Here is a 62,074-nt window from a genome sequence, read left to right on the forward strand (position 1 = left end):
GTATTAGAGGAGGTTTCAGAGAGGTTTAACTAAAGAGGAAAAAATCCATCTTAAGGTGAATAGCATATTCCTATAAGCTGGGGTTTGTAATAGGATAAAAGTTTTTGTGTGTGTGTGGAAACATTAAAATAGGTGTTTTCTTTCTCTCTGCTTCCTGTCTTCCATGGCTGTACTACTCTTCTCCATCATGTTCTCCTTGTCATGATCAGCTAGGACATCTGTAACTGAGCCAAAATAAATCTTTCACCATCACATAAAAGAAGCACTCTAGAATCAAGAGATAACCCACAAAATGGGAAAATACTTTGCCAGCTATGGAACAGATAAGAGTATTTGTCTCTAGAAAAATAAAGGGCTCAAAATAGTAAACAAAAAAGTACAAATATGGAGGTTTTATTTTTTGTTGCTGTTTTTGTTTTCTTTTCTTTTCTTGTTCATTTATATGTCTTTGGGATGGTAAGGCAGGACACAGAAATGGTAGGACAAAAGGTGAACAAATGCAGCAGTGATACTTAACACTATGTTGAAAATGAACTACACAACTTGTGGGTGGGGATGGGAGGGAAAAACTGGGAGAGAGCAAGGGAAGGGGTGGCATTATCTGACTTATATAACTGTAACCTCTCTGTATATCACCTTTACAATAACAATAAAAAGTACAAATAATCCAAATAATAAATGGACAAATGAACTGAACAGGAAGTTTTCAAAAATCTCTTTATACAATTAATTTATGCTAGTAAAAAAGAGAAAAGCAGTTGTCAAAAGATCCTATTTGTGATTAAAATAGAATATTCTTTATTGCTAAAGTAGTGTGATAAGACCCTGAACAGTCAGAGAAAGAAAAATAAGTTGGATTGAATTGGATTTGGAAAATGATGGGTTAGATTTACGTCAGCAGTGGGTAGGGGCAAAAATTATTTCAGGACAGGTAGAAGATATAAGAGCAAGCACACACAATGTGTCACTATTCACAGGCCCTTCATAGCTTGCCTAGAATGGGTGCCTGGGGAACACACCAGGGAATTGGATTTGATAAATGGATAGAATCTGAAAATTGCACTAATGCAGCTCCTACTATAGAGAGGAAAAAGAAGAACAGCAGATACATCTCTGAGCAGGAAAGAATGAAGTACAGATGGACTTTCAGAAGAATGAAGAAGTCAGCTACAGTAACATGGCACTCCAGGGCTATAGCAGCTTAGAGGATGGATTAAAAAAGACATTATAGGAATTAGGAAATAGTACTTAGTTGTGCCCATGTGCACAAGGTATATATTATGCATTATGGAAGTCTTAAACACTTATGTTCATTCAGGTATTTTGGCTTAAAGAGCAGGAAAGCAGTTTAGCTAAATCAAATAATGAAAGATTATATACAGGCATGAGAACAATGGTAAAGCTAAACAAACTACCAAATGGAGGCCTGGGGGGTGAGTAATAACTAGAGCCTTCTAACACAGGGACTCTACTAGGATGCTTATGCATTTCACTATAATGCTCCATGAATCACTATTTTGACTCTGCTCCACATGTCTACATTCAGCCCTCTCCCTCTGATCGTTCTCATCCCCTTTATAAGTATACTTTATATTCTCTATAGTACCATAATAATATTTTGCAAATATTAAAGTTATCTATTTTCTTGTCTCTCTTAAGCCATATTTTTGTACTTTATCCCGTTGAGACTTTTTACCTCTAGACTCCAAAATTCCTTCTCCTGTGAGAAAATAGTGGGCTTAAAAATCAAGCTTGGAGCTAGCCTTGATGCACACATGGAATAAACTGTCCTTAGGAGGCAGAGGCAGAAGAATAGCAAGTTCAAGGTCAGCTTGGGACATATCATGAGACCTTCATGAAAGAAAAAGACATCAGACTTGGAAGAGAATGAGGATTTTCTAAATCTTCTTTAAAGGAACTAACTTGAATGACCCAGATGATAGATTTCACTCTGGAGTGCAGAGATGAGACCCATTCTATGTAATATGACTAAGTCCCCAAGGTGAAGGAAGCCCATGGGACTGTAGGTAAAGTGACAGGCAGAGACGGAAGGAATCATATTCTCTTATCTCCCACCGCCCCCTCAAGATCAAACTTCAAGAGAAATGGCCAGCTTCAGGACAGTCAGGTAATTTGAAGATTTTGCTGTACTTTAAACCTGGGAAATTAGACTGCAATTATGACCCTTCATGACCTCATCAGCTGTGGGACAATTCCATCAAAGTAAGCCTAGTAGTGCTGTGTAGTAGAAAAGGATGAACTTCCCAATGCTATCTTTTTTTTTTTTTTTTTTGGCTCGCTTTGGGTGCTTTAGTAGATGTGAATTAAGTGTAGATGAGATTGAGAGAAGTCAAACGTAGATAGGAACTCTATTTCTTAGGAAAGGGGCTTGATGTTGTGGCAAATGGATGGAAGTCCTAGACTTCAGGAGAGATCTAAAGAATCAGGCAAATGGACAATGGCTGTGCGAGCCAAGGAGAGCCATCAGTCAATGTCCAAGCTGCAAGAGGCCAGATCAAATGATAGCAGCTGCTGATTGCAGCAGCGAGGGTCAGCAGGGCCAGCTGTGACCAGGGGCTTATGGTCATAGTTTTAAAGACTAGAAGAGACAAAGATACTGCCTACAGTTTTAGACCTATTTACCCTCACAGGCCACATAAGCTTCATTTTCCCCATGATCCCAGACACCAAGGGAAGAAAAAGAAAATTCTACAAACTCAATAGTCAATCAAACCCAAAGGAATGTCAAAACTATTGCTTTAAGCTAAGCACTGGACTTTTTTATTTTTATTTTTTGTTAGTTGGTGGATGAGGTCAAGAAGAAGATCAAAGTAGTTGTAAGTCAAATAAAGAATCTATATTTCCCCTTCACTGTGGAATTGTAGTTTGACTAATTTTTTTTTTTTTGGTCCAGTTGTGGGGCCTGAACTCTGGGCCTGGACTCTGTCCCTCAGCTCTTCAGCTCAAGGCTAGCGCTCTACCACTTGAGCCACAGCACCACTTTCGGCTTTTTTCTTTTTGCTTATGTGGTGCTGAGGAATAGAACCCAGGGCTTCATGCATGCAAGGCAAGCGCTCTACCACTGAGCCACCTTCCCAGCCTCTTGACTAATTTTTTAAATAAATTTTTATTGTGAAAATACTGTACAGAAGGGTTACAATCACATGCGTTGGGGAGGGATGGAATGGTAGGGGAAAAACAAAGGAGGAGGTAACAATGCTTGATAAAAAAATGTACTCATTACCTTACTCATGTAACTGTAACCCCTCTGTACAGTATTTTTACAATAAAACTATCTATGAAAAAAAAAATTGAGGGCTGGGAAGGTGGCTCAGTGGTAGAGTGCTTGCCTTGCATGCATGAAGCCCTAGGTTTGATTCCTCAGTACCACATACACAGAAAAAGCTGGAAGTGGTGCTGTGGCTCAAGTGATAGAGTGCTAGCCTTGAGCAAAAAGCTCAGGCCCAGAGTTCAAGCCCCAGGACTGGCAAACAAACAAACAAACACCCACTAAAGCACAAGGATTGACAAATGGAATTGCATTAAACTGAAAAGCTTCTGCATGGCAAAGGAAACAGTCCCTAGACTGAAGAATGAGAGAACACATTTCCTATCTATACATAAGACAAGGAATTAATAACCAAAATATATAGGGAGTTCAAAAAGTCTAACCTCCCAAAGAATCAGCAACCCAATTAAAATAATTGGGCAGATGTAGTAAATGGGCAGTTCTTAAAAGAAGTACGTATGACCAATGAATACATAAAAGACACTCAATAAAATTAATGCAAATAAAAATGACATTGTGATTTCTTTCATTCTTGTCAGATGACCATCATTAAGAATATAAACAAGGGCAAATACTGGCAAAGATGAAGAGAAAAATAAATTATTTGTATATTGGTTGTGGGAATGTCAATTAGGGCAACCACTATGGAAATCAATATGTAGGTTCCTCAAAATCACCTACAAATGTATCCACAAAATAATCCAGTGGTACCATTTTGGGGCAGTTATCTGAAGAAATGTAAGTCTGAATGCAATAGAGGCATTTGCACACCTATGTTCATTGTAACACTATTCACAATAGCAAGCTCAGATGCCCTATGATAAATGGATCGAGAAAATGTGGTACATATATACAATTGGGCATTATTCAGCCATTTTCACTGTATTTGATGTTCGTATAATTTGGGGAGGGGAAGGGAAAAAACAAATGGTTTAAATAGGGATACAGGTGGACCCATTGAAACAATGAAATATACAAGATGTTATGTCGAAAAACAAACTTTACAGCTTTGGAGGTGGGGGATGGGAGGGCAGGGATGGGAAGGGGAAACAAAGGAGGAGGCAACAATGCTTGATAAGAAATGTACTCATTACTTTGCTCATGTAACTGTAACCCCTCTGTACAGTATTTTCACAATAAAAAAATCTTATTAATAATTAAAAAAGAAGAATGAAATTATGTCTTTTTCAGGGACATAGATGGAACTGTAGATGATCATGTTAAGTGCAGTTAGTTTCTGAAGGGCAATGCTCATGTGTTTTCCCTTATCTATGGATACTAGACTGAAAAGATGAACTTATATTCAAACATCTATTGGATCACGATCATATATTCACACATATATACATGCTATATATGTATATATATTGTTTGTAATTTTATGACTTTGTGGAGATGTTAGGGGGGTAACAGTGCCACTGCCCTTTGCATCTGTGAATGAAGACAATAAATTAAAAGCTGTCGAATAATAGGGTGTTTGGGGAATAGGGAAAGTGAGGGTAAAGGAAGGAACAATCTGGCTAAAATGTTATACATGCATGTGTGAAATAGCATGGTGAAACCCCTTTGAAAAATTAGTGTACACTAAGAAAGGAATGACAGGAATATAAAAAAAAAGTCCTATCTCTGATGGCGGTATAGTGGAAGGGGAGGGGTGAATAGAAGAGGGTGAAGGAGAGTGAATGTGGTCAAAATACGTGTGTGCATGAAAATGGGAAGTGAAGGTTGCTGAGATAGATTTAGAAAGAGGGAAAATGGGTGTGGGAAACAGGAGAGAGAGGTGAGTCTGATTAAATGGACATGTCAAAGAGAAACACTCTTGTACAATCACTTGATGCTATAAATATGGCTAACAAATTAAAAGCAAAGCTCGGCAGATGGGTAGTTTATTTCAAAGATGACCACCACTTGCGGTAGGTTCTAAGAGCGATCTGGTGGTTTGGTCCTCAGTCAGTGGCACCTGTGGGGAGTGGTGTGGGAGTAGTAAAAACTTCCCATTCTTGCCATAGTCTTCCTTAAATCTCTTCATTTTTTTTCAGGGCACAATTTAAGCCAGGACATCAGGTATTCCTTCCACATCTTCTCTTATAAACCTCTTCATCTGTTAAGGCTCAGCATTTATTAACAGCAGGGGATGGTTTTTTTAGCCTCTTTTCTTTTGAGGGAGTGATACATTAGTGAGCCTTTTTTTCTATTGTGAACAACAGGTGCATGGAAATCATGTTTGAGGAGAACAGGCTGTAGCAATCAGACTAATATTCTCTATGGGCAAGAGGAATGCCAGGCAGTTAATTGACTCATGCATTTGGGATTTTAAAAGACCATTTTAAAGACCTTACTCTGTAGCAGAACAGTGTGTTAGTTTTCATTTGGGATTCTAAGATGAATGGGGGAATATTACTTGGAGAAAAGAATTTTGTAAATGTTCCACATTAATTTCCTATGATTACATATAAAAATTTAGGTTTAATATTTGTTTAAAGGTCTAAATCCTGTTGACAGTTTTTACTTGAACAAAATGACTTGTATGTGATTTTATTTATTGAACAAACAGGCCCCATTATAATCTGAAATAAAAATCCTCTTGACTCTAAGCTTTTTCCTTTACTGTGGTGATTCATTTTTTTTTTTTTACTTCTAATAGTCAATCTCTTTAATTTCTTCAGTTTTATTTTCTTTCCCACCAGAAATATTAATAATCATAGTCAACAATACAATTGAAGGATTTTGTGCTTATATAGGAATTTAGCACAGAGTTTGGAGAAAGAAATCTATGAGTCATAATCATGCTTACAGACTGAGGTTTTCCTTACAGATATTCTGATATGTTCATCTCTTGGAGACAGTAAACATAGCATTGTCTCCTTTATGCAGTATAAGGACCATGAAAGGCACTCACCACTATTTGCTAAAAGCATATAGAGCCAAAGAGTGTAAGTGAAGTCTGAGAATAAACCATGTGGCTCCAGATTATTTACATGAATTGTTTTTTTCCTTTTGTCATATTGTTCTCCTTCTCAAATAAGGTAAGAGATGAAAAACTGCATACATTCCAACCATAAAATTTCAGTCTCTACTCCTAATCCTTTGAATTAGAAGAATTGGGCATTTTCCCAGTGGATAAAGAGGGCAAGAAATCTATTCTTCAAGGGATTTTTAAGGATATAAAATTTGAGGATGGACGTAGAACTTGCAAGTGGATAATACAAATGATGGTGAATTACTAAGATGCACCAAGGAGCACACCAGGGACATGGGTATAAAATATTCTTCATTTTATTGCAGCCTGATCCGTTGAATTTGAATTTGTTTCCTCCATGGAATTAATAAATCAAGAAAGGATTTTTGTACGTTTTCTGATTGAATTAACATTAATGGTTGTTTAAATAACTCAGTTGAATTATGGGTAAGGGAGTAGTTAGGGGACAAAAATCTGACAGTGCTACGTTGATAGTTTGTTGAAGAATAGCTGCTCTTTAGTATTTGAACTACTAGAGGGCATAACTAAGATGAATGAGCAAATTTACTTGGAACGAAACAACAACAAAGTTATAGTAAACCTTGCCAAACTCAAGGATACTTTTATACATTTCACTGAGTATGCACAAAATCCTAACAGCCAGGCACTAATATTTCTATTTCACAGAAATAAGATGTAGTCAGGACAATGCCGTTAGCTCAGCACATATATCCTCTTATGATAAATCCTGTGCATTTCTTCTTACCTCATGAGGCATTCCAAGTAAGCTCCCACTTCTCCATGATGGCTAATTCATCAAGCTACAAAAATGTGGGTTAGGGGTAAGGTTGCTAGAATTAACAAAAATAAATAGACACCCTATAATTTAAAAAAATGGATATCTTATATACATCCTAAATATTATGTAAGATCTATTTATACTTAAATTATTTATTGTTTATCTAAGATTCAGATTTTATTCATTTGCTAGAAGAGAGGAACCTAATGAAAATAGCAAGGTAGAAATTGGAAGTCAACTGTTCATGGTTTTCCAGTAGTGAGCCATGAGTCTTTCTCCAGAAAAAAATGACTTTGTGTTTTTCCCCCATTAAATCATAGTAGAAAATGTAATAATAGAGATTTCAAAGGTGTATACAGACCAGAAGGAAGGAAGGATACTTGCAAACTTTCAATGAACAGTGTTTAGAGTTACTTTGATCTATAATGGACTGGGTTATTTTTACCTACAGATAAAAAATACAATTATGCCCTTAATGGCTAATGCACTGGACACTAATAGAATCTCTCATTATGTAGTATTAAATGACTGAATTAAGAGAACAAACCATGGAATCCTACTAGCTATAATGTCACTTTGATCAGGCATCTTTGGACTTCAGTGTCTTCATTTGTATGTTGTATTAGAGTTGACTTACTGCTTTTAAGAGTTACTGTCTTCAAGCCCCATGACTGACAAAAAAAAAAAAGGGGTTACCATCCTCAATATCTGGCCAATATGGCATATGTTCACAAATGTTATCATTGTTAGCAATGCTGAAGTTTGAACCCAGGCCTCATGTGAGCAAGGAAAACATTCTACCAACTGAGCAAGCTACCAGCTGTTCCTCATGGTTGATTTCATTGTTATCTGGGGTATGGACTTATAAGTATGTTCTGTAGGGTCCCAATAGTAGCACTTTAGGTTGTAGGGGCCATAATGTCTTTGAGCACTCCATTATACTGCAAAAACATGTATAAACAATGTGTATAGGGATGGATGTGGCTGTGTTCTAATAAAATTTAATTTATTTTAAAAAAAGGACAGTAGAGAGAGAGGGAAAAGGTGACATTGTCCAAAAAGAAGTGTACCTTTACCTGATTTTATTTAACTGTAACCCCTTTGTAATCACCTTTATTTTAATAAGTTTTTTTTATTACAAAAATACTCTAGAAGGGTTACAGTTACATGAGTAAGGTAATGAGTACATTTCCTATCGAGCATTGTTGCCTCCTCCTTTGTTTTTCCCTTACCATCCCTTCCTTCCCACCTCCACAACTAATCCCCCCTCCCATCCTCACTTCCGCCAAAGTTGCAAAGTTTGTTTTCGACATAGTGTCTTGTACATATCATTGTTACAATGGGTCAACCTATATCACCTTTATAATAACAAAAAAAATGAAAAAATGAAAAAAGGGCAATGTCTTCACAGTTCCACTGTGACTGACAGTAACATATTAGTAAATATGGCGATGTGTAAAAATACAAATCTGATGTTGTCCACTTCTTCCTTCCCATGAACTCTTAGAATAGTTTTTTCTCGTGGGCTGCTGGTGGCTCACCTCTGTAATCTTAGGTACTCAGGAGGCTGAGGCTTGAAAATGTTAGTTCAAAGCCAAACTGTACTTGGCAAAAGGACCTATCAAAACTGCTAAAGGTCAAATAAGGTTATAAGGGTAGGGCCTTAACTTGACAGAAATGTTGTATTCAGAAGAAGAGAGAAAAACATAGGAGCACCTCTGCTCCACTTGTCATTCCTGATGTTTCAGATTCCTCCATATCTGTCAGATTTGACCCAGGGGTAGGATGCAAAGAACAACCTTATAACATTTTTTTTTCTTCTTCCACAATCCCTTAGGTCAGTAGAGGAAGGCATTCCCTCCTTTCTCATATAGCTGAGTCTTCCCTCATTCCTTATAATATATTATGTCTTCCTCCTCCTTGAGATAAATCGATTCTTTTCTCTTCTGAGGATGATCAGATGGATGAGATGCAGAGATAGACACCAGCTTAACTATAAAGGAAGTCCATCATACTGGCATTCTGAAATACTGTTCTTGATAGAATTGCAACATTAACTAGATTTATGTGTAGCTAAAAGCTTGACTATACTCAGCTTCAACACACATTTGTTAAGCACCAGATATGTTTCAAGTGCTCAATCCATTGTTAGGAAGACTCCAATCTGCTCCTCCTCCACTTTTGGTTTCTCTTCTCTGCCCTTAAGGTGACAGATTCAGTTTCACTATCATCCCTTAGAATCTGCTTGCAGCTGTTTTGGAGGGAGTGCTTGCAAAATAAACATAGTCCTTTTCTCAAACACTTTATATGTTCTCTGCACAATTGCCTCCTCTGGAAAGTCTTTCTGATGCTCTCCATGGCTGTGTCACTCACCACCTATGGCAGCTCCTAATCCAGCTTCATTTCTCTCCACAGTGTTTTCTATAGGATAAATTCAATGATTACTTGATTAACTTGTTTTCTGTTCCCTTTAGCAATTCTTGGTACCCAAGGGCAGAAATGTGCTGTTTTTCATTGCCGGGTTCTTAGTACAGCAAAGACTGCTTTTAACAGAGTATAGATACTCAGATATTTTTGAATGCATGAGAGAATTGTGATAGTACCTCACAGCATAACTTTGATGCTTAAAAAGATACACATTTCTTTCCCTATCATGTCTGAAGATAGAGAAAGACAAATAAAATGAAGAGAATAAGAAGTCTCTCCTTCCTGCCTTTGGGACAATAAAAGAAATATAGAGCTGGGCACCAGTGACTCATGCCTGTAATTCTAGCTACTCAGGAGGCTGAGATCTAAGAATCATGGTTCAAAGCCAGCCTGGGCAGGAAATTCTGTGAGACTCTTATCTCCAAAAAATCACCAGAAAACCAAAAGTGTCACTGTGGCTCAAGTGGTAGAGCTGAAGAGCTAAGGGACTGAGCTCAGGCCCAGAGTTCAAGTCCAATGACAGAAAAAAAATAAAAGAAAGAAATAAAGAAAGGAAGAGAGAGAGAGAGAGAGAGAGAGAGAGAGAGAGAGAGAGAGAGAGAGAGAGAGAGAGAGAGGAAAGAAATATAGAAGCCTACCTGTACCAGGCACCTGCACCTCAAAACTTTGAGTTGAATGTGACCCATTGCTACAGATGATATTTCCCCAAATTACAAGTTGCTGTTGTTCTTAGAGGCAGAATTTCACTCTGTTGATCTTAAAGTCTCAGGTTCAAGTGATCATCCTACCTGAGATTGGAACTGGGTCTACAGGCACACATTCCTCTTTTCCACATACCATACTCATAATTTACTTGATTACAAACCCATGGGCTGGGTTATTTTTGAAAGTTACATAGGTATCTAAGATTTCAGTAGTTATCAAATTCTGTAAATGTATTTCATCTTATTCTTTTCTATTATTATTTGTTTATTTACCCTCTCACAATTTTCATTATCATCAATTAATTACAAAAGGGGTTTTACATTTTGATATGTCCATTCATACATAAATCTATCTTGGTCATCCACTCCTTTACTCCCTTCTTTTTTTATTTTAATTTTATTTTTTTTTGTGAACATACTGTACAGAGGGGTTACAATTACATGGGCAGGATAATGCGTACATTTCTTATCAAGCATTGCAGCCTCCTCCTTTGTTTACCCTTCACATCCCTTCCCTACCTCCCCCCTCCCCCCCAATCCTACCCCCTCTCCCCCCAATCCTCCCCCCCCCCCCCACACCAACATTGTAAAGCTCGTTTTCGACATGACAACTTGTACTTCTCATTGTTGCATCAGGTCAACCTGTATCCCTAAACGACTTGTTTTTCCCCATCTCCTCCACAAATTATACTGACATCAAATATAGTGAAAGCAGGGGTTATACTGTGGGGGAGGGACATACAAAGCAACAAAGAGATAATCTTATAAATGCGTTAGAAACAAATGCATGAAATAAAAAAGCATTAAAATACATATCTAAGGGTTCATTTTCCTAACATCACATTATCTGACCTTTTCCGCTTGACTCATACATATACTAGATATTGCAAATAAGGGAAACCATGGGACCTATGTTTCTTTGGGCCTGGCTTACTTCACTTAATATAATTTTTTCCAAGCCTTTCCATTTCCTAACAAATGGGGCAGTGTCATTCTTTCTGATGGAGGCATAGAATTCCATTGTGTATATATAGCACATATTCTTGATCCATTCATCTACTGAGGGTCATCTGGGTTGGTTCCATATCTTAGCTATGGTAAATAATGCTGCAATAAACATAGTTGTGCTGGTAGCTTTAGTGTGGTCTTGTTTGTAAACATTTGTGTAAATGCCCCAAAGTGGGATTGCTGGGTCATAGGGGAGGTCTATGTGAAGTCTTTTGAGGAGCCTCCATACTGCTTTCCAAAGTGGTTGAACAAGTTTACACTCCCACCAACAATGAAGTAAGGTTCCCTTCTGTCCACATCCCCTCCAGCATCTGTTGTTGTTAGAGTTCTTGATTATAGCCATTCTAATTGGGGTGAGGTGGTATCTCAATGTTGTTTTGATTTGCATTTCTTTTATGGCTAGAGAGGTTGAGCATTTCTTCATGTGTCTATTGGCCATCCTTCTTTCCTCTTCAGAGAAGTTTCTCTTTGAGTCTTTAGCTCACTTATTTATTGGGCAGTTGTTTCTTTGGGGATTTGTTGTTGGGGAATTTAATTTTTTGAGTTCCAAGTATATTTTAGATATGAGACCCTTGTCCGTTGTATGGCTACTTTACTCCCTTCTTTCACTTCCCAAATCCATTTCAATCCATTTTCACACATATCCCTAAGAATTTTCTTTGATGTTTTAAATAAAGTAGTTAAGTTTGAATTTGTGTTCAGAACTAGCTAAAATGTTTTCAAGTCATCTTTCACCTTAGCATCTTAGTCTTATATTAGAAAATAAAAAGAGCAAGCATAAAATTTCTGATGATTTGTTTTTGATAAAATTATATATATACATATAAGCATCTCATAGAGCATACCATATTTGACATTTCTAATGCATTGCTACTACCACCATTATGAGCAGTCCTGCAACAATGCTGAAATAAAGGTTTTCGTTCTCACTTTGCCAAGACTGTGAAATTGTTTAAGAATCAGAAATGGCCTAACATTTAGTTACTTAATGAAAATAGCATAGATTTCCCATTCTGGTGCAGTGATAGGAATCTCTACAACCTCATCAGATGGCAAGTAATGGCTTTGAAAATGCAAGTGAAGGGAGGAAAGGCAAATCAATTGAATTGTTGTTGCAGTAGTAATTACAGATTGTGAGGGACTGGTGGTGGTTAAGAAATTTTGAATGGGGTTTTACATGAGGGCATACTTAATATCAAGGTAGTTAACTTGAGGACTAGCAAGTCCTCATAAGCTACTCATTATTTTCCTGCCACAGAGAATTATCTGAGCACACTTTCCCCAATAAGCTCCTGATTTTATGCAAAGAATGAACACACACAGCCCAAATTCAAAGCAAAGTTTCAAGAGAAACCAGCATCCAAGATAGTGTTATTAACCTCACCTTGTATTTTGTTTAACTATGATAGAGAAGGGAGTAGGCCCAGGAGATGGTGCCAATTTAAGCCTACTGTTTAAATTCTCTAAACCTTAGTTTGTCTCATAAAAATGTAACAGATAGATGGTTGGGGATCACAAACACAGGTGCTAATATGTATTTGTATGAAACTCGCCCACGGGGAGGACAGTGGCAAACTAGAGGACACGTGGCCTTCCTTATGCTACTTACATTCAAAGTTTTACAGATCTTTGCTGCTGGTGGGGCCTGGTTTGATCAACAGGGGTCTGAATCCCAGCCTCTGGAATAAATGTTCACTAAAGTATAGTAAGACATAGTGCAAGGTTCCACACATTTCATTGTGAGACTGATTTTAATGCCTTCTTGTACAGCTTATGGATTTATTGCCTCTTGGGTCCCCTTTTACAATTCTCTGTGTTGTCTATGAAAAAGAATCCTTTTTGTTTTCCTTTAGACAATATTATATCATACCAGAAAGGGGGTGGTGGAGAGACATTGTAGGCGAAAGTGTGTGTTTTCTGCTTTTGTTTTGCTCAGCAATGACTCCTTCAGCTGGAGTTTACTTTCTGATGGAGTGAGTGTCCCTACCAGGCTTCAAAGCTGAGAGCAACTTTTCCAGGGTTGAGGTCCTGCAAGTCCACAGGAGCCCTGGTGCCTAGGTCCTGAAATACATACACAGGTCCTCCAGTGCCTGGCTCATACAGTATGTTGTGTCCAGCAGCATTCCCCAGAACCCTTGGTAAACTTATAGAATAGAATAGAATCTTTCTGCTGAGACACCATCCTTTGATCAGTGTCCCCTGACAACGTAGAAGAATTTTCACCAAGTCCCACTGGTGTGGCATCAGTGACTTCCTTGCAAATCTGTGAGTTGGAGTCAGGCTCTCCTATAATGATTCTGTCAGTCAGTGCACACTGTTATAAGAAAGGACTACACACAGGGTAGCTTTTAAAAACAGAAATTTCTTTCTCATACTTCTAGAGTCTGGAAATCTGAGATCATGCTTTGAGGGTGGTTTAGTCCTGGTAAGGGCCCTCCTCTAATTTGCATAATTGTATCTTCTCCTACCTCACATGGCAGAAAGACAACAGGAGAACTCTTCCAGGTTCCTTTTGTAAGGGTACTAATGCCAATCATGAGAGCCCCATTCTCATGACCTAAGGCCAGGTCAAACAAGCTCTGAATCTCAGGCTTGGGTGCAAGAAGCTCTATCTCAGCCCCAGAGTTGGTGTCTGAGATACAGCTGCTATTTCTAGGCACTTGAGCCACACTTTGGAGTGAATCTGCTCTTCCTAGATTTGGTTCTCTTCACTTCTTTACAGCCAATTTTTGTTACTCTAATTTCTTTTTATTTTTGGTTAACATTTCTTTACATGAAACTTCTTGCTCTAATTACTGTGTGAATTCCTTTTCATGATAGACTCAAACTGAACCACTCTGAGCTTTCAGAGTTGGTGTTATTAATATTTCTTTCTTTCTTTCTTTTTTCTTTTGGCAGTACTAGGTTTTGAACACAGGGCTTTGCACTTGCTGGGCAGTTGCTCTGCCACTTGGGCCACACCTCTACCCATAGATTAGTGTTATTTACACAAAAGATTCTCACCTACTTCAGACAAGCTATCTTACCCAGAAATCAGACAAGACTTAAGTGTCTAACTTGAGTGAAGTCTGCCTACTTAGATGAGATCCTTAGAAACATGAAAAGGTAGACGATTGAACAGCCCGTTAAATATGGAGTTGGGATCAGAACCCTGTCATCCTTACTCCTAATCCAGCGTTTTTTCCTCTCTGCTTCATTGTTATTATTCACCAAAAAAATAAAGTAACTATTTGCATCTGGCCTTATAGGATACTCAACTCATAAAAATTTGGTCCTAGTAATGTTTCTTTTGGGAGAGGTTAAAGAAAGTATGAAATTTAGCGGAAGCTAAATGAGACTGTTTACTACCTGGAGTGGACTGACATTGTAAAATTAAGGCATTTACATCATAGAATTATTGTAAAGAGGAAATAAGATCACATATGCAAAACCCTATCATCATTAGACAGCCTGAGCGAAACAAAAACAAGCAAAAAGTGAATAAATGACCACAAGCCAGCCAGGTATGGTGGTATCTATGGTAATCCCAGCAATCAGGAGGCTGGGGCAGGAGGATGAAGAGTTAAGATCAGCCTGGGTTATAATGTGAATTTCATGCCAGCCTAAGACACATAGTGTATTTAAAAAAGAAAAAAGAAATAATCACAAACCCATTCCATTTCACTCAATTGTCTTCCTTGTTCACACAGTTCTCCATTTTAAGAAAAGCAGTTTTAAGAAGATCTGTCATCTGTTTCTGCTCTCCAACAGTGAGCTTGTGTCTTGCAGAATAATTTACAATGAGGGTCAATAAAACCGTCATTAAGAGGGGCTGAGTACCAAGTCACCTCATCCATTGTTCCTTTGTGAAGCCAGTGTGGATGGCTGGAAAGCTAGCTGCCTTCAGAGACAGCCCAAGAGTCACATTCCTGTCTTTCAGACATCACGTGAGCACAGATATGCAGGCTGTTCTGCAGATTCGTCCTCTGTGACTGTAGTGTGATTCTCTGAGCAGAGATCCACGCAGCCATACAAATTTCCCTTGCTTAGTCTCTTAGCTCTTCAGGAATTGCTTGGTGGCACCCTTTATTTCAGTAAGATGTTTGGGTTCCATGACGGGCATAGCATTTTGCATGTGCCACAATTTTAATGAAGATATTGAGATAATAAATGGTATGGGTATAATCATTGTCATCCTTTATTGCATATTTATAAACCAGTTTGAAATACATGTTCTCATTTTATCTTTCCAACATTCTCATGAGGCACTTGCTATTATATCCAAGTAGAAAACCCCCAACAAAATATGAGAATATGATGAACTTACCCAATGATGCATGGATTCATCTAGTTTAAGAAGAATTGTCTATTCAGTCTACCCCTTGTCTCTCCTTACTTTTTCTTCTATTTCCTTGCAGACCTTGCACCAAGTTACCAGGTGCTCTACCACTTGATCTCTACTCCTAACCCCACATTGTGTCTTTAGGTGTAATTTGTTATTGTCTACTGTTCTAAAATAAAGCAGCATTCATATTCTGTAATAGAATGGTGCTTCCTGCCTTCCACTGCCCCCAGATCAGGAAGATGGCCTTTCTCTGAATACAATTACTTTCCATTTTTCCACAAACTGATTGCACTCAAGAACAGTGTATCATTTGCTTTATTGTTGGCCTGTTTTTATGTCTTGATGCTTTACTCCCTTCAAACTTATTAAAGCCATAGTTCTCTCTCAGAGCTAGCTCAGCTAAAATCAGAACTGGCTAAACTTTGGCTATCCTGTTTCTGCCTGGAAACAGAATTATGACTTTTCCCAGAAGGCCTGTCTCTTATACTTTGTTCCCTAGGCAGTATCCTCATTAGTGGGGGAATGAAGAAGGGATTAAGGCAAAGTAGAGGATTAGAATTAGTGTGGAACATCTCTGCTCCTTGTTACCCTGACCCTTCTCTCTCACCCAGCAGGCTCTGAAGAGAGGAAAGATATCTAAAATGTCACATTGTTAAAAAAAAAACCCACAAAAATCACATCTTGTAGCATTTCAAAAGAACTTATTGAAAGACAATTGTTTTAAAATATTTTCAAACCAGATTTAATGTTTAAAATATATAGTGTGTCATACTTGTGTCTTATTTTAAAGGTTAATTTGTAGTGTCTTTGCCCCTTACAGAAGTGGCAAGCATAAGATTCAAGAGCAACTAAAAAAAGTAAGGGAGAGATTCATTCTCATAAGTTAAATCAAAGACTAGAGTAGAATTGTGTGAAATATGGACTTGAAAAACAACATGATCATAAGCCCCTAAAACCACTTCTGTTGATTCTTTCGTGATTAATAAAGACTGCAGGTATTTGAAATGCTTAACAAAAATCAAGGCCATGTTAAAGAAAAATTTGGTATGCTAGAGCATCTTCTTTGTAGTAAATGTTTTTTAAATCCCCAAGGATCAAGTCAGTGAAAAAACAAATTTTCTGTCGAATTTTTTTGGCAGTAATTATTTTTGTTTGTTAAATAACAAATGTGCCAGCAACCTGGCACATTGAACACAATGGAAAACTTTCTTAAACACAAAGGAGCATTGAATAAGGATTCACATGGGTGAACTTTAAGGAGGGAACAACATAACCCGTAGTTTCAGGATGAAAGACTGGAGCCTCAGGAGCCAATATTATTATGACCCAGTGGGGATTGATTAGACAAGGAATATGCCTTTATAGAAGGCCCTGGAGTTTTTCTGGAATGTGGACACATTTTCTGGAATCTGGTGTGCAGGAGATTGTGCTGGGACTTGAAAGGCGGCATTAGACTAAGACCTTACAAGTTCTGTTTCTTCAGTGAAGGGGATTAGCCATCTCAATGACCAGTTTCAGAATGCAAGGGAAATTTGATTTTGTCAGCACAAGTGAGTAGAAAAAAAACAACAGTCTCTAGTGAGTAAGATATAATGTCATGTGTGGTTGTAGGGTGAAAATTTATACTACTTGGTAGTGCAGGAGTTGTCATAGTAAGACATCAACGCACAACTGGTCCTAGACTGGTGGTACGGTTGGAGCCTCTAGCAGGGGCAAATTCACAACTACTACCAAGAGATTAATTTGCCAGTCCTGGGGACTCAACTGAGGACCTGGGCACTGTCCCTGAGCTTCTTTTGCTCAAGGCTAGCAATACGTGAACCACAGAGCCACTTCTGGCTTTATCTGTTTATGTAGTACTGAGGAATCAAGCCCAGGTCTTCATGCCTGCTAGGCAAGCACTTTACCACTGAGCCACATTCCCAACCCACAGAGGGGTGTTTTTATAAGTACTGGATTCCCATAGTAAAAACAGACATAGCTCACAAATTAAAATTATAAAACGAGGAAGCAAGCTTTAGTGAGAAAAATCAGAATATATGAACAGAAAGATTAGCAGCCTAATAAAAATGGGAAATCATTAAATAATGTAAAATTAAGTAAATTAGAAAGCAAGTAAAAATATACTAGGAATCACTTTTTTGTCTGCTTAGAGATAAAATATTGCTATGTAATTCTGGCTGAACTTGAACTTGATAGCCTCCTGCCTCAGCCTCCAAAGTGCTGGGATCACAGATGGAACCACCATATGCAGCATCATATCATCACCATCATCATCAGCAGCAGCAGCATCATTACTATTATTATTATTATTTGGTGCTGGTCCTGAGGCTTGATCTCAGGGACTGGGTGCTGTCCCTGAGCTTTTTTGCTCAAGGCTAGGGTTCTACCACTTGAGCCACAGCTCCACTTCTGGCTTTTTACGGATCAACTGGAGATTCAAAGGTCTTAAGGACTTTCCTGCCTAGGCTGGCTTCAAACCATAATCCTCAAATCTCAGTATCCTGAGTAGCTAGGATTAAAAGTGTGAACTACCAGTGCCTGGTTATTTTTTTAATGTGTTAGTTTTAGATAACAGATAGTATTTTGAAAATCTACTCATATTTTTAACCAGTTGCACTCTTAATGAATAATGGAAGTAAAGGTTGTCATGTGCAACCAATAACTAATTAGTATCCAGAATATATATAAAGAACTACGAATCAGGTGGACAAAGATGAAAAACCTGGACTAAGAATGAATAAAAGAAAATGAACAGGGAATTCACTGGAGAAGAATCTTGGACGACTAATAAACATACATAAAAATGTTTAACCTCACTAGTAATCAGAAAAATGTAGACTAAAGCAAAGACATACATTTTTACAATGAGCATACTGGTGAAACAATTATATGGCCAAAATTACCAAATGTATGAGCAAGGGAAAAATGGTATATTGTTCACTGCTGGCAACATTATAACTTGCTAAATTATAAATTTGCAGCCTGCTTATAATCAAATTGATTACATGCAAACATATGACCATAAAATAGAGAAATTCTCATATGCATATGCAAGAAGCTATACATGGACTAATTTGTAGGAAAAAAGAGAAGAAATCACAAAGGCAAATTGTAAAACACACACACACACACAACACACACACACAGACATGCATGCACGTGCACCTGTGCATATAGACCCCCTACACACACACACACACTCCACACACAGTCATCTCTAGCCCAGAAGGCTGAATTCTGACATGCCTTAAAGCCTGACACTTTCTGAACACGGACAAGACAGTTCACAAATGGAAAATTCCATATTTGATTTCTAGTGGTTCAAAGTGCAAGTCTTTCATTTCATGGAAAACATTATTTAAAATATTGTATAAAATTACCTTTGGGTAACGTGTATAGGAATTATAAATAAGTTTTGTGTTTAGACTTGGATCTTATAGCTCATTTATATAAACATTCCTCAAAAAAGCCACATTTTGTAACACTTCTGCCTAAGCATTTTGGATAAAGGATCCTCAATCTGTAGTAACAACATCATACTACAATTAAACTTATATATATGCCATATGTAATATATATCATGTAGTATCAGGTATGACATATGTAAGATGTTATATTTAGTATATAGTAAACCTGCTCATGAAGTTACAAAAGAATACTTGTACATAAGCATTTCTAAATGTTAGAAGAATACCTGCCAACTTTCCCCTTTCAGAATAGTAATTCCTTTAGGGAGAAAGTTGATCAGATAAGAAAAATGGACAGGATTTTAATGAAATAGTTCCTACAAAATAACTGTATGAAGTATGGAAGAATGTAAACGATTGCCCATTTGTATGGTAACTACATAGAAATCTTTTATGTCTACACATTTCTTTATGCTTAAAAGTTTCAGGGGTGAAAATGTAAACATAAGCACTAATACAGAGACACAAGCATTCAAAGAAACAACAGAAAATCAAATGCAAAGTCGAGTGTTGAAAAGAATCACACTCTTAGGAAGTCATGACATAACTAGGGTGAAGCATTAACAGAAATGGGAATGTGACCAGGATTGTATAACTGAGGGTTTCTACATTTTTAGCAAAGGATTAACGTTTAACTCATACATTGCACTCCTCAGTGTGGAGAGTGCCATGAAACATGCTGTTCTCTTTTGCTCAACTGTACCCAAATCAGAACCAATCAGCTTTGACATGTCATAACTTGCTTCTCTGAGGCTGTCTGATCCCACCTGAGTCTTCTTGGACAGCAGCAGTAATATTCTGTGTTGTTGGTTAGAGGATGCAATGTTCCATGAGTTCTAAGAAATTTTGTCCCCCTCCCCCCTTCCAGTGTGTGGTTTGTGTAACTCACAGAGCTGCTGCCCAACGTGAGGGCTAGTTTCCTGGTGCATTGCCCATTCTGATTGGGGACCTTCACATGGTGTTGGAATGAAGACCTCTAGCTTTTACCTCCAAGGTCCAGGTCACTGGAATGGTGATCAAGAAGCAGCTAAGAAGCTGAGAGAGCAGGCCACAGACACAGTCTGTCAGGTATCTTTAACTCACTTTTCAGGGACTGTTCAGAGAGGGACAGAACTTGTTGGACTAGGCTCAGAACTTTGGGTAAATTCATAAGGAAGTGACAATATATTTTAGAGATCAAAATTTAGTAATCAGATGATTTTGAAATCAGCCACAGTAATAGGCTTTCCAGCACCACACCTGCAGCCATGTCTTCTTTGCCCATAAATGAGTTAAGTCAAAATGTTTATGAACTCTTCAGTGAAATGTTGTGGACGTGTTCCCTAAATTTTTCAGCTTTAAGATCCAGATCAAATTTCCTGCTCTGATACTATTCTCTTTGGACTCAGGTTGATAACAGACCCTAATAATTCTCAGAAATGGTGATATGGAAGAATTGACATGGCCTTGTACTAGACATGCCTGGATGTGAGTTTTAGTTTCTATTTCCTCATTCTGGGATCCTGGGTATCTTATCTAACCTCCCTACCATTCAATGACCTCATCAGGAAATTGAGAAAATTAAAAACATTCATCTCACAGTGTTGTTGTTAGGATTAAATGAGATGCAGTATTGGGACTGCTTAGAAGCAGCATGGCCAAGAGAAATTCAATTTAATCACTGGTGTTACTAACCACTACCACAAATTCCTTCTCCTCCTCCCTATTCTCCTCCCTCCCCCCCCTCTCCTTCCCTTCCACTTCCTCTCTTTTTTCTAAAATTAATGTTTTTTTAATTGTGAAAATACTGTACAGAGGGGTTAAAATTACATGAGCAAGGTAATGAGTACATTTCTTATCAAGCATTGTTGCCTCCTCCTTTGTTTCCCCTTACCATCCCTGCCCATCTCCCGCTCCCCCCTCTGCCAAAGTTGTAAAGTTCATGTTGTTTTCAACATAGTGTCTTGTACATCTCATTGTTACAATGGGTCAACCTGTATCCTTATTTAAGCATTTTCCTCCTTCCCCTCCCTGAATTAGAGAAGTGTACATACAAGATGCAGGGCACCAACATCAAATACAATGAGTGAAAACAGGGGTTATACTGTGGGAGAGGAACATACAAAGAAACAAAAAAATCACATATAAATATGTTAGAAACAATAGCAAGAAAGAAAGACAATATTTGTGTACCTGTCTTGGGGTTCATTTCATTTAACATCATCTTACATGGTCATATGTACATAGTTTTTGACCTTTTCTACTTGTCCTACATATGTACTAGTTATTGCAAATAAGGGAAACCATGGGACCTATGTTTCTTTGGGCCTGGCTTACTTCACTTAATATAATTTTTTCCAAGTCTTTCCATTTCCTAACAAATGGGGCAGTCTCATTCTTTCTGATGAAGGCATAGAATTCCATTATATATATACATACATATATGTATATATATACATACATACATATATGTATATATATATATATATATATATATATATATATCACATTTTCTTGATCCATTCACCTACTGAGGGGCATCTGGGTTGGTTCCATATCTTAGCTATGGTAAATAATGTTGCAATAAACATAGTTGTGCTGGTAGCCTTAGTATAGCTTCGTTTGTGATCATTTGGGCAAATGCCCCACAGTGGGATTGCTGGGTCATAGGTGAGCTCTATGTGGAGTCTTTTGAGGAACCTCCACACTGCTTTCCAAAGTGGTTGAGCAAGTTTACACTCCCACCAGCCTTCTGTCCACATCCCCTCCAGCATCTGTTGTTATTAGAGTTCTTGATTATAGCCATTCTAACTGGGGTGAGGTGGAATCTCAATGTTGTTTTGATTTACATTTCTTTTATGGCTAGAGAGGTTGAGCATTTCTTCATGTGTCTATTGGCCATTCTTATTTCCTCTTCAAACAAGTTTTCTCTTTAAGTCTTTAGCCCATTTATTTATCAGGCAGTTGTTTCTTTGAGGATTTGTTGTTGGGGGATTTAATTTTTTGAGTTCTAAGTATATTTTAGATATGAGACCCTTGTCCGTTGTATGGCTAGTGAAGATCTTTTCCCAATCCGTAGGTTTTCTATTGATCTTGCTAGCTATGTCCTTTGCCATGCAGAAGCTCTGAAGCTCCATGGAATTCCATTTGTCCAACCGTTCTTTAATTTGTTGTGTTTCTGGGTCTCTATTAAGAAAACTTCAGTCTGTGCCAAGGAGACCTAGGATTTCTCCTATTCCATCCTGTAATGTTTTCAGAGTGTCTGCTTTGACTTCAAAGTCTTTTATCCATTTGGAGTTGATTCTGGTGCAGGGTGATATATAAGGATCTGGCTTTAGTTTTCTACAGGTGCTTAACCAATTTTGCCAGCACCATTTACTGAAGAGGCTGTCTTTCTTCCATTTTATTTTTTTAGCTCCCTTATCAAACATTAGGTGACTATAGGTCTGTGGGTTCATTTCTGAGTTTTCAGTTCTATTCCATTGGTCCTCAGGTCTGTTCTTGTGTCAGTACCAAGCTGTTTTGTAGAGTTTGAAATTTGGTATTGCTATTCCTCCAGCACTGATTTTCTGTTAAGGATCATTTTTGCTATTCAGGGTCTTTTATTGTTCCACATGAATTCTTTAGTTAAGTCCTAGATATTTTATTTTTTGTGGGGCTATTATAAAAGGAGTTGCTCTCCTGATTTCAGTTGAGCTCTTCTCATTGTTGAGGGTTGGTTTTATACCCTGCTACTTTGAGTACGTTTTCTATGAAGCATTGTTACCAACTCCTTTGTTTCCCCCTACCATCCGTTCCCTCCCCACATCCCTAACTCCTCCCTGCCCCTATGTTGAAACTTTGTTTTCAACATAGTGTCTTGTACATTTCATTGTCACAATAGGTCAACCTATATCTTTGTTTTAGCATTGTTATTTACCTTCCCCTGTTTTCACTGTATTTGATTCTGGTGCCCTGCTTCTTGTATATACATTTTTCTTTTTCTTTTTGTTCTTCTTCCTCCTCCTTCTTTCTTCTCCCCTCCTCTCCTTCCCCCTTTTCTCCCTTTCTTCCTCTTTCCTTCTTCTTTCTCTTTCTTTCCTTCCTTCCTCTGCCTGCTTGCCTTCTTTCCTTCCTTCCTTCCTTCCTGTCTCTCTCTCTCTCTTTCTCTCTCTCTCCCCGTCCTCCTCTTCCTTCTCCTTCTCCTCCTCCACATCCTCCCCACTCCTTTTCTTCTCCTCCTACTTGTCCTGAGTGAAATGTGGTGATTTTGAACTTACAGAAAAGCTGCACAATGTTGTTGGGGGTTTTTTTTGCTGTTAGAATTGATTTGATATATCATACTTTATTCCAACGGAATAGTGTTTGTTGAGTTTTTCTTATATGCCCTGTGCTTACCACTTCCTTTTCTTAGACAGCAAGATCAGGAAAATTCTAAAATGGAAACCAGACATATTCTGAAGTCTAGAACTTTCGGTCTTTAGCTACTCCATTAACCAGGCCACTTAAGGAACTGCTGGCCATAGCTGGCTTTTTTTTTGCCGGTCCTAGGGCTTAAACTTAGGGTCTGGACACTGTACCTGAGCTTATTTTGCTCAAGGCTAGTCCTCTACCACTTGACCCATAGCACCACTTCCAGCTTTTTCTCTTGATGTGGTATAAAGGAATCAAACCCTGGGCTTCACACATGCTAGGCAAGCACTCTATCACCAAGCCACAGCCCCAGACCCTATAGCTGACTTCTTCATGATTATCTTGTCATTATCAAGCATTGGGGTTTGCATTTAAGCCAACCATTGGGGAATATGAAATTAAAGATTTTGACCCATTATGAAGTCATATTTCCAATATGAGAAGCCACAGAAAGACCAGAGAAATTTAAATTTATGTTCTTTCCCTTTAGACGTTGCCAGAAAAATACACTTTTATGTCATTACTCACCACCCGGCATTGGTACACTTAGCACATATTTGGTCCTTAGTTGCACCATGCTGAGAAACTTGTAAGCCACTTCCCAGATGTAATCTCCAAGTACCTAGAATAAGAGTCCTCTAAAATAGCTGACAGTAGTCAATTCCTTTTTTGTCTGCCTTTATTTTTTCTAATTTACTTCATTGTTTTAGAGGTGATGTACAGCATACATTACATAGATAATAAGTACATTTCCTTTCACAGATATCTTTTGTTCCTTCATTCTCTCCCAATCTCTCCCTCCCAGCTCCACCTATTCTATATATAGAATTGACAATGGTCAATTTCTATAAATAAATGATCACACACCTTGAAACTTGTTCTTTGATTTATTATTTTCAATCATTGTCCAAAGAGAAATTCCTGCTTATATAGTCTATATTAGGAAATGCAATCTTAGAAAAATGTAAACAAGAGTTGTAAGTCAAGGATAGTTATTTTCCTGATGCAAATGTCTACTTTTTATTTTTTCATTGTAAAGGTTGTCATTCTTATTTTTAATTGGAGAAAGAGCATGAAGCAATCTTGCTCAATTTATTACAAAACACAATCCAATACAAGATCAGATGGTCAGGAAACAAATGGTTCCAGATGCTGGTGCTCTGTGGGCTCTGGAAAGTATGGTATTATTTTTGTACTTCTGAATCTCATGAACAACTATGAAGCCTTTTATAGCATGACAACAGTGATTCTCTGGGACTGAAATCAAAAGGCTGCAGTCCTGGGCAAACACTGGAGGACCTACAGTCCTCCAAAGACCCAGGCGGGAGTCAATTCCCAGGCCATCCCAGAGGAACATACTCAAGAGAAAGTCTATACCTGCTACCCCCTGAGCCCTTTGCACAGTCTGACACAGACAGAGCACTGCATTCAACAGAACTGCAGGGGGAAACAGCATACACCCTGCAGTGTGTCGCTTTTGTGCCAGGATAACAGTTTTTATTGCCTATAATAATAGTAAATATACTACTTTGGACTTACATTTCTAAGGTCTTTTTTCCTTTCTGTGTGCATGGTGTTTTTCATAGTTCATGTCCCCATCCATCTGCTGAGGAGTAGGAACTGGAATAGGGAGTCAGGATTCTTTGCTTAGCCAAGTCGAGTCCTTGCTGAGGTAATGTTAGGAAAAACACAAAGATTTCAAACCTGACCTTCCAATAATACATCAAAACAAGTCCTGATGGATTTAAATAGAGATTTAAACTATGATTCTCCTGTCTCAGCCTCCCAACTAGTTGTGAGTAGCTCTCACTTCCAAGTGACAAGCATCTGGCATATATGCATATATTTATTGATTAAGCTAAAATATGGGGATAATTAAGGCATCTTTAAACTTGGGTTTACTATGTGATTTTTTTTATCAACCCAGCAATGTCTTGTGCATGGCAGAGTTAAATTTCATTATTAAAAGAGTCAGTGTTAAGTTACTTTATGTGTAAATACTTTAAGTATGTTATTTTTTTATTGTGAAAATACCATACAGAGGGGTTACAATTACATGGGCAAGATAACGAGTACATTTCTTATCAAGCATTGTTGCCTCCTCCTTTGTTTCCCCTTCCCATCCCTTCTCATCTCCCACCCCCCTTACCCGTCCCCATGGCCAAAGTTGTAAAGTTTATTTTTCAACATAACGTCTTGTACATCTTATTTTGCAATGGGTCCACCTGCATTGCTATTTAAACAGCTTGTTTTTTCCTTCCCCTCCACAAATTATACCAACATCAAATACAGTGAAAGCAGGGGTTATACTGTGGGGGAGAGACATACAAAGCAACAAAGAAATCATCTTATAAATATGTTAGAAACAATCGCAAGAAAGAAAAAACCATTTGAATACTTATCTTGGGATTCATTTCACCTAACATCAACTTATCTGACCGTTTCTGCTTGTCTCAGACATATACTAGTTATTGCAAATAAGGGAAACCATGGGACCTACGTTTCTTTGGGCCAGGCTTATTTCACTTAACATAATTTTTTTCCAAGTCTTTCCATTTCTTAACAAATGGACAATGTCATTCTTTCTGATGGAAGCATAGAATTCTATTGTGTATATATACCACATTTTCTTGATCCATTCATCTACTGAGGGGCATCTGGATTGGTTCCATATTGGTTCCATATGGTAAATAATGCTGCAATAAACAAAGTTGTGCTGATAGCTTTAGTATGGTTTTTTTGTTTGTGATCATTTGGGTAAATGCCCCAAAGTGGGATTTGTTGGGTCATAGGGGAGCTCTATGTGGAGTTTTTTTAAGAACCTCCATACTGCTTTCCAAAGTGGTTGAACAAGTTTACATTCCCACCAACAATGCAGTAAGGTTCCCTTCTGTCCACATCCCCTCCAGCATCTGTTGCTATTAGAGTTCTTGATTATAGCCATTCTAACTGGGGTGAGGTGGTATCTCAATGTTGTTTTGATTTACATTTCTTTTCTGGCTAGAGAGGTTGAACATTTCTTCATGTGTCTATTGGCCATCCTTTCCTCTTCAGAGAAGTTTCTCATCAAAGACCTCGGAGTCAAAGCAGACACTCCGAAAACATTACAGGATGGAAACCCTAGGTCTTCTTGGTACAGGCGAAATTTTCTTAATAGAGACCCAGAAATACAACAAATCAAAGAAAGGTTGGACAAATGGGATTGCTTGAAAGTGCAGAGCTTCTGCATGGCAAACGACATAGCTAGCAAGATCATGGATTGTGAGAAGATCTTCACCAATCATACAATGGTCAAGGGTCTCACATCTATTGTAGCTTTTTTTTTCCAGGGCTGAGGACTGAACCCAGGGCCTTGCGCGCACCGGGTGGGCGCCCTTCTGCTGGGCTAAACCCCCAGCCCCTAAGGGTCTCATATCTAAAATATACCTGAAACTCAAAAAATTAAATCCCCCAACAACAAATCCTCAAAGAAACAACTGCCCAATAAATAAACGTGTTATTTTTTTAAGTGTCAAGAATCTCAAAAACTGAAAGCCACCTCAGCTCCAGCTGTGATGTTCTGATGGAATCACTTGGGGAAAGAAACATATAGAGTTACTTACTACCTAACTGTGAAGATACTTTCTATCACCTCTCTCACCTCTCTGTGTTTTTCTCTATGCTCCCTGAGCCAGTGCAGAGTCCCCCATACTCTTGCCATCCTTGTGCTAGGCAAAGGAATTATGGTTGGCCACACTTACAATCTCATCTCCCAGGATACAGAGACAGGAGAATTCAGAATTCAAGGTCCTCCAGGGACAAGTTAGCAAAACTCTATCTCAAAAACAAAATAAAATGAAAACAAGTGTCCTAGGGTCAACCCTCCTTACAACCAAAGAAGAAGGAGAAGGAGGAGAAGGAGGAAGAGAAGGGGGAGGAAGAGGAGGAGGAAGAAGGGGAGGAGGAGAAGAGGAAGAAGGGGGAGGAGGAGGAGTAGAGGGAAGAGGAAGAGAAGGGGAGGAGGAGGGGGGGAAGAGAGGGGAAGAGGAAAGGTAGGTGAAGGAGGGGAGAGAGGATGAGAGTGAGGAGGAGGAGGGACAGAAAGAGGAGAGAGGAGAAGGAGAGGGAGGAAAAGGAGAAGGGGGAGGGGGAGGGGGGGGAGGAGAAACAGCAGCAGCAACAACAACCCAGGCATCACACTTCCCAGAAACTTCCTGCACCCCACATCTGGCTTTGGTGTCTCTCCTCTTTGTTTTCACAGTGGCTGTCATCCATTTTCACTCTCACCCCTATCCCAGTAGTGTGCAAGATCCTTTAGGGCAGACATCATCCTCTTCCTCTCTACAGTCTCAAGATTAAGCAGTGTCTGGCATGGGTAGATGCCCAGGCCCTTGTGTAAGGTTCTGGGAGCTCCAAGTTCCCAGCTGTGGCCCTTCCAGTTTTAGGGGGTGGTTACGGTTCTAAGTTCACACATGTTAGTCTCCCATACTCAGCAGAAATCATAGCAACTGGGAGAAGTCTAAAGTCATCTAGCTGGAGTGGAGGTGCAGAGGCAGAATTAAGGGAGATAGCAAACTGTCGTAGGAGTGAGAAAAAGAAAATGACAAAGCTGGTAGAGGATGAAGCATTTCATCAGGGGCTTGGATGCTATGAGGCATAGATCCTGCAGAGCAGAGGGTAAGGGGAGGGTTGGAGCTGGCACAGGCTCTCATCTCAGACCACTGGCTGTAATGTGTCACAGGGCTCTGCTGGCACCCAGCCCTTGTTTACAAAGCACCCAGCAGCAGAACCTGAGTTGCCCTGGGGCACTCCACATGCATGCCTGTAAAAAGCAAAACAGTTTCCTAATGTTTGGTAGGGGCATGGACCTTTTTGAGGTACAGGCAATCTACAAACAAAAACAAAACTGGTAAAACAACAACAAACAACCCCCCAAAAAACAATGTACTATAAAAGTAGGATGGCAGCTTCAGAAGACTGAATACTGGAGAGGGTAATTCAGATTGCCCAGAAGACAGTAACAAGTACTCTCCATTCATAGATTCTACAAACTAGTCTTCCTTCTCCCAAATGAAGACTATATGCTCCATAAGGGGCATGTGACATGGAGTCCAGACATCTTAGCTGCTCTTACCTGGCACCATTAGTGACCAAAGTCATTGGAGACAGAGTCTGTATTGGAAGCAGGCATGTTAATTAGTCTAATTAAATCATTAGAGTTATTAATTACCTAACACTTACCCAATTAGCTATCACTTTCATCTGTCAGAGGCAGCAGTAAATGCCAAATTGGAATTTGGTGGTCTTCCTCATTACTCCCTGAAGATAAATGGAGACGTGTATGAAATGCCAAAATAGAAGCAGGACAGGCCCAGGGGCCAGTAGGTATGGGAATTTCAAAATGCTAGTGGTTATTGGAAAAGGGCAGGAGGTAGACCAGCTTGAATGGCTCAAGAAGTGAAGAAACATCCATATCATTATTAACAACAAACAAAAACCACTGTTCCCCAAAGCAATGTGCACATTCAGGCTTATTTTGCCTCCAGTTTTCTAGGATAAGTTTTGTCCATGATCTTTGAATATCTTGGGCAAAATACAAATGTCTATTTGGTAGTAGCTGCAGAAAGATTCAGGTTATATTGATCATTTCCAACTTAGACTTCCCTATTCTCTTTCTTTTTCATTCTGAAAACTGCTATCTGGCCATAATGGATTTAAAGAGGTCAGAATGAAATTAGTGGAGTTTTCTCGGAATAATTACCAACGAAAGAGAAGTAACTTATAATAGGGGAACTCTGGAAGAGATAGGCAGGTGGTTGCTGACTGTTACGTATAATCTTGGGAGGGGGTTGTCCGCGTGGGCATGCACTGGGGCTTAAATTCAGGGCCTGGGTGTTTTCACTTGTCGTTTTCATTCAAGGCTGACTATCACTCATCTCCATTTCTAGCTTCTTGCTAGTTAACTGGAGCTCAGAATCTCTCTGGTTTGTCTGCCTGGGTTGGCTTTCCACCCAACTCCTCGGATCTCAGCCTTCTGAATATCTCAATTAATACATTCTTGAAGAAAAATCCACGTACAGTGAAATGTCTTATGTCTGCTTCTGTTTGGTACTTGTGAACATTTTAGCTTCAAATTTTCTTGAAAGTCGTGACACTAAGCTCATGAAGCTCTCACCAGCATAAAACTTGAGCTGATTACCATGGAGGCCAAGAGAAAAAAGGATGAGGATGAAGTTCTTCTATTGTCTTCCATATGCAGCTCCATCACATGAAAAGTGAAAATCTGCAGATCTCTTCACAGAGATTCTTTCCTTAAGATGCTAGGTCGCAATTCATTATTTTGCCTGGGTTGACACTCCAGCACATAGTTTAGTAGATTTTAGAGGCAACCTAGCACTTAACTAGCTCAAGAGACCCTGGAAAACAAGCTTTGTTTAGCTATCAGACCATTTGAGTTCACTGAAATGGGCAAAGTTCAGAAGAAGGGGCACTCTGAGGTCCAGAGCTTGGCTGTTTTTCTCATTTGTGATGACAAAAGACAAAGAGGGAGAGAGAAAGAAATCAAGTGGACAGAGTGTGGGAAGGGACATGAAAATGAAATGTTTGAGAACAGAAAGTTCTCACATGTCCTGGACACATTTTTTGAGATATTTTGATGAGGCTCGTGTGGAAAGTGAGAGAGGACATGCCCACATTGGGACCAAAGTCAGATGGAAGGGGAAAGTGCTCTAATAATCAGTTAACAAGTTAACCAATCTGGTCAAAGAGATAGGATGCCACACCTTCGAAGAGAGCCTATCTTCTTGGGGAATGATGCTTACAGAGGTTCATGTAGTATAAAAGGACATGCTAGGGACAATATTTTAATTTGACCAGATTGTTTAAAGTGCTAAGGCAAGAATTCCATTCATAATTTCACAAGAAAATACGAGTCTTAGGGGAGAGGACTGTTCTAACATTGAGCCGAATTGTTGTGACTATATCTATAATTTGATAACAAATTCCAATATTTCACTTTCCTAATATCAGCATGGCTTCCATTTTACCTGCCTCCAAGAGATCCATGATACCTGACAAGAATGCATACAATGGGTGAGTAGTTTTCATTTTTTTTTTTGGTTTTGGGCTTTCTGTTTTGTTATCTTTTTATTTTTGATAAGAGGAACGTTTCTTGGATTTTATATGAGATGCTCAGATAGTAACAAAAATTTCTTAGGCTTAATCATAATATAGTTGAAATATAGTTCAAAATACAAATTAAAGAACAATGCAAAATTGCTTCCTGACATTTTCATTGCTTGGTTCTTGGTTTGGTATGGGGTTGGGGGGGAGGGTTGGAAAAGGGGCAAAAGAAGTTACCAAAAACACGCAAAAGTTTATAACCAACGTGCAGGAGTGAACACAAACTCAAAGTTCAGCTTGAATTAACTATGAAGTACAACCTTTAGTTCCATGTCCATGGGGTGTATCTGAGAAATAATTAAAGGGGCCTTCCCAAGCCTAAGGCAGACTCAGCTGTGTTGTAGAGCATTATGAAATGATTTCATACACTTTGTGGTGGACTTCACATAGAATTCATTTCTGAAATACTGTGGATGTTATTCATCTCGGGGGTAGACATAAATCTGCTGAAGCTGCTTGTGCAGTTAGCTCCAATTTCTGCCTCAGGTTAACAGAACATAATAGAGCATTAATCTTTATGAGGCTTAAGGATTTTCTGTGAGTTCCCCCTGATTTGCTTAGTGTTATGTGAAATGTCTTGCCACCATGTCAGCATTTTACAAAATGCTCCACTTATCCACGCCAAACAGTGTGTATCCTGCCATCTTCATCCCTTCAGGGAATCCAAGGAAAAAGAGAGAGAGAGGGAGAGGGAGAGAGACAGAGGCAGAGACACAGAGAGACACACAGACAAAGAGAAAGAGAGAGAAGGAGAGAGGGAAGGAGAGAATATAGAGACAGGAAGAGAGAGACAAATCAAAGAAGACAGAGACAGACAGACAGACAGACAGACAGACAGACAGACAGATAGACAGACAGAGACCATGAAGACAATGCAAAGGTGCTGAAGAAAGTTCTTCCCAGAGTGGCCATTTTCTTTCATGACCAATATTTAATACTGCTCATGTTATGTAACATCATGGATTAAAAAATTAAAACAAAACACCCCAAATTTGATGCCACATCACTTATCTAACAGAATGGTTATAAGATCAAGTGAGCTGAAGTGTTTGTTTTATGGAGTTTTCATGCATTGTACAGTTTTTATGCTGAATTTTGTCTGGGACATAGTAAGGGCACAGCAAATGTTAGCCAATTATTATTGTTGTATTTCATTTAATGATACAAAAATGTAACAAAAGTTTGAGGAAGAGGTAGTTGCTTCAACCTTATTTAGTAGCAATTAGGTATTTTAGAAAGATAAAATTATTGTAGCAGACAGATTATACTGGGTTGAATTTGGTATAAAATCCCAATTAAAATTTTCTTTTTAAAAGTATAAAATTGTAATTGTTTTTATTTATTTATATTTGATTTACAAATGATAATTGTGTATAATTATGGGGTACAATACGAGGTATATATGCATGTTTGCACACATTGTAGACCAGTATGTGTGTGTGTGTGTGTGTGTGTGTGTGTGTGTGTGTGTGTGTGTGTATTACTATATAGGGTGTCTTATGCATACTAGGTAAGTATTCTACAACTGAGCTACATCCCAGCTCAAAGTGAGGTATTTATCTATGTATATATTGTAGTAAAATTCAATTGTTAGTTAACATCTACACCATCTCCCTTAATTCTAGTTTTTTTTGTCCTGAAAATGTTAAAAATAAAAATTCATGTTATTATTGTCAGTGGTTACTATGAAGTGGTAGATCACTGAAACTTATTCCTCTGATCTAATGAGACTTAATCAGACATCTTCCTTTTGTTTTTCCCTCCCCCAGCTTCTAGTCTCTGGCAATCACCCCTCCTCTCTGTTTCTCCTCCCCCATCCCATATATAAGAGAACATACATAGTATTTGTCTTTTTGGCCTGGAATATTATACTTAGCATACTTTTTTGTAGTTCCATTCATGTTATTATCTATGACCAAATTTTCTTTAAAAAACACTGAAAAGTATTCCATTCATCATATATGCCATAATTTCTATATTTGCCTATTTAAGTAAACTCAGGTTGATTGGATATTTTAAGTTATAGTCAATAATACATAAATGAGCATAGTAATGCAGATATATCTTTCACATATTGATTTTAATTCCCTTTGATACACACTAAGAAGAAGGATTTTAGGATCATAAGGTAGTCCTACTTTTAGTTTTTTGAGGAGTCTTTGTACTGTTTTCCATAACAGACACATTTATACTCACTTTATATTCACTCATATTCACTTTATATTCACTTATCTGAATCAATATAAGAGAATATAATCCACAACCGTGCTGGTTTGAGCATTCTCCAAGAACCTAACTCTGAGAATCTAAGAATCTATTCTCTAAGACTCTGAGTAAGAATCTGTCCTATCTATTGTTTTTGATGGGGAAATTAATAGTATTTTTCCACAATTTGAACAGTCAAATCTACATTAACAAATAGAATTTGTTAAAATTTAGGGATTAAAGAAAGATGTAAGAGACAGCTTGCACAGGGAATTTATCATCTCTCTGGGAGATAGCAATGAACTCTATGACAATGTGAAATGTTATTTAATGGCATTGCTATGAGACAAATTCTTTAGAAACATAGTAAGGGGAAAAGAATAGTGAATGGGGAGGGACTATCCTTGGAAAATTCTTCAGAGAACAGATGATAGCTTGAACTTTGAAGAATGAGCAGGAACTTAATAAGTGAACACTGGGAGGAAAAAGAGTGAAGAAGTTCCAGATTATTCTTGGGAAAGACATCCTGACTCACTGTGGTATGAGACAGATAATTTGTTATCATTAATAATTAAAGTGGTGTAAAGTTATTAACCAACTCCTGTGTGTGTAATGCAAATGCTCTACCACTGAGTAATAACCAGCCCTTACAAATACTATCTGATTCATGGCTCATAATGAGCTTAAAATTATTCACTATACCCATTTCACATATGAAGAAATGAAAAAAAACCCAAAGATAATGTACCCAAGGTATATATCTTTAAACTGGTAACAGGATCCTTTTACTCTGGAGTCCAGTACCTTATATTACATAGCTTCCCATTCAGAGAAAGATCTCTAGGGATAGTATGAACTTAATGGAGAGGACTATAAATTTGGATGCATGATATAGAAAAATTTCTGTAAGTCTTGGTTTCTCACTTTAAATCAGATGACTGATAACACATATCTAACAGAGTGGTTATAAGCTCAAGTGAGCTAAAGTGTTTGTTTTATGGAGTTTTCATGCATTGTTCAATTTTTATGCTGAATTTTGTCTGAGCCATAGTAAGGGCACAGCAAATGTTAGCCAATTATTATTGTTGTACTGCATTTAATGATACAAGAAGTTTTTTTCTCTTTTTAAAAATTTTTAAAAATTGAGATTAGGTGATTACACAAATTTCACATATTTCACAGTATTGTGACTTAGTTAAAGTTACAAACACATTTTAACCTTCACAAGGAAAATTGTCATTATCATGGTCTATAAAGTTTGTGAATTCTATGACAATACAATTATTTCTACGACAATAGAATTAATTCTATGACAATACAATTATTTCTTTCACATCAGATGATATTTACATTTCTTTCCTTTTGCTAAGTGTAAGCTGTTCCTTCTTTCCCTCTCATTCCTCCCTTCCCATAGCTGTCTTTGGGTTGCTTAGTTCATTTTCATCTATGTCAGGTGCAGCTGATGGCCCCTCTGTTGTATATTTTCCCAAAATTCCCTCTGATTCTGTGTCCTCCTCCTAGCTTCCCTCCCTTGTGTATATATATATATATATATATATATATATATATATATATATATATATATATATATATATACACCATATATGTGGTCAAGAACATGGAATCATTTAGCAATGATATGCCAAAATGAGTGGCAGTCCTTTGTTTCTCAAGTCCTGTTTACTTTGCCATATCTCCTTGCATTTTGGCTTTAGCATCCACATATCAGGGAGACAAGAACTTTTATGTCCAATATTTTGGCTAGCAATAGTGACAGGTGTAATCCAATAGCCTTTACCTTTTGTGTACTTTCTCTCCAAATACCTTTACTCCCTCTGTATTTGTGTATGTATGTGTGTTTTCCCAGGAAAAGGTTTGTAAATGTTAAAAATCCTTACCTGGATACTATGGATGAAGATGTTCTCTACCACCTGGACTTAGGAACAAAAACACACAACCTGCCAGCAATGTTCGGAGATGTAAAGGTAAAACTGCTTGTAAATTCAAGAAGAACTATTGTTTTCCCTCTGTTAATTTTTCTTAATTTTCCCAAACATGCTTTATAGCCTTAGCGAGAGAAATGTCAGAGATCCCAATAAGAGCCAAAGTCACAAAAATTCTCAGTTTAGAACGTGATCATCATGAACAATGATTTCTACTCCAACAAGACATAAAGGCACCCAAACTAAATCCAATACAAACACAATTATTTGCCTGCCCTGGTCCCTGGAGATAAATACCATTTTATTGACAATGTTGCTCGGCACTCAGAATTCCTGATGTGTTAGGAGATTCAGTTTACAACTTAACATCTTTATTTATTGCTGACCCTCACTAATTCTCATTTAGAATTCAATAAGACTAACAAGAATAAGAAACAAATATTTTTTATTATTAAGATTTTTGTTATTTCATGAGAAAATTATTTACGGAATACTTCTAGTAAAATAGTATTGCTATATTAATTATTTATCATATCTACATGAATTATAAAAGCAATTCTTGTTCATTATTTAAAATTTGGAAGTAAAAAAATAAAAATAAAATTAGGAAAATACATGAAAGAACATTGAGTTTTAAAAGACATACATCACAGGTCCACCACCTAAACTTACACACTATCCACCCAGGTTTTTCTTCCATTCCTTTGAAATGGATAAATGTTAAGACAGTTGTAATAATGTAACTTGGCATCCTGTATTTTCATTTAGCTAGATTTTATTAATATTTCCCCATAGTACTACATTCTCTTTGAAATACAATGTTCAAGGAGGCCATAAAGTCGTGCCATAAATTAGCTAACCTATTTTAAATTTTTTGTTAAAATATTTTCTGTTACGAAAAGCCTCAAATGGACAATTTTATTCCTAAGCATTTTTGACATTTTTTTTGGCTTAGGAGAGTTGATAGAAATGGTCACAAAGAATAAATTGAAAGAGGTCAATGGAAGCTAAAATTACACTAGAACAGCAGAGCTGGATTGTGGACCAAGTTTTTCTAAGTCTAAATTCCAAGGCTCTTTTTTTTGTTTTTATCAGGTGTACTCTGAGTTGCAGGAAGTCTGAAAAGCATATTAATTGCAACCGGGGAGGTAAAGAAAGAGGATGATGAAGAAATGGAGGTAGGGTAGAAGAAAGGACAAGAAATAAGAGGTGAAGATAGGTGAAGGGAGGGAAAGGAGGCAGGAAGAAGGAAAGGAGGAAGGAGGAAGGGAGGATAGAAGAAAGAAAGAAGGAAGGAAATAGGTGAATGTTGCCCACTATCAATAGGTAGTAGGATTCCTCCTCCTTACTTCTCTGTAAGGAGCAAGCTGTGAGGGGGTGCCATTTTTCCATTCACCTCTAGACCACTGCTCCTTGCCTTTATGTGGCCTTGTCCATCTTCTCTTTCCTCTTTTTAATATAACCTCTCTGTTTTCTATTGTTTCTGAAGTTCATATGAAGGAGCCAGCAATCAAGGTTGTCTCTGATGCACATTAGTAGGATTTTACCTGAATTCAAATGTTAGGTTTGGGGTTCATGCCTCACAATAATTTTCCTTGGATCTTTATCTAGGAATGACTGATGATTGGAAGGTTTAGCATAATTGAAAATCTAAAGTAAACACCTAGTTAATAAATTAAAAAGACAGAATATGTTTTTGAAACAGGTTATGATCTGTTACTTACATGTCTAAATGTCTGTTTCTCCTCTACCACTATAGGGGGCAATCTCTTTTTTATTTTTCTTTGCCAGTCTGGGGCTTGAACTCAGAGACTGGGAGCTGTTTCTGAGCTTTATTGCTCAAGGCTAGGGCTCCACTATTTGAGCTCCAGCTCCATTTCTGACTTCTATATTTTGGTATTTATTTATTTGGAGATAAGAGCCTCACAGACTTTTCTTCCTGGATTGGCTTCAAACTATGATCTTCAGATCTCATCTTCCTGAGTAGCTGGAATTACAGGTGTGAACTACCAGCACCCAACATGGGGACAGCCTTTTTCTGAATAAGAAGATTCTAGGTTCAATTTCCTTTTGGGGGGAAGGGGATGTCCGGTCGTGGGGCCTGAACTCTAGGCCTGGGCACTGTCCCTCAGCTCTTAAGCTCAAGGCTAGCACTCTACCACGTGAGCCACAGCATTACTTCCGGCTTTTTTCTTTTTGCTTATGTGGTGCTGAGGAATTGAACCCAGGACTTCATGCATGCAAGGCAAGCGCTCTACCACTGAGCCACCTTCCCAGCCCCCTAGGTTCAATTTCTTGACTTCCCTTCAATCTCAGGGCAGCAATCCTTACTAACAAGAGGGAACACAATAGGCTAGTACCTGAAAACTCAGCCTTGTTCTCATGAAGATCATGATCATGATTAACAACATTATTAATAATGTTTACAATTTTTGTAGGAAAAGAGAAGTCTAGCAGTATAAAGTTTAAAACTTTCAGACTCAGACAATGAATCGCCCCCTGCTCCCCCCCGCATTTCCTCCCTATTGTTACTATATTTTCAAAGATTTTGCTACCCAATACTGCAAAATCTCAGTGGATTAGCACCATTGCAAGTTTACTGCTTTACATTAAGCAACATGTTACTGGCTGACAGGTGACATTCCTCAAACCTAACACTCAAGGAACCAAGCTCTTTGTATCTTGCTGCTCTGTCACCTTCAAGGAGTGCCTGGCAGCTTCCTTGAATGTCAACCCCCAGCCAGAAGATGAATGAAGATGTATGTAGAATCCTAACATAGTGTCTATTTCCATAAGCTAGGGCCTACTTTACTTCTGCTCACATGCTAGTGGCTGGAACATAGGTATTCGACTTCATCTAAGAGGAAAGGAGCCTGGGAAGCTAAGATTAACAGTGAGCTCAGAAAGAAGGAGAAACCTTTGTGATAAATAGCTCATCAGAGTCTGCCACACTCACTGGAGAAAAGGAAACAATTGAGAAATGTGGTGGATGATCTGTAGAAGTTATTTTTCAAACTCAACATCAAAATATATCTTTTATAATGTCTTCTAGAGCTGTCTTTTATAAAATCACTAACTTGCACCTTTCAATCTATCTCAAGAAATTTCACCTAACACAGAAAATGATTGTTTTATGACTCTATCATAGGCATTCAGAAGTATTTGGACTCCATTGTTTTGCGTTTTTGTTTTGGTCAGTCATGGGGCTTAAACTCAAAGCCTGGGCATTGTTCCTGAGCTCTTTTGCTCAAGGCTAGCATCTGCCACTTTGAGCCACAGCATCACTTCTGGTTTTGGGGTGGTTTATTGGAGGTAAAATTCTCATTGATTTTCCTGCCTGGGCTAGCTTTGAACCACAATCCTCAGATCTGAGTCTCCTGAGTAGCTAGGATTACAGATGTGAGCCACTGGCACCTGGCCTTGAACTCCATTGTTAACATACAAAATACATAAACTGCTTTTAAGTATTTGATTAATACAATGTGGCAACATTATGTCTTTTGAGATATTAGGAGTACTTGAAAATTTATTCTGACAGTTAGCAGTCTTCATGTGTTTTGTAATGCCTCTGATGCCCTCCCAATGTATTTTTTATCTTCTTTGATAAAACCAAGACAATAAATATCTCATTTAGAACCTAAATAAGTGGCACTGAAGTTCAATGTTAGTTGGTGGTCTTCAGCTTTATTTTACGTCTCATTAAAGTAGCCAAACTGCAAATCAAGTCTAGAGATGACATTTAGGAAGTATCATTTAGGAGGCAAGGTTTCAAGAAACTAAGCTACTTCTGTCCATGCATATCATCTTTATGTCTCTAGAAATATGCAGAAATTCCTGGTGATTACAGCAATATCTACACTTCAAAGAAGAGCTCAACCCGCAAGCTATTCTAGCATCTGTTTCGGTTTTATGGTCAATCTGAACAGTTGTAATTTACATTCACTGGCACTACACAGTGAAGTTATTTTCAAACTACTATAGGGTTTTTTAAGGCTCTTTTCTTACACAGATCTTGAGCCAAGTCTCAATTTTCCATGCCTACAGAGGAGAAAGATCCTTGAATAGTTGATAACAATTTTTTAAAATTCAGCTTAAACCATAGCCTTATCATCTTTGCTACCCAATATTTGTGGTTGACGCTCATTAAAGTTCATTACTAGCTGAAGGCTCCACCAGTGAAATGCCTAAGAAGTCACAGAAAAGACAATAATAAGGGTAGAAGAGAAGCAGAAGGCCTGGATAAAAGGATAATTCCATTCCATAATTGAGAATGAGTGCATGTGGCACAGGAATTATTGCTAAATGAAAACGGCATGCACCATACAATCAGACCACCCAACAGAGTCAATCCTTTGTGAATGGAGTGCCCGCTCTCCAACCTCAGCTAGGTATTGTTTCCTTAGATCTCCTTCATCCATGGAAGGCACTGGGCCAGCACTGTTTCTGATCCTCTGCCCAATGCTGCCCACATCAGTCAGGCACCACCAACTGCCTTTTCTTTCCTAGAAGACTTGAATCAGCTTCTACAAGACAGAAACTATAAGCAAGCTCAAAAAGCAGGCCAGGAAATTGTTTCTTGATATAGAAAACAATAGTTACCATTTGTGGACACTGAGCAGGTGGCTGGATCTGTACAGCATCCTTTGTCATATGCAATCTCATTTCATCCTGACAAAAGTCTCTAGGGCCTGCTGTGCTTTCCTATTTTGGTTTGAGATGTATAGAGAGTTTGAGCCAGTTACTTAATCAGAAATGGGTTAAGGTTCAAAGCCAGGCAGGCGTACCTCAGCTCAAGTGCAGACCAATAGCAATGTCACCTTCTCTGCTTTGGAGCTTTTTTACAGTCAATGTACCACTCTGCTGGGCTCAGATTCCTGGGTGACTTTTTTACCTGATCTCTTCTGTGGACTCTGCTTCCTTCTGGTTCTGGGACTTTCTGCAGCTGACCCTTGGTGATATTCACTCAGCTGGCTGCTCATTTGTGCCCCCAATCGTCCACATCGATTCACTCCCTGACATCCTCCTTTCTATTCCTAACATGAGGTTGCAGAGGAACATGAAGATTTTATTACTTCATTTTATTAGATGTGACACATTGACTCTAATACCTTCCCCCACTTCACAGAGGCTGAAAAGTGAATAAAAGGAAAACATAAATCACTAGAATACATGAGAATCTACAATAAGATTGAAAATTTCTAACAGTAAGATCTGTTCCATGAGAATTTTTTTTTCTCAATGAGAAGTTGAAAGTCTTGACATAATTCCTTTAAAGCCTTAAGTTATCATAGTATATTGGTAACAAAGGCTTATGATTAGGGTGGTGGAATGAGGAAACATGGGTAAAACGATCTCCCTTTACCCTTATTGCACTTCATTCTATATACTCCATTCTTACATGCTAAATATCTATCCAGTTAAGGCCCAACCCTAGGCAGATTATACCAATTAAGATGTTGATTGATGTTACTATAAACAAAACCACCAGGAAACATCTCCTTGAACAATGTCAACACTTACTCTGATTTTGTGATTTTTCTTTACTAATTTAGTACATAAAAGTGCATTTGATGGCTCTCTTTTAGAGAGTAATGGTGGAAATGAGTTAATTCACCCGCATAGCCCATGACATCCACACATACTCCTAAGGAAATTAACAATAAACTAAAAGCATTAGAGTTGAAACCTAAGTAAGGTTCAGTTCGTATGCCAGTAACTATGGCCAGGTACTTGTTTGTGTTGACAGTTTGTCTGCGTCGGGGGAAGTCCCAACAGAATGAAAGCATTTGCACTGTTTATGCACAAAGAGCTTGGGTTGGCAGGAAGTGGAGAAGACATTAAGGACATCTGTGCTGGAACAGACAGATATTGCATGTTCAAAACCGGCCCCGTGCTCTCCATCAGTGTAAGTACGCCATGCTGCATAGTAGTTAGACTTCACAGGCTAAAGGCCAAAATGGACACTTGTGCATTGTTCTTTTCCCCCTCTGCTTTGCTTTCTTATACAATTAAACCCAGTGCTCAGGTATGACATTCCTCATTACAGGAAAGATTCCTCAAAGCAAAGCCTAGCAGGCAGGCTAGGGTAACTTTGGCTTATAGTCATCATGAAGTTAAAGAAAACACCCAAATGCGCCCTCCCTCTTTATGTTTTGTAACTGATCAACATCTTCCCCTCCCATTTTCTCTCCTCTGCCCTTGTACAGCTTTGAGAATGCTGAGCTTTTAGTGTGTAGGGGCCAATTTTCAGAATTGCTAAATGGAGTGTTTTAACACTAGGAGAAGCTTGCTAAAAAGCTGCTAATGTGTCACCACTGAGTTCTTGTGAATTGCTCCTTCTCACCTAGAACATGTCAGCAGTATCCATAAGTGGAGTGTGTTCAGGAGGGTGTCCGCACTGCACACGGGCACCCAGTCTACTTTTCTCAGATTGGCTTCTGTTAGGGCTCTATTTTGAAGCAAAAGACTGAGTCCATCACAGACTGAACACTGCAGCCAACTTTATGGTGCAGAAGCTAGCATGCCAGAGGACAGGGTAGAGTCTTGCAGAAGTATGACAACTCTAAGAGCTGAGTTGTAAATGGCCCCTATACTAAAGGACAGTTACCACTGTCGTTCACTGATCCTTCAGATCACTAGTAGCATTCAGGGGTAAGGAGTAGGTAACTATGGCTGAAGCCAAGGGTAATAAAAGAAAATGTATTTGGCTGGGCGCCGATGGCTCACGCCTGTAATCCTAGCTACTCAGGAGGCTGAGATCTCAGGATCATGGTTCAAAGCCAGTCCAGGCAGGAAAGTCTGTGAGACTCTTATCTCCAATAAACCAGTCTAAAACTGGAAGTGGCACTGTGGCTCAAGCAGTAGAGCGCTGGCCTTGAGCTGAAGAGCTGAGGGACAGCACTCAAGCCCAGAGTTCAAGCCCCACGACCGACAAAAAAAAAAAAAGAAAGAAAGAAAAAAGGAAGGAAGAAAGGAAGAAAGAAAAAGAAAATGTATTTGATGCTAATGGAGAAGACATGTTGATCTCCTTTGAGTCCAACAGTATCTAAAAGTCTTGCTTTGGACTGAGATGGCAGAATCCATTCTTGTATTCATTTGATAATTTGGTAAACAATTATAGAATATCTACATTAAAAGGGGTTTATATCCTCTGATTCTGGCAAATCTTGTCTTGCTATCATGGGTCATTTAGAATATAATTGGACTTTTGCATACTAGATAAGGAAGGACAAAAAAGTAAATTTATTAAAAAGTGAAACTACCATAAATGAGCAGTAAAACTTTGGTGATATATAGATATAGCAGGAAACTGGTCCAGCTGTCCTGTGAAGGAATAATTTTTTAATCTAAGTGGCTATGGTTAGTCAATTAGAAGTAGGCCTTAACAAAAATCACAGGAATGAAAATAGTGTTGGGAGGGATGGGAGAGGATGATGATCAAGATGCATTGTATTCATAAACTGGCATATGGAATTAAAACATGTACAACATCTTAAAGTTTAAAAAAAGAAAAAGAAAGCAGTAGGTCTTAACAGCAGGCAAAGCATTCCCAGTGGGTACCCTTTTGAAAATGTTTCCACAGCTGTTGGTGTGTGTGTGTGTGTGTGTGTGTGTGTGTGTGTGTGTGTGTGTGAGAGAGAGAGAGAGAGAGAGAGAGAGAGAGAGAGCACAACTTAAGCAAAATACGTTGTCTATTTGTCATTCATCATCAAATGGCAAGATAAATGACAATCAGAAACCTACCAAATAGCTGACTATGAAGGAACCTAACATCTCAAGCAACAATTTGTCCTCTTAATTTGCAGTAGAAAAAAATAATAGTTTATTCATTAGTTGCAATGCTAGTCTAAAGCCTCAGCCTTTCTAATCTCAAACAAACAAATCAATATAGGTTTCACTCCTGGATCCAGAAGGCTTCCAAATGCATTCCAAATTCAGAGTATCTTGGATGGGAACCAAAAGTGATGAGCAAAAGATTCCAAGTTTTTGTAGTTTAATAATCTTGTCAGAAAGGAAGAATGTCAGGTAAACACATAAGAATCACTGCTATTCCAGTTTTTGTGCCCAAGAGCAGAATATGCAGAGAAACAGCTTTGACTCTCTGTTACTATATTAGGAATGAAGTAGCCATGAGCATGAATCTCAGTTCAAGTTTCTAAAAATGAGAGAATTATTAGAATGTAGTATAATCATCAGGAGTAGCTAAATCTAGCTGGTGTTGACCTCTATTTTGGTGACATTGATTCTACTGCTGAAATTCTAACTATTGAAGAAAACTAGCATTGATAGCAACTTAAAATCACCCACTCATTCAACTTGAGTTTCACATTTTGCATAGAAATTGAATCCACATTTCTCCCCTCAGAGTTTACCAGAGTTAAGAGGCAAATAATCAAGACTACATGAGAACAACAAAATGGATTTATGTATTCGAGTATTAGGGTGGAGAAGGACTGGTGATATGTCAGCCAAAATTATGTTTCTTTAGTATCATGGCAATTATACAAGTTCTTTATATAGGCTCCTTGTAAAGAGCCTCATAGCACCACCCTGACACACCTGTACACCACACCCTCCCAGCTCTGCTCTTGAAGATCCATTTAACTGGCAGTGAGATGCTCTCTCTGATCCTCACAGATGGATACATCCATCAGCATGTCATGTAGGCGTCAGTTAGAGATGACTTATGTTTTCCTCAGCACTGGCAAAGTCTTAATGATTATGTAAATTTATCCCAGGGCTGTTAACTTGTAATGAAGGAAGAAAATATGTCCTGTTCATGTATCTATTTGTGAGAAGTATAATAACTTTCTCTTTTCTTTCAACAGCATGGTATGGGCATCCCCTCCATTTCTATTATGCTTCATGAACTCATCAAATTATTACACCATGCACGATGCTGTGATGTTACCATTATCAGAATGGGCACATCAGGGGGAATCGGTGAGATGGCTTGATTTTTACTATTAAAACTCAGTGATTCTTATGTGCATCCTTATATTCATTCAAAGTACTCTAACATACTCAGAGGCAAACAGAAATCTAGCTGGCGGTTTGACTTGAGGAAATTTAAGGAAATATATTCATATTCTCATCATCATCTTTTTGTTTCTCCATGTAAACCTAGTGCCTATTGCCAACAATCTTAGTAACATTCATATGTTGAAGGGTAGAATTGCTAAAAATGTGTTTTGAGAGTAAGATTTTTCTTTTCTCTTCCCCATTCCTTCCCTTCTCTTTCCTTCCTTTTCTTTCCTTTCCCCTTCCACTTTCCTTTCTCTTCCTTCTACCTTGAATGTATTATGTCTCCCACAATTACTATGAATTAGTGATCACCCTGCCTCAGCCTCTCTCTCAATGCTGGGATTATGAGCATGTGCCACCATTCTTAGCTAGAAGTAAATTTTGAGTCTTAGCAATCTTGTAAGTGACAGAAGTTAAATGTAAAGTTAAAAGTAAAAAGTTTGCAAAGATTGCCTTCTTTTATTAGCTAAATAACTAGACCTTCTAACTCTTAAGAAAATATTTTCTTGTCTGTCATTCTCATCAATCTACCAGATAGCAATGGGATGGCTTTTAGAAAAGGTCAAAGGATGCCTCCTAAAGTTACCCCAAAGCCCATTCACCTTTCTTCTTTCTTGGTTTGTCAGCCAAACTATAAAAGGGCCTGCTTTATGGCTCCAGACTATGCTAAGGTAAACTTCTGAAAAAACATCTTTTTCCTACCTTTCCTTAAGAAGCAGAGCTGATGAAGTCTTGTCAGGCAGGACATGATTTTTGCATGTCATCACATGAAGATACAGGCAGGACATTGCACATAGAAAGGTTTGATTGACAAGACTGAATGGGCTATAAAAAGGAATGAGAATTGTGGATGAAAATGGTTTTAGAATCACACGAGGAAGAATTTTGGAGCAAGACTGACCTTAAAAATCCTCAAAGAATTAGAGAAATAGCATATCCAATATCACAGCCCCAGATGGCTAAGCCCACTTCATTAAAACCAGGCAGAATCAAAACAGTGTGGCCTCTCTACAGCTGAGATCCAGAAACAAAGTCCAGTTAGGGCCCTTCATACATGAGAGAAAGGATATTTGTGGATGTCCAAACAAAGGAAAAGGGAGAATGTAAGCTCTTGGAGTTACATCAGAACTTCTTCCATTATCAATTATAATTTGATAATATTCCTAGTAATAAAGAGCAATAATCATACACTGAGGATGAAGTAGGTTCCATTGGTGTTAATGTTGCTCATGATTCTTGGGTTGTAGGATACGTGGGGCTGCGTACTTAGTTCACACCTATGGACTGTGCCATTCTGGCTGTGGAAGTTGCCACTTGATATTCCTACGTACCTAGCTAGGACAAGGGACACTAGGGACCACCCAGCTCATTTGCTTCTTGACAATATGATGCTCATTGCAACTAAACAGCACCAAAATCACAAAGAAAATCTATGAATGCTGGTGTGAACATTTTCCTTTAAAACTTATAGCTCCATTAAGAACTCTATACTTATAAATAAGATGGGTTCATTTAATTTGTTTTAAGCAGCATTGTGTTTGAAGATGAAGAGAGGCACCATTTATTTCTTTGCAGACATGATTGTGTCTTAAATGAACAAACATACTTTGATAAGAAAAAAGGTACTGGAATAAATATTTTTTTGCCTTTGAGAAACCAAGGTGATATAGCTTTAGTGTATCTAAATAGTAAGATAACAGGTGAATAACATCATTTTGGTTGTACCCATGTTCAACTTCCTTCTCATTTGCTTTCCTATTCTTAGGACATTGTAAGCCATTGAAGAAGCCCCTTGTTTAGCTTACATAAAAGTACCTAACCCATCAAAGTTTTATTTCCAGGGGCAGTACCTTCTTAAGTGTTCTGCAATTAACTCTACATTGTTCAATACATCCAGGATAAGGCTAAGCTCTATAGCAGAGATTGGTAAAGTTTATTCATGAAGTGCTAGCCAATAAAGCTATTTTGGACTTTGCAGATGATGTGTTTTGTTTTGAAACTTCTAAACTCTGTACCATAGCTCAGAACCAGCAAAGTCAGTATGCAAATGAATGCTTGTGACTATGTTTCAATAAAACTTAGTCAATTTTATTACTGAGATAGATGGCTTGTTGCTTATGGTCTATAGTTTGCAGACACATTCCAGATGACATCTTTACGGAAGCACTTACTCATCCCTCAGATTTTATGGAATGCCATAATATGGTAGGTATGATGCTAGACCTGGGAAAAGAGTAGTGAGTGGGTACTGTTCTTGTCTTCACAGAGGTTCTGTTCTATCAGAGTAACAGATGAGCATGTAAAATGTAGGATGAGTGTTAGGATAGAGAGAGTCTAGAGCAGTGTTAGGACAAGACAACCATCTTATTCATGCTCTCAGTAGAAGTCAGAGTGGATTGAAAGGTGGGTCACAGCTGAACCTGGGGCAACTGAACACAATGATCCACATTGCTTTTTCATTTATTTGTGTTTATTCTCTTGTTCTTCCTTCCTTTATTCATACCTCCTGCAGGGAAGGACATAAGCTGACACCTGACTGTCAGATGTTGGAGAGGATGAAAACACAGTCCAGGCAGGGAGAATAAGAATGGGCAGAAATTGGTTGCTCAAGTGAGCAGGAGTCCCTTGAGCAAGCCAGACTTTGTAGAAATGGAAGGTCAGATGAGAGGCTTAATTTCCATGGAGTTGGAGAGGAGAGGGAGCGAATGTGATGAGAATCTGAAGGAAGAGAGGAGGGAACTGCCAAGAAATTATAGTAATCAAGGAGCTGCAGAGATTAACTATCAAGTAGTCACATCACTTTATGAAAGCTACTTGCTGGCAGGCTCATTTAGTTTATTCCTGACCTAATTTATTCAAAAATGAGCCTGAAGCCTGGTACTAATTTGCATGTCCAAGAGTCATGTTTGTCTTGAAATCTAAACCCCATCACGTTGTAAATGTGAATCTGGAAAGACAGCAAATGGAAATGCCTGTTCTGCATGTTATTTAATTGCATTTGGAAAAGAAAATAATTTTAAAGATAAAAACATGGAGAATCATTAGCAACTAGTATTAATTAATGTTGGCAGAATAGGTTACATACTATGTGTCACTCTAAATAAGGGAACTCTAAGTGATAGTCTGTGATGACTTACTACTGTATTGCAGGGATTGCACCAGGCTCCATTGTAATAACAGATACAGCTGTAGACTCCTTCTTCAAGCCCCAGTTTGAGCAGGTAATTCTGGACAACATTGTCACCCGAAGTACTGAACTTGACAAGGAACTGGCAGAAGAGCTATTCAACTGTAGCAAAGAAATTCCCAACTTCCCAACCCTCATCGGCCACACGATGTGTACCTATGATTTTTATGAAGGTGAGAATAATTTCTAAACCATGAAAGCAACAGAAAATGCCAGTAACTCTTTGTTATGCAAACCCATAATTTATATGAAAAACTCTGCTTTAGGAAATTAATAGTTGTGGATTAAAAAAAAGAAATGAAAACAACTTTTTAACTTACTAAACTATAGCCATACAAGAGCCTAATAGATATCAGAGAAACATACAGAATGAATTTATATTGAGAGTGGGTTTAATCCTCTAGGAACAAATTGAATGCTGAAATGCAATTAGTAATGTTGACAAAATCTTATCTCTGTTCTGCCTTTAACTTAAATTGGTGGCTCTAGAAGAGGGGAAATATGTTGGTTCTATAACTCTGCTGTTCACTGATACTCCAGATAGAAGTGGGGGCTAGGAAGCATGTTTGTGTGTATCAGTCCCACAAGAAGAGGGTGGTCTTAAAGTGGAGCATTAATTTCTCATCTCCTAATTTCTCCCTACCTAGAGACAAATTGAAGGTCAATATGAAGAAACAGTGCTTGCTTTAAGGGGTGAGGGGCAAGGCAAAACACACTCCAAAGACAGATCTTGTTCATTCTAGGAGAAAGAATCTATAAAAGCTTGGTATTGTGTTGATGAAGACATCCAAGAAATTCTGCAAAGCATTTGTGTTCATATTAAAATTGTATTAGAATTCATTATAAATGACTTGTTTTCCTATGAATTAAACTTGAGTTATAATATTGAATTGTTAAAACTTATGCAGGGAAATAGGATGTGTTATTTATATGTTAACTGAAGTTAGTCAAGGTGTTTTACTCCAAGTTTGTTATAAAATAGGAGGGGCTTCAAATCTGGCATGGTCTATAACTGTACCATAGGCCACTGGTTTGCAGTATCTTGATCTAGAGACTCACTCAGCATGTGTTTAGGACCAACCTTGTAAATGGCAGCCTATTAGAGTCTGTTTTCTTTGGTCTGTGTGGTGTCTTTTAAATGGAAATTATTTTGACATTTGTAATTTCTAGAGATTTCGTATAAGCATACAGATATGGGGATTTTTGTAACATCAAACTATAAAATATTATATAATGGCAGCTCTGGCCCACATCAGGGTCCACATGCCCTGGAGTAGCTAGGAGCAGACTCCCTTCAATCTGGGCAGATTCTGTTGACATTACCTGCTTAGTTTTGGGGGACATCTTGAGTTTGAATCAACTTAACTAACAGTGTCTTCAAGGTTTGGCAGGCAGTGCTAGAGAGACAAGAAGGAAGGGGAAGAAATTGACTGTCAGAGAGGAAACAACATGAAAGAGACAGGAGACAGAAAAAGAGAGGGAAGGGAGCGAAAAAGGACCATGTAAACAGTGGCTGGTGACAGAGCCACTTCACATAGTGTCTTCCTAGGGAGTGATCGTGGGTGCATACAAGATGGAAGAATAATAGTATCTGGCTTTACTGCATTTCCATCTGTCCCCACAAGTGGACTCAGGTGAAATAAAGTGATCCACAAACATTGAGGCAGTCTGGTAGGAAGACATGAGTGAAGAGGGATGGCATTTAGCGTGGGGGTGAGTGTGAGGGAGGAAGGGGTACATGTATAATTGCCTGCATTTGGCCGTCTCTGTCACAATGGCCACATGGAGTGCTGCAGTGTACAAACACCATTATTGTTGAGAGCTTCTTTGAGCCCAGTCGACTCCTCCACCCCAGCACCTGTATTGGTTCCGTCCCCCCAGACATTAGGGAAGCCTAAAGTCGAACATAGGCCACTAAATGTTCTCCATCTTCTTTCAGGACAAGGTCGATTAGATGGAGCACTGTGTTCTTTTTCTAGAGAAAAAAAGCTAGATTACTTGAAGAGAGCATACAAAGCTGGTGTCAGGAATATCGAAATGGAATCTACAGTGTTTGCAGCCATGTGTGGACTTTGTGGCCTAAAAGGTAAGACATCCATGCATTTGGCTCATGCTTCAGGAGAAGAGAAAGGGGGTTGGATATTTATTATCTGGGATGAATGCATGCCTTATAATTGTTGGATAATCTACACTACCTCATAATGTCTTGTGAGTGGACAGCACATTACTCCCACTATGCGTAGGGGGAAGTGTAGCATTGGGGTCAAGAACAAGATGCTGAAAGGCACTGGCTGGCTAGAAACGTAGCTAGGACTTGTCAGCAAGTTCCATTTTCTTCATCCTGGTAGTAGCTGCGATTTTCTATTACAATTGAATTATTGAGACAAGATGCAAATGGGAGATTCCTGAAATAGTCTGCCAATCACAATTTTAATTAGCATGATCAGGAAAGAGTGAGGGAGAAAGTGTCACTTGAGAAAAAGTGACATGCAAAGCACATTCTGGTGGATGTAAATGTGAGGCCAGAGGCGGCGGCATGCAGGATGTGTTGGAGGAACAGGGCAGAGACCAGAATACAGAGAGGAGAATGAGGGGATGGCGGTCCAGATTTTGTGGGTCATGTGAGAACTGTGGTTTTTCTCTGAGGAAATAGGAAGCTGTCGGAAGGCTCTGAATAGAAAAGTGACCAGATTTGACACGTGTTTTATTTCAGTCATACTGACTGCTGAGCTGGAAGAAGCTAGTGGGGTTGGGGCCAGAAGCAGGAAGAGGAATGAGAAACCTAATATAAAAGTCCAGTGAGAGTCAATGGGCAGGTTGATAACAGTGGCAGTCAGGAGACCTGGTCAGGTTCTGGAAACATTCTAAAGACAGAGCCAACAAGGCTTGTTGACGATGTGGTGAGAGTATGGGAAGAGAAGCAGGAGATAAGAATGACCCCCTGGTACTCATTACCTTACTCATGTAACTGTAACCCCTTTGTACAGTATCTCTACAATAAAAAATATATATTAAAAAAGAATGGCTCTCTGGTTTACTGCTACTTACCTGGAAGTATGAGGTTATTATAATTGGGACAAAGAAATTGTAGGTGAGGATTTGAAGGTAGTAACATCCGAATGGAAGACGTAACACCACAGGTGGACTTGGAGTTCTAGTGAGAGGTTTGACTGGAGGAGTAAAACTGTAAAATTCATTCAAGTCCATATAGCGGATGAGATGACAGGAAAATGTTGACATAAATGAGGTTAACATTCCAAGCTGGAAGAGACTGAAGAGGAGTAGTCAAGGATATTGGGAGTGTACCAGGGGAGTATAGCATTCTGCTATCCAGAGAAGCAAAGCTTCAAAGATGAAATACAGAATTACAGCTCAAATGGGTATGGTGGCACAGACCTGAAAATCCAGCTACTTGCAAAAGATGTAGATAGGAGAATTATAGCTTTAGGACATACTCTGGAGAAAAAGTATAACATACTCTCTCTGAAAATCAAATAAAAGCAAAAGAGAGAGCTTAGGGGAGTAGCTCAACAAGGGTATGCGTGCTTTGTAAGTACAAGACCTTGAATTAAAACCTCAGTACTTCCAGAAAAGTTAAAAAGTGGTATAGCCCAAATAATACTTCATTTTAACACAGTCAGAATTTGAATTCTAGGATTTTTCTTTATAGTCATTCAATTCTGATATACACATTAAGAATCAAATGCATATAGCAGCAGGTTTTTGGAGGTACTGGGGTTTATACGAGGAGCTCTTTACTGCTTTACTATAGCCCTTTTTGAGCTGATTGTTTCATGACCCAAGCATTTTAGGCTTCTGCCATAGCAGGGATGACAGGAACATGGCATTATGCCCAACTCTTTGGAGTTCCTCTTCAGGCTGGCCTGAAACTACAATCCTCCTAATCTTAGCCTTCTATACAGTATTACAAGTATGAGCTGCCAGTACCAAATTATGTGGTTATATTTTCAAGAGTATGTTTCTGAAGGAAGCTACAGCTCATAAGAAGAGATGACTTTCAGCTCCATTATCTTCATTATTGACATCTCAGAATATACGTACAGGCAAATCCCTGACTATATGGGTGAAAAACAGCAAAGGTGCCTTTTTGCTGTTTAGAAGGTCATAGTTGATGCCCTCTTTAAGAACAGTAGTTTTGGCTTTTCTATCAGTGAGAGTGAGACAGACAGCTTGACGTTGCTCAAGCAACAGTCCAATGAACACACGGCTTGCAGGGATTCCTTCATTATAAAAACAAGTGATCGCTTTAGCCACTGTTCCAACTAGTATATAAATGAACAGTATCTGGTAACCAATTTAGCGAAACATAAAAGGATGAGCCATCAACATGCTGTAAGTATGGTGACTGTCCGCTGTTTCCTATTGGCAGTCATGGAGGCTTTCGAACTCTGATCTGAGTCTTTCTCTTTAGGATGTTTTGGGAACCTGAGAGCAGCTATTCTGTTATAAGAGCATTTCTGACCTTGCTACAATTTCCATGACCTTGTGCTCCCTGACACCCACAGGTCCTCATCTTGATGGCTTTACTATTCTGTAGTTCCACATTTTGCTGGTCACTGATCTCAGCCTACAAAGAGCTATTTTCCCAGGCCACCCGTACAGTTTTTTCCATGGAGCAGACGTTTCTGGGCTGCTGAAGCACACACTAACACTAATGGCTGCATCTCCAACTCCAACTCATTTGGTAGCTCTTGGGAATATTCCTGTCCAAATGTCTTCATGGTGCCAGGGCCCCTTATCTCCTACAGATGCCACTTTTTCAGAGCAGATTGCTGGTATGCTGTCCCTGGAGGGGCAGCACCTTTTGATTTTTATGCATTTAAAAACTACTCTGAGCTGCTTGAAGGAAAGGCTGGATCCATTCTCAAACAGCTACTCAAACAGGGGAGGTTAGGATACACCAATGGTAAACAACACGAGACAGGAGATTCTACCTGGCACCAAAAGCCCATTGTCCATGGCTGCTTGGCTTCCCAATCCTGTCCCCACCTACAACTCACCTCCTGCCACTGGTAGGGGTGGCCCACTCTGTCCTGTCTCTCCAGGCTTCTCTGATGGCTGTCTTTTCTGTCTTTATTGAAGAGATTTCTCTGCCTCTCTAATACTACCAGATTAGTAGATTGCCAATATGAATTCCCAAGGTGATAGTGATAATTTCATCTTATAAATAAGACTTACGTAAATAAGTCTTCTGGGCACCCATAGTTGTAATTCAGAGGAATCACACAAGGAGTCCAGACCAATGCACAACCAAATCTTTCTGCATCTACTTGGCACAGGGAGGGCTTAGGTCCATGTTGATGACCACTCTTTTTCAGGTATTTTGTACATTATCACTTTTAATTTGATATGATATTTAAATAATTAAAAAAAGAATTTTTTCTTACAGTTGCTATGCTTAACATTTGAAATCTAACAAGGAATAACTTTTGAAAAACTATATTTTTATTTAAGATAGTAATATAGTACTCATTACTTTTTTTTAAATTTTTTTTTGTAAATATGCTGTACAGCGGGGTTACAGTTACAACAGTAAAGTAATGAGTACATTTCCTTTAAAGCATTGTTACCCTTCCTTTGTTTGTCCCCTACCATCCCCCACCTCCCCAACTCTTCCCCCCACTGAACAATGAGATGTACAAGACTATGATGACCACTTCTTACCTTTGCGATTAATGTCAAATCTCCAAAAACTCATCCACTCACTAGGTCATTCTTCTGCGATAACCACCAGTGACTATCGTACTTATTTGTTTATCAATAGCTTATATATTAATTCATGTAACTGATGTAAAGGCCTATATTTACTATCTCTCTCCATTAAGATATGAACATCATAAGAACAGGGGCTTTTATCATTGGTAGAGCCCCAGCGCTTAGAATAATGCCTGCCACATAGGCATTCAATAAATATTTGCTGAATGAATGAATAAATAAAAAGGATGACCACTAGACTCTTTTTGGCCTTGGAAATGATCATAGAAAATGGAATCCCGTTGTTCACCACTCACATCCTGGTTTGAAATTATCTGAAAAACATGTGTGCCTCCTAACCATCCAAATAGGTCAACATTTCTCTTTATCATTAGGTCTATACAAATGATTCTTCTGCTATAACTGGACTCTTGTTGCCTGGTAGTTGGACAGACTACCTGCAGTAGGCCACCAACACCCACAAATCACTGTCACTCTACTCATCTCATTATCCAGAACAAGAGAGTGAAGCATCCAATGCTGTTTTTAACAAAGATTAGAGAGAAAGGAAAACAGTGTAATTCACCAAATAATTATATATCAAAAGGCTGCACCTTATAATAATACAAAATTATAACATGGTGGAACCATGGTGCATTTGCATTTGTCTATCATTTTCTAATATGCATCTACCTGTCCCTCTCTTAAAGCAAAAATTACTTTAATTAAACCCTACCGTTCTGGTTAAAGAAGATAATCCACTTGCACTGTGAACTTGTGATAAATGTATTCATCTTTATCCATTTTTTTAGAGCCAAATGTTGCCTTTTGACATGTGCTTTCCTGGCAATATATGAAACCTAATATTTACCTAAGATTAAGTTCTGCTTAAATCTTCTTCAATGTCTTTAGTTGTTTGCAACTCACAGTGGCTTTTCTTTAGGGGAAAGAAAGAATTCAGTTTTATTTCTTTTGACAGATACTTGTTACTTTGGGGATATATTTGGTCTTCATAATATTACTTTCTAACTGTTCAACAAAAGGGAACAAAAGCTGACTTTAATTCAATTTTTACATTCTTTTGCTGTTCCCAGCCACAAAGATTATTTGATGCTGGCAACTGCACAGTGACCAGTGATAAGACCCAAAGATATTACAAGAATTAAAGATTAGAGTTGGTTTGGAGTTAGACTATTTCTTAAGCTTAAAATAGAGATACATCAGGATTTTGAAACATTATTTTTAAAAGTTCAGAGGCAACCAGATGTAATTCTCTTCACCCTCTCAAGAGAAAAGGAAACTGTGTCTCAGAGAGGTTAAATAACTTCCCTGTCTGCTCAGTGGAGGGGTGGGAGGGCAAGGCTTTGAAGTTAGCTCTGTATGCATGGGCTGTTCTGGGTCTTGTCGACATGAACAACACAAGGTCTATGGTCTCTGGACAGAAGAACCAGAGTATACACCATGAATATCAGTGACTTTTTTTCTGTTTTAAGTATTCTGAACAGGTAATTGTACTTCTTCATCCAGCAAACCCTAAAGGCTGAACATATCCAGGAAGTTAGCATTGAAATCGAATGAAATGTTAAGCCGATATTCAACACCACAAATAGCTGTTGTTTTGTGAAAGAATTGTCCCTTAAGTCTAACAACTTAAGTGCAATGATAAATAACTCATTTCCTACTTTGTTTTCAGAGATAGGGTCTTCACACTAATCTTTGAACTTGAGACCATCCTGCTTTGGCCTCCTGAGTACTGGGATTAAAGGTGTACAACAACATGCCTGACTATTTAGTGTTTTAAAAATTGACATATAATTATATAAAATTCATGGGTACAGTTTGATGTTTTAAGATATGAATAGCTTGTACAGTTATCAAATGGGGGAATCAGAACACCCATCGTCTCAAACATTTATCATTTGTGGTATTCAAAATCCCAACTCTAGTTATTATTTTCACAAAGACAACATTTATTTTTAAAGCATTTAAAGCAGTTTGTTTCTTCTTGTTTGGTAAGATTTTATATATTTTTAATTGAAGTCCTCCCTTCTTCCTGACCACTGCTCCTTCACTATTCTGTGCCATAAATGGTAGCATTTTTCTATTAAAAGATGACTTGTGCTCACCACTATTTAAAAACGTGTAAGTGGCAGCTATTAGTTGAAAAAGAATGTATTTATAAGACATTTATTTAAGAGAGAAGGTTACAAGGTCTCTATATCAAAGAAGCCACATGGGAGTACAATCCTAAATCTAAAAAATTAAACTCTGAGTTTTTCAGAGACCATATTAGAAATGAAAACTTTTTGAAATATTTGGTCCTTATTACATAATGAAAGAAAGAATTTGAGATTTTTCACGAAGATTTCATTCAGATATTAAAACAAACAAAATTATCAGCTATATTATAACATGCAAGGTTTTTAATCACACTTTTATAAAAATATATAGGACAATTCCTCAAAAGGAGGAAAAAGAAACATTGCTTCCAGCAATGAATTTATAGCATTTCTTTGAGGATATAAATAGTTAGGGTCTAGGTATATACATTTATGGTAATTTGATTTAAACCAGGAACAGATTTTAAAGTGTTTAAAGCAGCAGTTTTTTTTAAATGACCACTCAAATAATTTTTGTTCTCACCCTTCACCCTTTACTGCATCCTGGTTTTGTCTGTGTTGGATGGAACCTAAAAGACAGAATTATTAACCATCTCTGGTTCTGATACTGCTGACCAATAGACCACATTCTCAGAAACACCAACCTAGAAGAACAAATTGTTTGTATGTTCGTAGGCTTGATCAGCTTCTTTTAATACAAATTGTCTTCACCTGGATTGTGATTAGTTACAAACAGCCTGAGAGTAATGTCTTAGGGAAGCTAAGGAAGTACAAAGGCTCTTGGTTGTTGATTAAACAATTATTTCTATCTTTCCTTTATTAGACAGTAATGAACAAATACTCACATTATATACTCCAACCCTGGAGAAACAAGAGAACTGTGGGAGATATAAAAACATCCAGAAAGAGGTAGAAGAAGAGGAGCAGATAGAAAAGCCAAGGCCAGGAGCCCCAGTGTCAATCTGTGTTATTTTCACATTTTCCAAAGGCCAGCCTGTTTGGCTGTAAGCATGGGCATTGTGGTCCAGCTGCAGTATCTATACCCAGTGCAAGGGAAAACCTTTCCAGAAGGTTTTTCTAGAGAAATGGGGTTAAACTATTGGTCCCCAGGGCCTTATGGAGTCCTAAGTTTTGACGTAAGGGCTTTGGGGACTGGGCTCTGAAAGTGTGAACAAACATTTTGTATGTAGAGGAATATGTGATTTTTGTGTGGACGGGTTCTAATGACAACTTTCATTAGCTCCTCAAAGGAGCCATGAATGAGGCCAAAGGGCTGAGAATCTCGGTGGAGCCTCCTGGTACGGCTCTGGGTACAGTAAGCCCTGTGCTCTGCTCTCTGGTTCTCATTACATTCCATCCTCAGCTCAGTTAGCTGACAACATCCTGAGTGACAGCTGGGTCACTAAGAGTCCCTCCTGCCCCAGGAGCCAGCCTCCATACCTAATCTGAGGATTATGGTAGCAAAAAGCTGTCAGGCTTAATTTTGACAAATTGTTTTGGGTAATTAGTCCCTTTTAATTGGTCATGGAAATAGTAATTTTCAGAGACAAGATTATTATATGCTGTTTGTTAATGGGCTCTTCGGGGTCAAGAAAACATCACTGAGAAGGCTATTACCTGTTCTTTCCCATCTTTGGTACTACCCTTGAATTCCAGAAGAGACTTTTAGCAAAGACGGCTCCTGCTCTGGGCAGAATACAGAGCGTTCTTTCCTTTCATCGTTCTGCCAAGGGAAGGGTTAGAAAGGGACTTTCAACCTTTTGCTAGCTCTTGCCAGCCTCTGTCAGGCCTCACAGACTTGCTGATCATTAACTAGAAATGCTGGGGGGAAGTTTCTAGCTCTTGCATTTATTCCTTTACCTGTTCAGCCAAGTTGTTTTACAATCAAGTGAATTTTGAGTAAATAGAGTCCTGGGTGATGAAATATTTGCTTCAGCTGATGTTGAATAGTTTCCTATCTGTTCACGTCACTGAACATGCAAGGTCAGTTTGGTCGATAGGCCAGGGCAACAGTAAATGCAACCAAACGGCTTGGGAGTGGAGGAATGCAGACAGAACTCAGCAGTTTAGGAAGCTGGGAATTCATTGGCTACTTATTTACCAGCTGCATCAGAATGGCCATCTATTTGAACTTTCTAAACCTTCATTTCATCATCTGTCAAAACAGAGCAAAAATAATACTAGCTCATGCCATATCTATATGAATCAGATATCATAGATGTCTGGTATATAGCAGGATAAACCAAAGAGAAAAGGTATTACAAACAGGTAGAAAAATATTTGCAAACTCCATACTTTACACAAAAGGTTTTTAATGTGCTAAAATATATAAGGAATTCGTGCAACTTAATAGGAGGCAAACAAATGGCCTGATTTAAAAAAAAAACAACAAAACAAAACACAGACAACAAACCTGCATAGACCTTTCTCACAACAATATACAAATGCCCAACAGATGCCTATAAAAATGCTCAACCTCACTAGTCTTTAAGGAAATGCAAATTAAAACTACAATGTGACAAATGAGGAGATATTAGAGAAAGGGTACATTTTAGTTAGATGGAAAAACATCTAGGTATTTGTTACTCAACATGGTGACTATAGCCATTAAAACTCTTATCTCATAATCCCTAAAAACTAGGGATTTTTTTATCTAAAAAGGTAAGCATTTGAGGTGATTGATATGTTAGTTTTCTACCGTGTTCACATGTCAAAATGTCAATCTGTACCCCTTAAATATATATAATTATTATTCATCAATTAAAAGTAAAACTCGACAGCCTTTGCTAATAGCCTTACAGTACAATTTAAAAATACAGATCTTCTAAAGAAGTCTGAAGCAGTAGAAGGTCAAGAACAAATGTTACACTACCTTCAGAGTTTGTTAATATAAACACACCTAATTCTATTTGCACTGACTGCCTTCCAAAAACAATTCAGGGGCAGATGAAGAGTTTTGTATTGTAATCAATTTAAAGTGCTTGCCAGTGGTTTCCAATACAGGTAGCCATACTTTGTGGCTCAAAGACTTGATGGGGAATGTATAGTAAAGAATTGATACGGTACTCAATTTTTCTCTCAATCTTTCCTGATGTAATCAGCCAAAAATGCTGCTCTATGTTAACTTCAAAAGTAAGAATTTTGAAGAGATTTTTGTTCTCCTCCTCCTACCTTCTTATCTATCATAGGATATTATTCTTATTCTTTTATAAGTATGTTTGTTCTTCCATAAAACTAATTTATATGTTGGTACATTACCTATTGGGTCTTTCTTTTCAAATTTCACGGTCAATGCTTAACTTAATTGGTATTTCCTGGGTCAACATTCCATATCTCTTCTTTATTTATGTTACTCTTAAGTAGGTCTTGCAGTAGGCAATTTCAGGCACAGCACCAAGGAGTAAAATGCTACCTCTGGAATAAGGTAGACTCTCATTTGGAAGAGCCTTCTCCAAGAGCTAAAAATAGACTACAAGCTGGAAGTTGGGTCTCTCATTCTAACATTGAACACAGTGCTTGCCTGAGTCTGAATCTAACCAAGTGTGGAGGAAAGGGAGAAAGAGGGGGTGATTGTAATCTTCTTATCATAATCTAATTATCTAATTATCTCAATGTTTGGTAGAGTTTCATAGAAATATGCATGTTATATAAGGCCAGGGGCTCTCAAGATTATGCATTAGAGGGAAAATTGCACAAAATGTATGTGCTACACATGTTGGTGCTTTAAGCTAATATTCGTATGATTCGCTTTAGTAATCCTATTACTTGTTCTACCAGCTGCCGTGGTCTGTGTGACACTTCTTGACAGACTCCACTCTGACCAGATCAACTTGTCCCATGATGTATTGGTGGAGTACCAGCAACGGCCTCAGCTCCTAATCTCGAATTTCATCAAAAAGCAGCTTGGACTTCATGACCAGATGACATAACTCAGCAATCCAACTCTCCTTTGCAAGTTGGTAGATCAACTTGTAATGTTGAGACTATGTATTATTTGCAGCATTTTCATATTATTACCAGTCACTCACTAAAATAATGGAGAGATTTCAAGATGTTTCTTCATCTTAAAAAATGAACTTATTTTAAGAGCCTTTAATATCCAAATTAATTCAAATTCCATTTTAGAATAAGTTAAATGAATCAGTAAATTAATTAAAAATTTTAACTCCTGGATTGTGACATTTGGAGTTTCATATGTACTATTAATTAAGCTCACATGAAAATAGATCATCCATGTGCAGATAGAGTTACCAGTCCCTCTGCTTCTGAAAAAGTCCAGAAATTCATTAGGATATTATCAGGCACTTTGAGGTGTCGGACAAATGGCAGAAATAGATCAAGCACATTCAAAATATTTACAGCAAAAGTGTCGGAAAAGAATGGAGGTCTGTATGGGGGAGTTATTAGGGAAGTATGACCATACTTCTTTGCTATGCACATACAATTTCAGTGCAGCAGAGTGGGATTAGAAGTTTATATGGGCCTATACTTGTGATTTTATCACAAACCATAACAACTCAGGATTACACATTGATTGTGAAATGGAAACTCCTTATAATTCAAAAACTACAGTGACTAACTTGCTTTCTAATAATATTATTTTATTATTTCTTTTATGGAAATGTGTTTTGAGGATATTGTATATATATTTTTTATTTCAATGTGAACTAAATAGGCTAAGAAATTAGTAACAACTGAATATTTCCAGACTCTAAATACACCCCTACACTACTCATCCCTCTGGGAGGCAGGGCACACTTCTACGCCACACCATACTTTCTGTGAGGTGATGCTGCCTGGGGAATTCTTGTGAAATTGATACGCCAAGGAAAGAACGGATGGGGTGGGAGTAGAACATTGCAAAGTTGTATAATATGTAATATTGTGTACAGATATTTGTATGGTTGAAGCTCAAATAAAATTCAGTTTCAACGAATTTGCAGACATTTTGGTTCCTGGAATCTTTCATTTTCTGTTAAATGTGGCAAAATGTAGACACAAGGCCAGATTCCTTGAGGATGGCCAACAGATACCAGGCTGATTGAGTCTGATTTAGCCTTCTATCAGGAGAATGTTTTTGGTGTGTTTTTTTTCTTCTCTTAAGTAGCAACAATAAACCATTTCCTAAGAGCAGCTTTGGTTTGTGAACTTCTTTAGGCAATAGAGATACCTGGGGTTCAACTTTCTAGATATTCTAGTAATTGGCCATCTAATGCAATGGTCTAAGAACAAAAGTTAAAGGTAATAAAGGATTAGCATTGTACTTTTTGGTAGACTTTTTTTTTTACTTATTTTTTTAAGACAAAGTGGAAACCAGGATGATGTCCTAAGTCTTCAGGTTGAACTTTTTTATTTGCTGCTAGAAAAATCTTTATTTTCCATTTTCCTAGAAGAGAATGCTATAAAAGAAGAACAGCCTTCTCTCATCTCCTAGTGAGGTATGTGTGTGTGTGTGTGTGTGTGTGTGTGTGGTGGGGGTGGGTGTATGCATGTGTGAGCATGCTTGCACACTCATGAGCATTTTCCTCACCAGTATTTTTTATTGTGAAAATACTGTACAGAGGGGTTACAATTACATGAGCAAGGTAATGAATGCATTTCCTATCAAGGATTGTTGCCTCCTCCTTTGTTTCCCCTTATCATCCCTTCCCATCTCCTCTCCGCCCCCATGCCAAAGTTGTAAAGTTCCTGTCTTGTACATCTCATTGTTGCAATGGGTCCACCTGTATCCCTATTTAAACAATTTGTTTTTTCCCTTCCCCTCCACAAATTATACCAACATCAAATACAGTGAAAACAGGGGTTATACCATGGGGGAGGGACATACAAAGCAACAAAGAAATCATCTTATAAATATGTTAGAAACAATAGCAAGAAAGAAAATACATTTGAGTCCTTATCTTGGGGTTCATTTTGCCTAACATCAACTTATCTGACCATTTCTGCTTGTCTCAGACATATACTAATTATTGCAAATAAGGGAATCCATGGGACCTATGTTTCTTTGGGCCTGGCTTACTTCACTTAATATAATTGTTTTCAAGTCCTTCCATTTCGGTTCCTCAAAAGACTCCACTTTGAGCTCCCCTATGATCCAGCAATCCCACTTTTGGGCATTTATCCAAATGATCACAAACAAGACCATAGTAAAGCTACCAGCACAACTATGTTTATTGCAGCATTATTTACTTTAGCTAAGATATGGAACCAACCCAGATCCCCTCAGTAAATGAATGGATCAAGAAAATGTGGTATATATACACAATGGAATTCTATGCCTCCATCAGAAAGAATGACATTGCCCCATTTTTAGAAAACGGAAAGACTCACCAGTATTTTTTATCTCAGTAAATGTCCTCAGTTGCACAAGTGAGAGAAACCTAGGAAACTATTTCTGTTAAAACAAATTATCTTTAGGTAGTTGGACAAAAGGTTTCAACATGTCAGTTTATGAGTACAATGTATCTTGATCACTCTCGCCCTTTTTAAGCATTCTCCTCCCTCTCTCCCCTTCTCTCCCCACAAACCTATCCATTCCCTCTTTTCTGGTTTCATTTTCAAATGTACGCAATGAATATTATGACCTCATTCTTCTCGGAAAATTCCTTTGATGATTTTTTTCCCTCTTAACTCTCACATCCGGTCAATTGCTGAGACCTATGAATTGATTCTCCAAAGGCATCCTTATATTAGTCCCCCTGTTTCCAACTCCTCTGCACCAGCCAACCACCATTTTCTCTCCTCCAGCTTCCTGTGGCAGCTTCATCCTTAAGAATCAAATCTCATACTTGAAGTTGGGTTACGTTGTTTTCTGGCTCAAAGCCTTTTCACGTCTTCAAAGGGGAGTTAAGGCCAAGCATAGCCCTCTTGTGCAGCCTAGATCTTCTTCTTGTCTCTGGCCTGTACTTAAGGCATGAAGTTGCAAAGGCACAATGCCATGAAAAATACTAGGCACAGAATCATCCAGTGAGTGCTTGGCGAAGAGAACAAGTGGAACTGAGATATGCCCTGTTCCTCCAGATGTGTGCCCCTGTCCTAAACTCCATCCATCAAAAGGGTCTTGAGGATAATGGAGACTCTGACAATATCTAGAGCATTTTGCTGCCTATTTTTCCTGGTGGGCTCTATTTAACTCTTACTTATTGGTTAAAACTGAACTATATACTCTCTTTCTCTGGAAACTCTTCCTGTTAATCTTCAATTCAGATTTCTCCCACCTGCTCTTTATCTTCCCATAGTGCCCTTTGTTGCATTTTCAGAGTATCAATCACAGTTTAAGATTATGTTACAATTTGGGTCATTATTTAATTAATGCCTGATGCCTTGACTACCAGGTTCTCAAGGGCAAACTTTATCTGCTTTGCTTAA

At 38.3% G+C, this 62,074-nt stretch overlaps 1 protein-coding gene across 1 annotated transcript; it reads left to right on the plus strand.

Moving 5' to 3' along the window:
- The first annotated feature begins 30,168 nt into the window (after positions 1–30,168).
- Positions 30,169–59,642, plus strand: Upp2 (uridine phosphorylase 2). Its single transcript, XM_042683512.1, has 7 exons — positions 30,169–30,422; positions 34,585–34,702; positions 40,407–40,565; positions 43,489–43,603; positions 46,835–47,044; positions 48,811–48,957; positions 58,484–59,642. The coding sequence occupies exons 1-7, from the start codon at positions 30,361–30,363 to the stop codon at positions 58,633–58,635; spliced, it is 963 nt and encodes a 320-aa protein (XP_042539446.1). The 5' UTR covers positions 30,169–30,360; the 3' UTR covers positions 58,636–59,642.
- Positions 59,643–62,074: the final 2,432 nt, after the last annotated feature.

The sequence above is a fragment of the Dipodomys spectabilis genome, unplaced genomic scaffold (genome assembly GCF_019054845.1).
Source record: "Dipodomys spectabilis isolate Male_0828 unplaced genomic scaffold, ASM1905484v1 ptg000081l, whole genome shotgun sequence".
Lineage (NCBI taxonomy): Eukaryota > Metazoa > Chordata > Mammalia > Rodentia > Heteromyidae > Dipodomys > Dipodomys spectabilis.

Excerpts from the sequence above, each read along its gene's own strand:
- Upp2 (XM_042683512.1), top strand. The coding sequence starts at position 30,361 with ATGGCTTCCATTTTACCTGCCTCCAAGAGATCCATGATACCTGACAAG. Across the intron at positions 30,423-34,584 it reads GACAAGAATGCATACAATGG|GAAAAGGTTTGTAAATGTTA; the intron begins GTGAGTAGTTTT and ends GTGTTTTCCCAG. Across the intron at positions 43,604-46,834 it reads GGGCACATCAGGGGGAATCG|GGATTGCACCAGGCTCCATT; the intron begins GTGAGATGGCTT and ends ACTGTATTGCAG.